The following is a 72,089-nucleotide window of genomic DNA, read 5'->3' as shown; positions in this document are numbered from 1 at the left end:
GGAGAATGACTTCCGGACGGCTTCGAGGAGATTCTGGTCCACCATCCGGCGTCTCAGGGCGGGAAAGCGGTGCAGCATCAACACTGTTTATGGTGGGGATGGTGTGCTGCTGACCTCAGCTCGGGACGTTATGGGTCGGTGGAAGGAATACTTCGAAGACCTCCTCAATCCCACCGACACGCCTTCCAATGAGGAAGCAGAGTCTGGGGACTTGGGGGTGGACTTACCTATCTCTGGGGCAGAGGTTGCTGAGGTGGTTAAAAAGCTCCTTGGTGGCCGGGCCCCGGGGGGGGATGAGATCCGCCCGGAGTTCCTCAAGGCTCTGGATGTTGCGGGGCTGTCTTGGTTGACACGCATCTGCAGCATTGCGTGGACATCGGGGGCGGTGCCTCTGGATTGGCAGACCGGGGTGGTGGTCCCCATCTTTAAGAGGGGAGACCGGAGGGTGTGTTCCAACTATAGGGGGATCACACTCCTCAGCCTCCCTGGTAAGGTCTATTCAGGGGTGCTGGAGAGGAGGGTCCATCGGATAGTCGAACCTCGGATTCAGGAGGAGCAGTGTGGTTTTCGTCCTGGCCGTGGAACAGTGGACCAGCTCTATACTCTCGGCAGGGTCCTGGAGGGTGCGTGGGAGTTTGCCCAACCAGTCTACATGTGCTTTGTGGATTTGGAGAAGGCATTTGACCGCGTCCCTCGGGGAGTCCTGTGGGGAGTGCTCCGGGAGTACGGGGTGCCGGACTGCCTTATAAGGGCTGTTCGGTCCCTGTACGACCGGTGTCAGAGCTTGGTCCGCATTGCCGGCAGTAAGTCGGACTCGTTCCCGGTGAGGGTTGGACTCTGCCAGGACTGCCCTTTATCACCGATTCTGTTCATAACCTTTATGGACAGAATTTCTAGGTGCAGCCAGGGCATTGAGGGTTTGGTGACCTCAGGATTAGGTCTCTACTTTTTGCAGATGATGTGGTTCTGTTGGCCTCATCAGACCGTGACCTTCGGCTCTCACTGGAACAGTTCGCAGCCGAGTGTGAAGCAGCTGGAATGAAAATCAGCACCTCCAAATCTGAGACCATGGTCCTCAGTCGGAAAAGGGTAGAGTACTCTCTCCAGGTCGGGGAGGAGGTCCTTCCCCAAGTGGAGGAGTTTAAGTATCTCGGGGTCTTGTTCACGAGTGAGTGAAGGATGGAGCGGGAGATCGACAGGCGGATCGGTGCGGCGTCAGCAGTGATGCGGGCGCTGCATCGGTCTGTCGTGGTGAAGAAGGAGCTGAGCCAAAAGGCAAAGCTCTCGATTTACCGGTCGATCTACGTTCCTACCCTCACCTATGGTCATGAGCTGTGGGTAGTGACCGAAAGAACGAGATCGCGAGTTCAAGCGGCCGAAATGAGTTTTCTCCGCAGGGTGGCTGGGCTCTCCCTTAGAGATAGGGTGAGGAGCTCGGTCATTCGGGAGAGACTCAGAGTAGAGCTGCTGCTCCTCCGCATTGAGAGGAGCCAGATGAGGTGACTCGGGCATCTGCTTAGGATGCCTCCTGGACGCCTCCCTGGTGAGGTGTTCCGGGCATGTCCCACTGGGAGGAGGCCCCGGGGAAGACCCAGTACACGTTGGAGGGACTATGTCTCTCGGCTGGCCTGGGAACGCCTCGGGATCCCCCCAGAGGAGCTGGAGGAAGTGGCCGGGGAGAGGGAAGTCTGGGTTTACCTGCTGAGACTGCTGCCCCCGCGACCCGACCTCGGATAAACGGAAGTAAATGGATGGATGGATGGATGTTAAATGGTAAAAGAAACAATGCAAACTTTAAACTAATGACCAATGCTGGGAAAGTATCCATGTGTTATTCTTCTATTACAAAATAACTAATTCTGTTACAAAAAAGCTTTGTAAGACATTTGATATCTTGATATAATTAATGCCCTATGAACTCACAACAAAACAATATGGGAAAAGCATGTAATAGGACAATGGAGGGGGAAGATGTGAAGGTCATGAATGAGGGAACAGTCAATTATGCAGATTTTACTTACTACAAGTACAAAATCTTTTTTTTCTTTGACCACATAGAAACACATTCTGGCACAATTCATGATAACCTTTGCTTTTATGGTTTTATTATGCACTCATTACTCTTTACTAAAAATTCTGAAGACCTTCATTATTTATCCTGTCACAATTATTAGTCATGAGTTACATTTTGGTTCATTTTCTTTTTTTGGTCTTTTTCCCATGTTAAAACCATTCCCATACTTCCCTATAACTGCAAAAATTAAATTGCTATTCCCAAATAAATTGACAGATAATGATACATTTTTTATCTTAGGCTGAATCAAATCTCAATTAAAAGGGGGGAATTTCAGGTGACGTGATTTATTTTTATGTTAAAAAATTACACTCATGGCACATGGTAATCAAAATTTCTCTGCTTCATAATGACTCCCAATAAGTCTGTCTGTAAAACTGCCATTTAAAAATCAGGGACACGATCACTGAGGATACCAACTGCTTATTTCTAAGGCCTTGTTACTGATCCCGGCGGCTCGGGTGCGGGGACGTGGCATCGGGCACAAAAAGGGTGGACGACCCACTTGTGGCTCAAAGAACAAAAACAAACAGGGTTTATTTAACTGAACTAAAAACACAAGAAAGGACTAACAAAACAATGGACCACGAGGGGTCAAAAGAAAACAAAAACTACTACAAAACAGGGCAGGTAACATCTAAAACAGGGAATACTATTGAAGCACAAACAGAACCTTCACAATCAACCTTCTACCATCAACCGGCACCGACAACCACATGCTCAACACATTGAGCCACATGATCAGACAGGTAACAGGGGAGAACAAAGACTAACATAAAGAACGGGATGACCAGCAAACGCCTGCTGGCCAAATGGGAAGGGACACAGAAGGACCACAACAGGGGTTGACCCTGACAGTACCCCCCTCCTAACGCGCGGACACTGGACGTGCACAAGGGCACTGCCAGGGCCACAGAGAACCGGTGGTCAGGACTAAGACACAGAACCGGACAGGGAAACAACTTAACGAAAACTAAGGAACTGGACAGACAGAACCAAGAACTCGGACAAGAGGGGAACAAAAACAGATAGGGCAGACACCAGGAGCTGGGACAAGAAGACCAGACGAGGGAACACAGTAGGGGGCAGAACTTGGGGACCAGGGACAAACGGACGTGGACACTGAGTAAAAGTGGAGGGAGATGCTGAGGAGATGATAGCTGGGCTGGAACAAGAACTGGAGGCTGATGAGGAAGTGCCTGATGGACTAGGGCCTACTGGACAGGGATTTGGATCTGGGCGGTTGGCCTACCTGGTGTGTCCTCGTCTCCCCTTTCGGGAAACGAAGAACCAGCCTGACCCTCTGCTGGGCCTCCACCAGCGCCATGCAAGGTCCGCTTGAGTGGAGGCAGGAGCCTGACATTTGGGACTTTGGACCAGGACAGCCTTGGTCAGAATTGCAGGGATAAAGTCTAGGTACACGACCCCCTGTGGACCGGGCGCTGGCGGAGCCACGTGTGCGACAGCCCCTTGTGGGCTGGGCGCGGGCAGAGCAGAGGCGGCGGCCCCCTGTGAACCGGGCACGGGCGGCCGGGCCAGAGCAGTGGCGGCGGCCCCCTGTGGAGTCAGGCAGAGCCATGGCGTCAGGTGCGGGCAGAGCAGGTGCCTCAGAAAGGGGACGAGCAGGGACAGGTGGAGCGGGCGCCACGGAGGGCGGCGACGCAGCTGCCGGGACAGGCGGAGTGGGTGCCTCGGAGGGCGGCGACGCAGCTGCCGGGACAGGTGGGTCAGGAACAGGCAGGTCTGGCGGGTCAGGGACAGTGGGGGACAGAGAATTGACCGGCAGTACTGGAACCTCTGGAGGCTTGGAATACCATGGAAACCGGAGCAGGGGTTTGCGCTTTGGCAGAGGTTGTCGCCCATTTATGGATCCTGCGGACCCGCGGAATGGCGTCCCCAACCAACCTGGCCCCTTTAAGAGCCAGGCGCGTCCCTACAAAGGGGTGAGCTGCCGGCGCTGGCAGCGAAGGAGCAGGCAGGTGCGCTGTGCTCCTAAGCTGCATTGCTGTGGCGATGCAGGGATCCCCTGGGCAGGGCTCGGGCATCGCGGCGGCGGCGGCTTATTTCCTGTCACCTGGGTCAGGTTCCTCAGGCAAGCCTGCCAGGTCCATCAGGTGCCAAAAAACCCTCTCACATCTACGTACCTCCTCCTCCAGAGAGGCAGGAGAGAGCTGGAGAACAGCCATGGTGACTGGAGGACAGTTGGGGTCAGGGATAGCCGTTTCCAGACAGCCTGAAGAGAGCGGAGCTCCTCCATACGAGCCTGGAGATCATCCTTGAGAGTGATTCATTCTGTTACAGATCTGGGCGGCTTGGGTGCGGGGACGTGGCATCGGGCACAAAAAGGGTGGATTTCCAATTCAATTTTATTCATACACTGCTTTTCACAAGGAGCGTTGTTACAAAGAACTTGGCAGAGTCCCAGGTCCAAGGTCCCCACAGAGTAAGCCTGGGGCGACAGTGGCAAGGAAAAATTCCCTCAAAGAGACTAATCATAATAATCAATACTTTATTGATCCCTGTGGGGAAACTGTCTTTACACCTTCCTCAACTTGCTCTTTGCAGAGTAAGCTGTCTGTAAAGGGCTGCCGCCCTTAGCAGCAAGCTGGGAGCTAGGAGTTAAGGGTCTTGCTCAAGAAGCCACAGACATGCTGAGGCTGGGTTTGAACCAGTGACCTTGTGGTTACAAGCATACAGGCTTAGCCCACTGAGTCACATGCTGCCCCAAAAAAACCTTCGGAGGATCCAGAATTCAAGGGGGAAGCCCATCCTCCTGTAACTGGCACCAACCAGAGCAGGTTTACATAATTTAGTCCAAGGTGAATTCAGACTGAAGGCAAGATACTCTCTTACATCTGGATCTCTGAGAGGTTCACCCCAGAAGGTGTGGGTGGAGATAAAGAAAGTGCATCAGTCACTGCAGAAAAGGGATGCAAGGTGACAATGCAAGATAGCAGTCCAATTTATGACAGCAATTTATGATGAGTGGCAGCTTGGATTGATAACTGGTTAACAGATAGGAAGCAGCGAGTAGTTATAAGAGGCACAATGTCACAGTGGGCCTGCGTTCATAGTGGGGTACCGCAGGGTTCAATTTTAGGACCACTATTGTTCCTAATTTACATGAATGATATTGACACCAATACATACAGTAAACTGGTTAAATTAGCAGACGACACCAAGGTGGGTGGTGTAGCAGATACTGATCTAGCAGCAGAGAGGCTACAACGGGATCTGGATTTAATTAGCGACTGGGCTGATACTTGGCAGATGAAATTTAACACAGATAAATATAAGGTAATCCATGCAGGGAGCAGAAGTATAAAGTACAGATATTTTATCGGTTCCACTGAAAAAAAGGTAGCTGATTACGAGAAAGATCTCGGTGTGTATGTTGATGCTTCCATGTCCCACTCTCGCCAGTGTGGGGAAGCAATAAAAAAGGCCAATAGAATGTTGGGTTATATCTCTAGGTGTGTGGACTTTAAGTCAAGGGAGGTGATGTTACATTTATATAATTCCTTGGTAAGACCTCAGCTAGAATATTGTGTGCAGGTTTGGTCACCATACCTTAAGAAGGACATTGCTGCCTTTGAAAAGGTGCAACGGAGGGCTACGAGAATGATTCCTTGTCTTAGAGGAATGTCTTATGAGGAGAGGTTAGCTGAGCTGAATCTGTTTAGCCTTGAGCAAAGGAGACTAAGGGGGGACATGATCCAGGTCTATAAGATTCTAACGGGTCTGGATGCTGTTCAGCCAAATGGCTATTTCAATATTAGTTTAAATACTATAACTCGTGGCCATAAGTGGAAATTAGTGGGAGAACATTTTAAAACAAATTTGAGGAAGCACTTCTTTACACAGCGTGAAGTTAGAGTATGGAATAGTCTTCCTGCTAGTGTAGCGGAAGCTAAAACCCTGGGTTCCTTTAAATCAGAGCTAGATAAGATTTTAACAACTCTGAGCTATTAGATAAGTTCTCCCCAAACAAGCTTGATGGGCTGAATGGCCCCCTCTCGTGTGTAAATTTCTTATGTTCTTATGGCTTGTAGGTGGAGGCAGGTGGAGATACTGGCATGAGGAATCCCTGAATGCCCGTGCTACAATAGCACATGAGGCTATCTGTGAGGTACGAGTGACAGCACTGAGAGTACAGCAAGGAGTAAAGTGCACCTCAGAGGGTAAGAAACCTGTTAAGGGTTCAGATTATGGACGTCAGGGTAATCATATCACCACTGGCCTCCTGAGATATGCTAGACTTTGCTGCACCATTGAAGTGGAATACAGCTGGTGAAAAAAACATGCATATTGTATACTGATTATATTTATGTAACAAGACCAAAACATGTACATAATTACACTTAATTATCAGTCATGGAGTTCAGGTGTAAAATATGATAATCTGTTTTGTAAGTCAATCTTATTCTGGTAATTTAAAAAATTACTTGTAATCAACCGTGACCCTCAATGAGTATAAAGACAATCATGACACAGCACCTGAATACTTGTCCCCCACAAACGTCTCTTGCTAAAGCTTAAAGCTACAGGGATTTTAGGAACTGTGGCAACTTGGATCAAAAACTGGCTAACTGACAGGAAGCAGCGAGTAGTTATTAGAGGCACAATGTCACAGTGGGCCTCCGTTCATAGTGGGGTACCGCAGGGTTCAATTTTAGGACCTCTATTGTTCCTAATTTACATTAATGATATTGACACAAATACATACAGTAAACTGGTTAAATTTGCAGACGACACCAAGGTGGGCGGGGTAGCAGATACTAATCTAGCAGCAGAGAAGCTTCAACGGGATCTGGATTTAATTAGCGAATGGGCTGATACATGGCAGATGAAATTTAACACAGATAAATGCAAGGTAATCCATGCAGGGAGCAGAAATATAAAGTACAGATATTTTATGGGTTCCACTGAAATAAAGGTAGCTGATTACGAGAAAGATCTCAGTATGTATGTTGATGCTTCCATGTCCCCCTCTCGCCAGTGTGCGGAAGCAATAAAAAAGGCGAACAGAATGTTGGGTTATATCTCTAGATGTGTGGAGTTTAAGTCAAGGGAGGTGATGTTACACTTATATAATTCCTTGGTAAGACCCCACCTAGAATACTGTGTGCAGGTTTGGTCACCATACCTCAAGAAGGACATTGCTGCCTTGGAAAAGGTGCAACGAAGAGCTACGAGAATGATTCCTGGTCTTAGAGGAATGTCTTATGAGGAGAGGTTAGCGGAACTGAATCTGTTTAGCCTTGAGCAAAGGAGACTAAGGGGGGATATGATTCAGGTCTATAAGATTCTAACGGGTCTGGATGCTGTTCAGCCAAATGACTATTTCAATATTAGTCTAAATACTAGAACTCGTGGCCATAAGTGGAAATTAGCGGGAGAACATTTTAAAACAAATTTGAGGAAGCACTTCTTTACACAGCGTGTAGTTAGAGTATGGAATAGTCTTCCTGCTAGTGTAGTGGAAGCTAACACCCTGGGTTCCTTTAAATCAGAGCTAGATAAGATTTTAACAACTCTGAGCTATTAGTTAAGTTCTCCCCAAACGAGCTTGATGGGCCGAATGGCCTCCTCTCGTTTGTAAATTTCTTATGTTCTTATGAATAGCAGGGCTTCTTTAAAGCTTTTTTGTAACTTAATAATGTGACATATTTATGATTTAACTGTAGAGTTTACTGAACAATTTGAATGTTTGAACTCCACTTGTTTATGTAAAACTGTATTATGCTTTAGTTTACTTGCTGCTCAATCGTATTCCTACCATATACGTTAAAGAACTGCCCTCAGTGATTATGGACTGGTCACCCTAACATCACATATCATGAAAGTCCTCAAGATCTAGTGTTGGACAATCTCAGACATAAGGTAAGCTCCTCTCTGGACCCACTGCAGTTCGCCTACCACCTGGTGTCTCCTATGGTGAGGCAATACATAATGCACAATGCACATTTACATTTTTATTTTGCACACTAATGGTATATCACAGTTGTTGTTTTTTTAATCTAGTACAGTAGTTTTTGTTTATTTGAACATATAGATTTTTGTAATTTGGTGTTATGTCTACCCTTATGTCCACCTTGTGTCTGTGTGTTCCTGTCATTTATGTACATGGGCACTACAACACAAAAATTTCCCGTTGAGGATAAATCAAGCAACCTGAATCTGAATCTTCTAGGCACTATTAGTGAACCACTTAATTTCCTGGTAGGGCCTCTCTTGGCAAACAGGTCTGTGAGGAGGGGCAATGATGGGGTGATGGAGATAGCAGGATGAAATAGAGAAGAATGGCCTGCAGAATATAAGCTGGGTCAGGGAACTGTTCTTGGATAACTTTGTGAGTCATGGATCACTTTTTTCCTTGTTTTTGGTTGTTTTATTTATTTATTTATTTATTTATTTATTTGTACTTCAAGTAGACATTTGAAATCTCTGTTGGGGTATGCTTTTCAGACATTTGGGCCTCAAAGACATACTGTAGATCTGAGTACTCCCATTGTGGACTGTTTACATGTATGCAGAAAAGTACTAAACTCACTGGAACTGAAGGGCTGGTTGGGTGGGGAGTGTCAGAGTTGGTTGCACTGGTGTAGGAATTATTAGCTCAGGTAAATTTGAATATCTCCACCAATATGTTTGAATTAATTAAAGTTTAATTAATTATTATTTAATGCTGATTATTAATCAATTGTTATGCCGAATGGTCGGCTCCTCCAAACTCGATTGTGGTATCCCCGTGAGTCTGTTAATGTGAGACTTAAATGGGATTCACTAATTACCAATATCACTTAGTAACCTGGGTTAGAAGGCTCGTCCACCGAGCTGCGTCACCAGGTAATGTAAACAATTGGTAGCGGAGCCCCCCCTCACGGCCGATGAGAGAGAGTCTCGCGATATTTCAGGCGAGTTTGAGGTTCAGAGCGTGTAGCAAGATTGCACAAAGGCAGGAACTTATTATGAGACACACAATGACGGAGGCTAAAGTTGTGTAAAAGACATGCATTTATTCCTAGCTAACACTACAACTGACATAAGACAGACATTACACCTAACACAAACAACAAACACGAAATAACGGAATAAAACAAACAATGTAATTATGAAAATGCAATGACCGGATTTAAATGAGTAACCTTAAATGGGAAATACTGTTCTGCAAAGCAAGCACAGTTTGTGGAAACACGACCCTAAAGTCTTATAGCAGGTTAACAGAACAGCTTAAGTTGTTAGAATGAAAGGAAGTTGGTTTACTTGGTTGAAGAGTGGGGGGGGGGGGGGTCTTGGCAGTTTATGGCAGATCTGCTGAGCTGATGGCACTCAGGAAGGCGCGGCGTTTGGAGCAGTGGAGTGGAGTCCCTTTAGATTCTCTCTCCTGGTGAAGCTTTGTCTTGGGTGCTGTTCTCTGTTCAGCTGGGCCTTCACCGGAGGGTTCTTGTGGGCTTCTCTTCTCCCGGGCTGATGGTCTTTTCTGCGCTTGATGATCTGTGTGCCCCGGCTGATGTTCTCCTTCGGGCTGGCGGTTATTCTCTGCGCACCTTTGTTCTGAGGTGCTAGATTTTTATGGTCTAAAGTTCATGAATAAGGATGACCAGGAATTCGACTCCTGGCCCAATGGCTGGCCATCCATTTGGTGGGCTTTCGGAAAGGGGTCTGTATCAGTCCTTTTGGGATTTATGGCCCGACTGATTCTCCCTTTACTGATGATTTTCATTAAGCTGTTATAACTTTTGATACATCCACTTTTATGGTAATCACTGACCAGATTTGGAATCAGGGGTGATTAACAATCAGTTTGGCACCAAACATGCCATACCAGCTTCACAGGTACATACCTCATACCATCTGTATTAATTGATTAAATAATTAATTATTTTATCTATGTGACTGATTCACATCAGTATAGGATACAGGTGTTTTGGGTTGCACCTCAACAGATGTTACACTTTGTGCAGATATTACATCAAATATTCATATTACAAACAGCACATCTTATCCATAGATAGGCGTGGCCGTTAGTTTGTGGTAATATCAATATAAGTTGCACATCTGGAAACAACATATTTTGTTTGGTGTGGCTTATGCCAATTCATCTTCTCCAGAATGGATAAGATACACCTAAATTCAGTTCTATTAACACAGCATGGTAGAAACAAAGAAACTTGGTAACCGTCCACCAAGATCAGATAAGGACCACAAAGGAATGTTGGAAGAGAAGGGGGGGGGTTTAACAAAGCAGACTCTCTAAAAGTTAGGACACATTGGTTACACTCACTTTCCAGATTCTTCTGGTATACCATGAGAACATACATACAATGGTAGCTATACCTATCTATTTATTTAAATTTATATGTGTTCAAGTGCAAAGGGGTGAAATAGGTGATACTCCGTGAACATGGTTATAAGGGTGGCACACAAAACACTAAGATTGTCTAAGGACACATACAAACATAACGTATCTGTATATTGAGACTAGTAGTCGTGAGTAAATCAATATACAGGGTATACAAAAGCCAAACTTAAATGAAATTTCCTTTAGGGTGTTCGTCTGTTGGGTGAGTGAGATGTAAGGCAGAGTGTATGTGGAGGGGGTTGTGTGCCAAGTCGAGGGACCCCTGTCCGTGAAGTCCACTCTGCTTGTCTGTAGGTCCCTAAATCTTTGGGCAATAAAAGTTGGAGTGCTAGCCTCCCTGGTTATCTGTGTGTGTGTGTTTGTGTGTGTAACCCCCCTTTGGTGCCTCTCGTACCAGGCTCGGCCTTGTCTCAGGCCACCTGGAATTTAGGCCTTGAGATATGTGCATGTGTGATCCTACACTGGCTTTGGGTGAGGTCCCAATGGAAGTAAATTCTGAGGTTGAGGTGGTAATCCAGATTGAGACTGAGGTAAATGTGGATTGCAAAGGAGCACCACCCAAGGGGACACTGTAACGTTCATGTCTGAGACTTTGGGTTGTGGTCTCTGCTTGAGAGTGTTTTTGACACACCTGCAGCTCATATCTAAGAAAATGATGCCTGCAGTTGAACTGGATGAAGGTTCATTATTTTATGAGATTAAAGATGAAAAGGAGAATAACCTGTAACAGCTTGGTTTGGTTATGTTGGCCAAGTTATGAAGGTTTCTGCAGTTCCAGTTGCACAGTTGACATCCTCTTCCTCACATGTCATGAACTTGGCTCCAGGGATTTTGTAGACTGGCTTTAACATTAGTAAACTGATTAGTGTCACCTTTTTGTGAAACTAAAGTGGATTCTTATTTCAGTGCATTTGATCATATTGCATATTTCCTGCAATTGCCTAAGGATGTTTGGACTTGCTGCTATAATGTAATTTTGTGGGGAAGGCACAAAGAGTGTATTCTGCACGCTTACTAGCTCAGAGCTTGCAGCGTAGCACTGTTAAGGCAGTGGTACTGAATGCATATGAGTGTTTTTCTGAAGCTTGCAGGCAGCACTGTAGGAGCAATAAGAAGGTGGCGAGTCAAACTTTTGTTGAGTTTGCAGGAGAGAAGGCCACTCTTTTTGATAAATGGTGTACTGCTAGCAAAGTGACAGACCTTGCATCCCTTTGCGAGCCAGTACTCTTGGAGGAATTTAAAACTGATAGCCTGACCATATCAGGTTATATCTGAATGAACAGAAAGTCACCTCGTTTTCCTGAGCTGCTGTATTAGCAGAGAGATTTAGTTGAACACACCAAACTGTTGCCCCAAGCCACCCCAATGTGGTTGGTTACTCTTACTGGGGCCCAGAATGAGAAGTTTCCTCAATCAGCTTCACTATGCTTGAAGGTCGAGTGTAGGTGCATGTACCGTCATAAGGCAGGGAGTCTAATTGTTGATTGTTTCACTTTAAGAAAAAAAGGTTAATCTCAGGGAACAACGCCTTCTAAGGATTCAATAAGGCATCCACAACAGTTAGGAGAGTAATCTCAATGGAGCATGCAGCTCTGAAATTGGTGAAGGTCCCGGAGGTTACATTTTGAAATACTCCACGTTATGACATACAAATTGCACCATGCTGAACAGTGCAATGCAATAATTGTCCAACTAAGCTGTGGAGAAATAAAAAGTACATACTGGGAAATTTTGAAAAATTAACAATGTATGATGGGTGGGCAGGCCCAGCCCCAAGGGTGACCCAGGAGCGGCCCAGATGGGAGGGATTGCACGTCATTGGGGCCTGGTTTAAGTAATTTTTAAAATTATACGTGGCAGGCCTGTGGGTGGCAAATGAATATGAACAACATAATGCTCAGTCAAGAGCAGGCGGATAGGCTGAGGTAGAGTGAGAGTTCAGGACACAGGCTCTAAAAAGCACTATACAAACAGAATAAAATAAACTGAGAAAACAGTAATGAACATTTGGAATTTACCGCAATTCTTCAGTGAGATCATTTGTGATTGTGATGAGATAATCAGGAAAACAAAGAGTAGAATATGACACATAAGTAACTACCCTGCAATTTTAGCTCACAACCCTATCGTGACAGTAATGTAATGAGTGGAACAGCTGCAGACCTCAAACCCAGTAATAGACACTATGACTGAAGGAAAGAAAAGAAAGATTTGTCCCACAATCCAAAATTAAGAAAACCAGTAATCCAGAAAAGAAGAAACAAGAACTTCTCAGTTGCTCTGTGTCCTACACTTAATCATTTTCAAACTTAACATGCGAAGAGACAAATTGCATCCCCCAACGCCATATCCATAAGGACACACAGAGTAAGTATCTATAGCAACCCAGGTTAATCAGCTGTAACCCATACCATCCCTGGTGGAGGAGTTCAAAATTGCAAATGCCAGGCTTATATGCCACACAAATGACCCGGAGACATAACCTGGAATTAGACAGTAGGAAATAGTACACTTGCCAGTTCGTACTAATATGATCAATACTTTATTAATCCCTGTGGGGAAATGGTCTTTACGCCTCCCTCAACTTGCTCTTTGCAGAGTAAGTGGTCCACGAAGGGCAGCCACCCGTAGCAGTGCCCAGGGAGCTGGGGGTAAAGGGCCTTTCTCAAGGACCAGCAGACATGCTGAGGCTGGGTTTGAATTGGTGGTATTGTGGTTAATATTCAACAAACGGGGAAAAAAAAAACATAACTAAAGGGCTAGAATTACTGACATTTCTGAAACAGGCACTTTTTATGGTAAGAGTAGAAACTTCTAGTGATAAGAGGAGCAGATCACGTCTTTGGGTGGAGCAGATTTATTCTGGACCATAATGAATAAGCCAATTTCAACAGCCCCCAGGAGAAAAGAGAATATACCAGAAAATGACATGCCAAGACTGACAGCCCATTTACAGAATCATAGAAAAATGGCATTTGGATGAGAGAAATGCCTTATATATTTTCAAGTTAATATCTGCTGCCATCTTTGCTTTAAAACCAGAATGATGTATGTGATTGAATTTTTCACAAGGCAATAGATTGCAACTAGGAAGATATTTGTCAAGATTTGCAAGCTGTGTATTGATCTTCCCACTATGAGTATATGATCATGAATGATAATATTCCCCTTTGAGGTGGCAGTGGCATCTATGTGGTAAACAGCACTCAGTTATTCACCTGAAACACATTGTTATCTTTGGCTCTCTCATGGACATGTGTCAGAAAAATGCTCCCCATTACCAGAACCCATGATACATGTTCATTTTGAAGATTGGGTAATTTATCAAGTGAAACTATAACTTATTTCTCTCCCTGGGAGCATCAAACCACATATCAACCCCAAGGTCAAAAAAGAGAGAGTGAAAGCAAACAAAAAAGATTTTATGTAGCTGACCAAAGCCAATCCATGCTTGCACAAAAGCCTTTTATTTGCAACACAGTTTACACAGGTCATACGGTAATCGATATGCTAATGAGAAGTATATGTCCCCCCAGTTCTGAATAAAATATACCATCAGTCTCTGTGTGTTTAGCACCATGCAGCTATACACAATAACATTTTTTCCCGTGTTACATAAATCTGACATTTTGACCAGCTCCAAATGTCAAGCTGCAGAAATTGTACCATATTCAGGATATTGCACCATATCCAGATGGAAATAAAAGTCAGAGATGTGCAATATCCATCTCATCTCAACCAGGAAGGTGTGGGCTCATACATATGCTAACAGTGTTATCTACCAACCAGTTGAGTACTGTGCGACTGTGACTCCCTGATGGTCAACTGGGTGGCAGAAGCAAAATCTTGGTCTGGATTTGTAGCTTCTGGACTTGAAATACCCAACACTGTATGCTAATTGGGTGAGTTCCTTCTACTTCCTTGTTATTTGCTGTATAATTAGCGTTACAGATGACAAGGTAGCTCAATAGTTAGCACTGTTTCTTCATACCTTCACGGTTAGAGTTTTGAACTTGCCATTTGCTCTGTGTGTGTGGAGTTGGCATGTTCAGGCCATGTCACATAGGGTTTCTTTGTACAGGCTAGGGACATACTGTCAGCCAAATTTGAAGAGATGTTGTTGTGGCCAACAGCTTAGTCCATCATGTGGTCTGTGCAGATCCCAATGTCCCAGTGGAGCGATGAGGACACTGTGTTGTAAAAATGATGCCATCCTTCGGGTGAGATGTAAAATTGAGGTCTTGACTCCATGATGATGATGCAAGATCTCTGGGCATCTTTTGAAAGAGTAGGGGTGGTACCCTGATGTCCTGGCTAAAATTGCTCACTGTGGCCCTATCAAATCTGGTCTCCTAATTATTCTCTATATCTAATTGGTGAATTCTCTCCTACTCCTTCACCACCTTAGCTACTCTGTAGTGAGCATATCGATGCAGAATGGCTGCCATTCCATCGTCCAGGTAGGTACTACACTGTGGTGGTGGGTCAAGTGGTACCCCATTGGTTGTGTAACGTGCTTTGGTGACTTGAAAATAACATTTGGTGACTTGAATATAACATTCATTCATTCATCTTGAAATATGCACGTAGTGTATGAATGAATGTATATGGCATGCCATCCACACTGTACTTCAGCCGTGTACGGTTACCCGCAATAGTTCAGCTTTTCAAATACTGTGTAAAATGTCTCAAAATATTTTAGTGACATCTAGTGTTTGTCATGAAAAACGACATCTATTGTATTAAAGTAGCAGAAAGAATTAAAAAAAAACACAATAAAAAGAGATATATTTAAACTTACCAAAAAGTCATATTAGACTTTGTCTAGAATGATAAGTGCCCAGTTTATTACATATTTATTTTTTTTGTGTAAGATAATAGCAGTCTCATATGGTTTATAGTATCCCCTGTAAAATTATATGAATTTCATTTATATTATTCCACAGAAGTATGTGCTATAAAAATACACAGTAATAGTAAACAAGGTGCTTCTTTAATGTTCAATTTTAAATACTGCTCTAATATACTGCTCTCATTTTGCACTATTTAATTATATATTATATATTACCTCTAAGCATGAGACGGTACCTAATCCTCCAGGTCAGGGGTTAAAATTCCACCCGTCTTTGTTGGTGTGGAGGTTTTGCTACAGGTACTCCGGTTTCCCCCCATAGCCCAAAGACATGTAGCTAGCCTCCTGGCTTCTCCAATTTACTCATAGGATGTTTCTCAATATACATACTTGATTGTACTTGGCTGAGTCTGAAGTCAGGGTGCCGCAGGTTAAGCTGTGGTGAATATTCTAAGGTTGCAAGCTTTATTGAATACTGTAATAGTACCTAACCTTGTCCTATGGCATGGCTGACCAACCCTACTCCTGGAGATCTACCACCCTGGAGCACTTAGAGATAATCAGGCCCTTCTGTAGCATCTCAGTATTAGAGCCAGCTTAGTTTCAACATAGGAGCAGGGTTGGGCAGCCCTGTTCTATGGTTTTTCCCCAAATCAGGAGGTCGGGATGGTCGATCTGTTTGGTAGGAAGTGGGCCACTACCATTTTGGTTAATTGTAGAAGGGCTAAATGGGAATGAGGTAAAGCTGGTATTCTTTTTAACATGGTAATGTTTGATGGTCAAAATGTTGTATTATTTTGAATATTAAAGGAATATACATTTAAAGTTTGTTGTAAATGTTAATTAAACAAAATGGTTCAGTCATGCGCAGAGCACTTGTTATACTAGAAGGAAGACAAGAGGGTGCTGTTGGGGTGCTGTTGTGGGATTTCAGTGGGGTGCTGTTGGTTGCTGGAAGCCTTCATGTGCAGTGCAGTGCAGTGTGATTTTGGACAGTGCAATTTCATATTTCTGTTTTTGTAGAATATCTTTTGATGTAATAATCATCCCCTATATCAACTTGATGAATTGGTGAATATGTTTTTTATTTTATTTATTTGAGGTATTTTTGTTTTTTTTTCCACCGATTTGCTATGATTTTGGGATTTTTTTCACTGTACCAGAACATAAGCATCACTGTGGAGAGCATCCCCGCCTTTGCCTCCCTCTCTCACTTACTTGTGAGGCTGACCTGAAACACAGGGGCTGATCCTTCTATGGCTGCATTCGAAGGTCACAACAGTGCGACAAGGTTGCTAAACGCAGCTCAGAAATGCGTTATTCTTTTGCTGAGTTCCCAAGATTCATTGTCGAACCCTTAAAGGATGTAGCCTACAAAGTCTACATAGACCGCATCCTTCGAAGGATACAGCCCCTGAATTCGAACACGGCACTCATGTTCTTGCATACCCATTTTATTTCATCTTCCATTGCCAAAGACCAGTTCCAATACTAAGAACAGAGCTGTATCTGAATTCATGGGCTGCATCCTTTGAAGGAAGTGCTTTTACAAAGGCGTTGTCAAATGGGATGGTCTGCCCTACTGATAATGAGCTGCGAAAGATTTATTGGGTGGATTTTTCATGATTCGGTCAAAGAAGGACGCATTTCTAGACTGCATTTGAAGGAACCTTCAAAATTGGACAGCCTTGTCACACCACTCTGACACATTAAGTCTTCAAATGTAGCCTAAGAAAGATGTAGCCCCTGAATTCGGACACAGCCTAGAAGTACAGAGGATGGTAAAAACTGCCCCAGATATCAAGGATGCATCGGTTGCATCCTCACTAAACAAAAACAATCCCACAATTCATTGCATCCCATGTTTGTCCTTAGGAAGCAAGTTTGCAAGGCAGCAATTGCCAAGACCACAAGTACAATCTTTACTGCTCTTGGCATTGAGAAACATGCAATGAACTGGTATCCTGTCTAGTCTGTACCCTGGCCTTGTGCCCCCCCACCACCCACACTCTCCCACCGACACTCCACCCCTTGCCACCCCATCATTCTGACCAGGATTCATGGTATTATTTAATTCACTGTTTAAACTTTTATTTATCTCAAAACTACATTTCACTGAGCTTTATGTTTAATGTACATTATCAGTTGGAACATTATAAAGTTTGCCTTAAGGGGGCATTGTTGTACTGCGATCCTGTTAAATCAGTAACATTAAAAGTAGAAAGGAAGGAGGGGTGGCAAAACGATCCAGGCAGCAAAGCTGTCCCTACAACTCCATAGAGATATATGGAAATATGACCACTCACACTCCTGTCAATTTTCAGTCTGCTTTAGAGTGCTTGTAACCTGCAGTGTGATTAATGTGATTGTGTTGTTGTTTTACCATCTTCTTTTGGGTGTGGAGCTGTGGACTAGAACTAAAGTACAGTAATGCAAAATTGGAATCAGCTTTATTATCCAGGCGGTTCGAATGTACAAGGATTTTTCTTCCTTGTTTGTTTGGTACCGCATTCAATGAACACTCAGTGCATACACAATAACAGTGTGTATAGTAGGGAGATGAACCATGTAGTGCTCCAAAGGCAGGTACCAAGAGGGGCTGAGCATATTTTCCTCTGTAAAATAAGACTTGGGGATAGATGGAAACAAATGAGAGATATGTTTCAATAAAGTGTGAGTAATGCAAATTTATAGTGCAGTTCAGAAATGGATGGATGGATATAGCCAAATTAGCAACTATATTTTGTGTGTGTGTGTGTGTTTTAGATTCTAAATGTATATAGTTAAAAGCAGGATCAAGCCCCCCGAGAAAAAGAAATTCAATAATGAAAAACACAATATTTATATTTTAATCTTAAAAGTAGTCCTGCCGTGTCAAATTGAACTTGTTTAAAAATGCCGAAGCCTAATTAAAAATCTTCTTAAAATACATGATTTCGTGCCAACAGATATGGGAGTTATATGCAAACAGTGTTGTGGAAAATTATCAGAGTCCTATGCAATGTGTTGGCAACATTACATAGCTTTATTCTTATCAGTGTTGTCAACCTCGCAGCTCAGCTGGTGGCATTTCAGAATGACTGCAGTCCAATCTCATTAGGAAGTTCTGCCTCATATTAACTCGAAAATCCCAACAGTCAGTTTGCAGTTTTGAGCCTTAGCTCCAAGTTGGTACAATGTGGAGAAGTTGTTAGACAATATGAACTTGCTGGCTACCAGCATCCAGCTATTACAATATGTCAAGTACTGTCTGAATGTTGGTGCCAGACATTGCACAATTGTTTGCCATATAATGTTTAATTTCATCTACTTAATGGAACAAGATATCCATCCTGTCACGATCCGCTCCGTCCGATCCCGATGTGTGCCACGCCCCCTCATTACCTCGTGTTCATTCCTGTTTGTGATCATCTGTGTCCTGTTTCATTTCATTAGCCCTGTGTATATTAGTCCGCGTCTCCCCATGTATGCCAGATTTGGCATTGTATTGTCCGTCGATGTCTCTGCGTGATTGTCTTTTGCCGATTAAAACCCCGTTACCTGACTTTCCTGGCTGCTGTCGCCTGCTTCCTGGCTCGCCTCCGTTGCCGAACGTGACAGAATGCCAAATCTCCGTAACAACACAACGCGGGAGACCGAGCACCACCGGCTCGGTCTCCTGCAAGACTTTGTGTACTGGCGATCCCAGCCCGAGGTCCAGGAGGACCCCGCGGCCCTGCAGCTAGCCCAGCAGGGCGCGGACCTCCTGGCAAAGGAACGCCCGCCCGGACAACAGTACCCGCTGCAGAGGGCACGTAAATGCCTCCGCCGCTTACAGCTCCGGCTCGCGGAGGAAAGAGCAGGACGCGTTGCCTGGAACCAGGGCGACGTGCAGGAGGCAGCTCTGCCGTCCACCACGGACGACGCGGAGGAGACCTCGTCGCTCTACCTGGGCGCCTGCTTGCTTTTCCCCCGCCAGGGAGGACACCGCTGCCGCCTACCCGCTCAGCCCTGCCGGTAAGCCTCGGCTTGCGGAGAAGCCACCGCCGCTGGAGGCTTGGTTTTATCGGCCGGAGCGCTTGGGTCTAGGAGGGATACGCGCCGTAAGGGACGCTATTCCACGGGTCTCGAGAGCCCTTAAAGGGACGGCGCCTACGCGCTCAGCACCCCTCCTGCCTGCTCCGGACCTGTTCGATCCGGATCTGCCCACGGCTGCGCTGCCTGCTGCTGCCGCCGATCTGCCCGCGGCTGCGCTGCCTGCTGCTGCCGCTGATCTGCCGGCAGCACCGCCTGCTGCAGCTGCCGCCGCTCTGCCCGCGGTACCGCCTGTCCTGCCTGACCCGCTTGTCCTGCCTGACCCACTTGTCCTGCCTGACCCGCCTGACCCGCCTGTCCTGCCAGACCCGCCTGTCCTGCCTGACCCGCCTGTTCCGCATGCAGTCCCTGCAGCTGCCACCGCTCTGCCTGCGGAACTGGCCGAGGTGGTCGCTGTGGTGCCCCCTGCTGGCCGCGTGATGGCGGCGCCCGCTGCGGTGCCCCCTGCTGGCCGCGTGATGGCGGCGCCCGCTGCGGTGCCCCCTGCTGGTCGCACGCCTGCAGCTGCCTCCGCTCTGCCCGAGGCGCCCCCTGCTGGTCGCACGCCTGCAGCTGCCTCCGCTCTGCCCAAGGCGCCCCCTGCTGGTCGCACGCCTGCAGCTGCCTCCGCTCTGCCCGAGGCGCCCCCTGCTGGTCACGTGATGGAGGTGCCCGCCGAGGCGCTCCCTGCTGGCCGCACGACGGAAGTGCCTGCCGAGGTGCCCCCTGCTCTGCCCGATCCTACACCCTCGAGCACCTCCCTCCTGACTCCCTCGCCCTTGCCCCGACAAAGCCAACACCACCCGGGACCCCGCCTTTCAGTGTCCCGTAAGGGAAGAGGACACAGGCGTCGGGTCCGGGTCCCGCCCTCCCTGCCCCCTGGCTCGCCCGTTCGGCCCCTGGCTGTGGCCCGTGGCTGCCTGCGGGTCCTCCGGCTCGGGGGGTCGGCGGTCGCCGCCGGGTCCCCCCCTGGATCCTCGGTGCCGGTCCTCGGTCCCGCCTCCGGCTCCGTGTCGGTCGCCTCCGGGCCCCCCTGCTCCGGCTGGGCGTCGGACGGCGCCTTCCCCGGCTCCGGCTGCGCCTCCGCCTGCCGCGGCTTCCCCCTCCTGCCTGTCTGCACTGGTGTTCCCTTCTGCTCCCTCCGTGTCCCCTCCGTCACTCCCTCGTCCCGTTCCCTTGGCCCCTGGGTGGTCCCCTTCAGCTTCCTTCTCCCTCTCCCCTGCGGCCCCTCCGGCCGCTGCCCGTCGCCCACCTGGGCTCCCTCGGACTCCCCTTTGTCCCCCTTCCGTTCCTGTTTGGTCTCCCCTGTCTGCTCCTCCTCCCTTTCCCTTTCTGCCTCCTGTCTCTGCTCCTCTGCCCTCTGTGTCTCCTCTGTTCACTCCTGGCCCCTTCGTGTCACCTGTGGGTGTTCCCTCCGTGTCGCCCTTTTCGGTCTGTCTGTCTGCGTTCCCCGTCCTCTGTCAGGTCCTGTCTTTCTTTTGGTCCTTGTTCTTGTTTTGTGTCTCTGTTCTGTTCCCCACCCTTGGTTGATGGTTTTGCTTTGTCTTCCAGGTCCTGTTTCCTGCCCTCGTCTCGTCCGTCGCCTCCCCGTCGCCTTTGGGGGGGGGTTATGTCACGATCCGCTCCGTCCGATCCCAATGTGTGCCACGCCCCCTCATTACCTCGTGTTCATTCCTGTTTGTGATCATCTGTGTCCTGTTTCATTTGATTAGTCCTGTGTATATTAGTCCGCGTCTCCCCATGTATGCCAGATTTGGCATTGTATTGTCCGTCGATGTCTCTGCGTGATTGTCTTTTGCCGATTAAAACCCCGTTACCTGACTTCCTGGCTGCTGTCGCCTGCTTCCCGGCTCGCCTCCGTTGCCGAACGTGACACATCCATTGTCCACAGGAAATATGGGACCCACACTCATTGTGCAGGTGTGCTATCATCCCAGCAATGATATGGAACAATGTGGTTCTGACCTGGTTGCTGGAAAAATGCCCTTCCTCTCATAGATGAACAGTTGTTTCCCCTTCAATTTGCAAACTCTGGCTAACAAAAAAAAGGTCTTCATGAATGTGAATCTGTTATAAATCATCTTGGAGAGTTGAACTTGAAAACTTTTCCATAAACACTGTGACTGCAAAAGTTCCTTCAGGGCAGGTCATGCAAAAGCCAGACAAAGAGAAATTACTCTCATCTTTTTGCTGTTTTTTCATCCCTCAATCCTCCCATTGTTTTCCATTCATGCTCCAGCTATGAATAAATATGCATTGTGAGATCTCACAAAAACTGATGAGGAAACATTCACCTAAAACAGGATTTGTCTTCAATAAGATCAGTGCAGCTGATCGCACAATGCATTGTGCACCATCTAGCAGCCGAGAACTGTATATACAGCAGTGTTTCCCCTACCATTATATTAGGGGGGCGCCTCGCCCCCCCAAAGGCACCTCCGGCCCCCCCTTGAAGGTCAAATTAATATTATTTAATTTTATTTTCTATATAGTGCCAGATCACAACATTTACATTTAAGGTTACCTTTCCTATACAATGGTCTATACATTGTCCTTTTATTAAACAAACTAAATAGCCTTATGTTATTTATCTTATTTACACAACAGTTTGTCATTTTTGTCTCTACATGGTCACGCATTTATAATTCTCCTCTGCTCTCTGTATCGTGCATGGCGGACATGTGCACACACACACAGGTGAGCACACTCCCACACTGCGGAGGACTGCTTTATTTCTACTAAAATTTTTATTTATTTATTTATTTATTTATTTATTTTTACTTCCTCAAGAGAAGGAGAGGGAGAGAGAGAGAAAAAAAAAAGGAAAAAAACAGATAATCTGCTTCAATGTCTGCTGAAGAGAGAAAACAACAGCCAACATCTGTACGAATCGCATTGAAAAGCAAACGTTAAATGTTGTTGAACAGCACACATAACCAGCATTACAACACATGCCCAGAAGCAACAGCCGATCAAGACAGCGCGCGTCCGTGAGCACCTGTGTGCACACCTGTGTGTGTTAGCGCGCTGGTCTTCATAAGGTTTCTCTCCATGTAAATGTCTAGTAGTGTGTGTGGGGAGCCACAGCCCCACCCCCCCAGGACATGAAGCTGACATGGAGGAAACCCGGGTCCCAGACATCCAGAGGCCCCCCAGGGCACGGGAACCCCAGGAGGACCACCGCAGGGACAATTGCAGCCCCCACCAAGAAAAGGGCAGAGGAGTGCTCCGGAGGGGGGCCATCCGGCAGCTCATCGCAGGAGTCCCAGGGGGCTGTGGCGGCGAGCCCGCAGGCTCTGCCGGCGGCCGACCACACCAGGGCAGACCGGTCCCCGGGTCCAGAGATCCAAGGGCCCCCCCACCCCCCAGCCGGGGCCAGGCCCCGACAGGCAGCCGCCGAGAGTGAGCCAGCACACACCAGAGCATCCAGCTCCGGACATCGAGAAACACCAACGCATCGGCAGCCGGGGGCCCCATCCACTAGCACGGAGTGTGGCAGGAGGGAATAGAGCCTGAGATGTTATTTCAGGTGGAGTCTAAGACCCAACCTGACACCTTGCGTATAGACAAACAGGCGCACACATACACAAGCATACGTTCCCACCCTCATGCACACATAAACAAATATTGACCCATTCGCCCAACCTGGAGACACACAGAAATGAACGCCGTACACACACTCACACTCCCCATATATACTCTATACTCCGAGATCCAGGCATCGCCACCAGACCCCGGAGATGGACCCCTTTTTTCCTCTGGCATGGGGACAAGAACACCACCCCGGACCCCGCAGCAGCCGAGAAGCCCGCCTGCCCAGACCCCGATCGGACTTGTTGATATTCTAAAAATCTATTCTTGTTAATCCCATATCTTTTAACTAATATGTCAAAGGGGATAAAGTCTATTTCTTTGAATATATGTTCCAAGTATTTGATATCTTTACAACTCCAATCCGAGAAATTTATCATATTATTGTTTAGTAGTACATCAGGGTTGTTCCAGATGGGAGTGCGTTTGCATGGGATTAATGACGTCGTTTTTAGAAACTCCCACCATGCTGTCAGAGAAGAGCTGATACTGATGCTTTTAAAGCATTCGTGTCGTTTGATGTTTGAGCTAATGAATGGTAGATCCGAAATCTCTATATTATTGCATAGTGCCTGTTCTACATCTAGCCAAGGTTCATCTAAGAGGGTATGTTTTAGCCACCCTGAGATGTTTTGAAGCCTGTTGGCTCAGAAGTAGTGGTGAAAGTTAGGCAGATCTAGTCCTCCTTTGTCCTTGGTCCTTTGCAGCATTTTTGAGCTAATACACGGGGGTTTACCTTTCCAAAGGAATTTAGAGATGGCGGAGTCCAGAGACCTAAACCAGTTAGGTGATGGTTTGCTCGGGATCATTGCAAATAAATAATTAATTCTTGGCAAAACCATCATTTTTATTGAGGGGACCCTTCCCATGAGTGATTTCCAGATTGCAGTGTAGTGCAGGAAGAATTCTGAAAGGAGCAGTTAATTGGAAGAACTGTAGATTTTAACCAGTTTATCGAATAATCTGAGACTCTTGAGAAAGAGTTTATTAATGTAATTACCTGAGAGAGAGTGGTTTGTGAATGCTGGAGAAAGAGTAACACATCATCCGCATAAAGACTGACCTTATGTTCTACATTCTTGCATTTCATGCCTTTAATTACTATACTCTGTCTAATTGCTGCTGCTAGTGGTTCAATAAAAATTGCAAACAGTGAGGGGGAAAGAGGGCATCCCTGCCTGGTGCCCCTCTTGAGACAGAAGCTGGAGGATGCTTGGTCATTTGTCCTAACACATGCTGTTGGGGAACTATATAATATTTTTAACCAGTTTATGAAAGAGTTTCCAAAACCAAATTTGTGTAACGCTGCAAATAAAAAATTCCAGTTAACTTTTTCTGCATCTAGAGACAATATTGTAATTTAAAGGTTTTTATTGCATGAATAGTCTATCAGATTAAGTAATCTACGTGTGTTTGTTGATGAGTGCCTCCCTTTTATGAAACCAGTTTGGTCAGGATGAATTACGAGAGGGGTTATCTTCTCTATTCTTTTTGAGAGAGCTTTGCAGATTATTTTAAGGTCAACATTAATAAGGGATATTGGACAATAGCTGGTAGGCAATATAGGGTCTTTGCCTGGTTTTAGCAAGAGACTAATGTTGGCAGAATTCATATTTGGTGGTAGTTTACCATTCTCCTTGGTTTCCTGCAACATTCTGTAGAATGTTGGTGACAGAATTGTCCAGAATTCTTTATAGAATTCCACTGGAAATCCATCTGGGCCTGGAGCCTTATTATTGGGCATACTGTTCAAAGCTTCCTGGAGTTCACCTGGTGTCAGCGTAGAATCCAGTGCCATCGTTTGATTATCTGATAATTTCGGAAGGGTTATACTATCGAGAAACTAATCAATTTCGTCTTTAGATGGGTTTATCTGTGGTGAGTATAAAGATTTGTAAAAGTCCCTGAAAGTGTTGTTTATTCTTTCAGGGTCATATACTGTATCCCCAGTTAAGTCTTTAACAGCACATATAGTTGTTTTTTCTTTATTTATTTTTAACTGGTTAGCTAGAAATTTACCTGATTTGTTACCATGTTCATAATTTTGCCAGCGAAGTCTTTGTGCTAATAATTGTGTTTTTTTATTAATAATTTCATTCAATTATAATTTTGCTTTACGTATTTTGTTCAGCATTTCCTGTTCCTGGGATGATACATAGGCTTCTTCTAAGGATTTGATGGTTTCTTCTAATTCCTGAATACACTTGTTTTCTCTTTTCTTTTTACGTGATGAGAATGAGATTATTTTACCTCTCATTACTGCTTTGCCTGCTTCCCAGAGAACAGATGCTGATGTTCCAGGCAGGTCATTATAGTCTAACTCTTTTTTGAAATAGATAAGAAAATCTCCATCTTTAAGCAATGATGTATTAAATCTCCAGTTTATACTTGGTGGAATGGCCTTATTTATTAGGGTTAAAGATACAGGAGCATGATCGCTGACTGCTATAGGGTGCTGCTGACTAGGAAATAATCCAGACAAGAGTAAGAGTGATGGACGTGTGAGAAGAAAGTATATTCCCTACGGTTGGGGTGAAGAGAACGCCATGCATCGCGAAGTCCGTAGTCGCTCATGTACTGCTTAACTATATTTATGGATTCCTATAATCACCATGTGGCAAACAAACACTGCATTCAACTTACTGAAAATCCCTTTAGGGTAACTCACCTATCATTGGCTAATCACTGAATATGTTGATATTGACCAGCTGTATGAACACTTCATTTCCTACTGTTTATCAAATATATAAGACTTATGAATACAATGTGTAAGTAATATATTCTTCTGTTTATTTAGACATAACTGGCAAAATCGCAATGCATTTCTAAAATGTTTCTTTAATTCATTAAGCCACAAGGACTTTAAGCACATGAAAAATGTATAAAATAATATCCCATCTCTCAGTAAATTATTGATTAGTGTGACTTTTTTTGTTGAAAACAGTCAAATTCAAATGTATTCCAGTGACATGAAGGACAATTTCCACTGTGATTGCTAGTTATAGCTGGGATCTGCCAAATTCAGCATGGAAGTTACTCTCCACTGAGCTATATTTTTCCTTTATTATATTTAAATGTTTTCTGTAACTTGTTAATTTATTAAACACCTCCAGAGACCCTACACTATGGCCATTTGTAGCACAGACTGCATGATAGTTGCATTATTTGTTTGCTTAAGAAGTAGACAGATGTAAAATGGGGCTGATGTAATTCTACTCAGAAGTCAAGCAAGAGCTTTGACGGTTCTGGTGCTGTAGAATCGTCATTATTATATTTGCAACAGTGCATGTAGACTCATTCATAAAAATATACACCAATGCCAAATACTATATCTATAACTTTTTGCCCATACATACAATGGGTACCTCTTTTTCTCCGCCTGGGTTGAGGGTTCAAATACGACCCTGGACTGTGGCATTTGCATATTCTCCATGTCTTGCATGTGGAGGTTCTTTCACAAGCCAAACATTCTGCTCAGCCTGTTACCCACAAACATATCAAATTTGAATACGAATGATTAGATAGGCTGAATTTGAAACCTTATGGCACATTGATGATCATTAATCTATGTTATATGACCTGTCAAATCCTGTGCGATGCAGGAATATTCACCACTTCATCTTTCTCTGAGTCGCACCTTTACGGTATTTCCACACAGTGAGCACCAGTGTTAAACAGTAATTCCAGTTTACCACAAACATATCAATCCATTCAAGGGTATTCTATCATGTGTCAAGGGGTGACAGAACAATGAAAAGCGTGCTTTTTATACATTTTTGTAACACATACACTGTGATAATGTGACAATGAATGTGATCAGCAAGAACTCTAGAAGCAGACTGGATGAGTTCTGCATGGAAGTGAGAACATGGGGATGAAGGGAGATGTGTCATGTACTTGTCTTCAGTATGACAGCCTCTACTTGCTTGGTGTGTGGTTTGAAACTTATGAACCATTTATTTCTGGAATTTTCCAATTTTTTTTTCAAAACCCCATAAACCGTGGGTCACTGAAACCGCATACAGTGTTCCCACCATACAGTTGGACTGAAACATACCAAGAACAAAGATATATTAAAATACTCATAAAATGAAAACTATATCCATGTTCCATAATGACTTAAGGCCTGGAGGCTTAAGGCTTGGGTATAAATTTGTGCTGTGCTAAGACAAGAGCCTTAAATGTGAACTTACATATGGAAATTAAGTAGATGCTGCGTTTTTAACTTTGCCTCCCATATATGCTTGTAATTTATCAGAAGGACTTATTTTCTTAAAAAAATGTATTCTATTATGCAGGGAAAGTTACAGTTCTTACTCATATAGACAAAAGCATATTTTTTACTGAAGAAAACCAGGTTAAGTACCTTCTCAAGGGTACACCAGCAATTTTTTCTTTCATGTTTAAGATCTGTGCTATTAATCACCACCGTACAGTATGTCCTAATGTACACTGTTACACAGGTTTCATTATGTATATATATATATAGACAGACTTTTTCACAGAAAAGTATGATCAACAGTTTGAAAAATATAACGTATTATGTGGATTTTCTACAATGTTATACATGGATATTCCAGAGACGTAGACCTTAATCTGTTAGCATGCATTGTTAAATCAAGAATCTATGTTTTGTAGGCTTATTATGCAGCAAAACTATGCTGCATAAATTAAGTTAATACTAATGTATGAATTATACATACACAATGTGTGAGGTGAATTGGTACTCTGTTTAAAACGGAATCACACTACAGTTACTGGTGTCTGGTAATCACAGAGAAAAGCGAGTCACAGAACTTCTAAGTACAGAGTGTCATCATCTCAATCTAGCCAATGTTTGCTGTGGTTGGTGTGAAAGGTTAAAAATATCAGAAGAAGCGATCGCACGTGTAAACATCTACTGAAATGATAAAGCAGATGGGAAGCCAAGATTCCAGAACTTGACCTAATGCCCATCCAACTATACAACAGACCTTTTGGTGAGAAGGGATGGCTGGCTCATGGCGAATGGCACTGAACCCTGTAGATTCCCAGTCCTTCTGTTTTATTCATTATGGGCCTATTCATTTTAATGAAAAGACCCATATCACTCTTCACCTAGTAAACGATACTTTCTGAATTTGCACTTACCCATTGAAATGAATGGAACTGAAGTCGTAGGGCTTGCTTGCCTCGGTACACCTTACAGATCGCGTGTAATTCCCTCACAAAGTACAAAAAAAACGTTATTATTTATTATTCTTCTGTGAATTTCGGCAATTAATGCGGGTCGTACCATACTGTGCACTCAGGCAATCTATATATCAAAAGTTAGTGAGGTGTTGGCATTTTGCGTTACCATGGCGACGTTATTCACTGTCAAACACACAAAAAATTCCATAGGAATGCATTGAATTCTAACTTTTCACTAGCATTAGCCTATACCTAACTACTGCCATTGAAAACCATGTGAAGAGTAATATGGATCTTTTCATTGCAATGAATAGCCCAATAATATGTAGAAGCAAAGCTCCTGCCCAATCCACAAACACAATGACCCTCACACTCCTGAAACTACCTATCACACCCTAGCAACCACCTAGCGACACCCTAGCAACCATGTAGTGATGCCTAGCAACACCCTAGCAACCACCTAGCAACGCCTAGCCACTTTATTAGGAGCACCAGCTCTTCCACGGTAGGCAGAATAGGCCCATCTCAAAATTTCTTCAGGAATTTTCGTTCTAGTTATGGGCCTATTCATGTAATGAAAGGCCCATATTGTTCTTCACCTAGTAAAGTACATTTTGCCAATTTGCGCTGAGCCCGTGAAAGGCACGGAGCTCACTTTGGTGCCAAATCGTAGGTCTTACTTAGCTGCACGGATTGACATATCGTTTGTCTCCGTACTGCTTACGGATTGCGTGCAATTGCCTCTCAAAGTCGAAAAAAAAACTTTATTATTATTATGGGCCTATTCATGTAATGAAAGGCCCATATTGTTCTTCACCTAGTAAACTACATTTTGCCAATTTGCGCTGAGCCCGTGAAAGGCACGGAGCTCACTTTGGTGCCAAATCGTAGGGCTTACTTAGCTGCACGGATTGACATATCGATTGTCTCCGTACTTCTTACGGATTGCGTGCAATTGCCTCTCAAACACGAAAAAAAAACTTTATTATTATTATTCTTCCGTGATTTTCGGCAATTAATGCGGGTCGTACCGTAGCATGCAGCCAGGTAATCTATATATCAAAAGTGAGTCCTTCATGGTGTGAGGTGTGCTATTACTTTTCTGCGCAGAATATGTTACCATGGTGACGTTATTCACGTTAAAACACACTAAAAATCCCATAGGAATGCATTGAATGCTAACTTTTACCTAGCATTAGCCTATACCTAACTAACCATGTGAATAGTAGTAAGGATCGTCTTTTTTCATGGCAGTGAATGGCCCATTGACTTCAATGCATTTCAGTCAAAGTTGTCCCACTCGGCCAGCGTTCATACCACAGCAACAAGACTCGGTATTCAACCTTAGGCCTCACCACCCAACACCCCAAGTCCAACATCTTGACCCGCACTCGTCTTTCATCCCTCGTTCTCTCCCATTGACTTCAATACATTTTGGTCAAAGTTTTCCTACTCGGCCAGCGTTCATACCACAGCAACAAGACTAGGTATTCAACCACAGGCATCATCACACAACACCTTAAGACCACCATCCTGACCCGCACTCGTCTTTCATCCCTCGTTCTCTCCCATTGACTTCAATGCATTTAAGTCAACGTTTTCCCACTGGGCCAGTGTTCATACCACAGCAACAAGACTCGGAATTATACCATAGGCCTCATCACTCAACACCGCAAGTCCAACATCTTGTCCCGCACTCGTCTTTCATCCCTCGTTCTCTCCCATTGACTTCAATGCATTTCAGTCAAAGTTGTCCCACTCGGCCAGCGTTCATACCACAGCAACAAGACTCGCTATTCAACCTTAGGCCTCATCACCCAACACCCCAAGTCCAACATCTTGCCCCGCACTCGTCTTTCATCCCTCGTTCTCTCCCATTGACTTCAATGCATTTTGGTCAAAGTTTTCCTACTCGGCCAGTGTTCATACCACAGCAACAAGACTCGGTATTCAACCTTAGGCCTCATCACCCAACACCCCAAGTCCATCATCTTGACCCGCACTCGTCTTTCATCCCTCGTTCTCTCCCATTGACTTCAATGCATTTCAATCAAAGTTTTGCCACTTGGCCAGTGTTAATGCCACAGCAACAAGACTTGGTATTAAACCTCAGGCCTCATCACCAAACACCTAGCAACTGCCTAGCAACCACCTAGCAACACCTTAGCAACTACCTACAACTTCATAGCAACACCTTAGCAACCATCTAGCTATGCCTAGCAACCAGCTACTGAGCCCATAGCAACACCTTCTGACAACATAGCAACCACCTAGCAACACCTTAGCAACCACCTAGAATTGCATAGCAACACCATAGCAACCATCTAGCTATGCCTAGCAACCAGCTACTGAGACCATAGCAACGCCTTCTGACATCATAGCAACCGGCTTGCAGCACCTAGCAACCACCTAGCAACACCTTAGCAACCACCTAGCTATGCCTAGCAACCAGCTACTGAGACCATAGCAACGCCTTCTGACATCATAGCAGCCAGCTTACAGCAACTAGCAACCACCTAGCAACACCTTAGCAACCACCTAGAATTGCATAGCAACACCATAGCAACCATCTAGCTATGCCTAGCAACCAGCTACTGAGACCATAGCAACGCCTTCTGACATCATAGCAACCAGCTTACAGCACCTAGCAACCACCTAGCAACACCTTAGCAACCATCTAGCTATGCCTAGCAACCAGCTACTGAGACCATAGCAACGCCATCTGACATCATAGCAACCCACTTGCAACACCTTAGCAACCACCTAGAATTGCATAGCAACACCATAGCAACCATCTAGCTATGCCTAGCAACCAGCTACTGAGACCATAGCAACGCCTTCTGACATCATAGCAACCAGCTTACAGCACCTAGCAACCACCTAGCAACACCTTAGCAACCACCTAGAATTGCATAGCAACACCATAGCAACCATCTAGCTATGCCTGGCAACCAGCTACTGAGACCTTAGCAACGCCTTCTGACATCATAGCAACCCACTTGCAGCACCTAGCAACCACCTAGCAACACCTTAGCAACCACCTAGAATTGCATAGCAACACCATAGCAACCATCTAGCTATGCCTAGCAACCAGCTACTGAGACCTTAGCAACGCCTTCTGACATCATAGCAACCCACTTGCAGCACCTAGCAACCACCTAGCAACACCTTAGCAACCACCTAGAATTGCATAGCAACACCATAGCAACCATCTACCTATGCCTAACAACCAGCTACTGAGACCTTAGCAACGCCTTCTGACATCATAGCAACCCACTTGCAGCACCTAGCAACCACCTAGCAACACCTTAGCAACCACCTAGAATTGCATAGCAACACCATAGCAACCATCTAGCTATGCCTAGCAACCAGCTACTGAGACCATAGCAATGCCTTCTGACGCCATAGCAAACACCTTGCAGCACCTAGCAACCACCATGCAACACCATAGCAACCACATAGCAATGCCTAGCAACCAGCTACCAACACCGTTGGAATGCCTAATAACAACATTGCAACCACCAAGCAATGCCTAGCGGCACTACAGCAACCGCCTAGCAGCACCATAGCACCAAACTAGCAACATCATAGCAATCACCTAGCAGTGCACAGACCAGCCACTTTATTAGTAGCACAGGCTCTTCCTCGGTCAGCAGAATAGGCCCATCTCAAAATTTCTTCAGGAATTTTCGTTTCTAGTTATGGGCCTATTCATGTAATGAAAGGCCCATATTGTTCTTCACCTAGTAAACTACATTTTGCCAATTTGCGCTGAGCCCGTGAAAGGCACGGAGCTCACTTTGGTGCCAAATCGTAGGGCTTACTTAGCTGCACGGATTGACATATCGTTTGTCTCCGTACTGCTTACGGATTGCGTGCAATTGCCTCTCAAACACGAAAAAAAAACTTTATTATTATTATTCTTCCGTGATTTTCGGCAATTAATGCGGGTCGTACCGTAGCATGCAGCCAGGTAATCTATATATCAAAAGTGAGTCCTTCATGGTGTGAGGTGTGCTATTACTTTTCTGCGCAGAATATGTTACCATGGTGACGTTATTCACGTTAAAACACACTAAAAATCCCATAGGAATGCATTGAATGCTAACTTTTACCTAGCATTAGCCTATACCTAACTAACCATGTGAATAGTAGTAAGGATCGTCTTTTTTCATGGCAGTGAATGGCCCATTGACTTCAATGCATTTCAGTCAAAGTTGTCCCACTCGGCCAGCGTTCATACCACAGCAACAAGACTCGGTATTCAACCTTAGGCCTCATCACCCAACATCCCAAGTCCACCATCTTGAACCGCACTCATCTTTCATCCCTCGTTCTCTCCCATTGACTTCAATGCATTTCAGTCAAAGTTTTCCCACTGGGCCAGCATTCATGCCACAGCAACAACACTCGGTATTCAACCTTAGGCCTCATCACCCAACACCCCAAGTCCACCATCTTCACCCGCACTCGTCTTTCATCCCTCGTTCTCTCCCATTGACTTCAATGCATTTCAGTCAAAGTTTTCCCACTCGGCCAGCGTTCATACTACAGCAACAAGACTCGGTATTCAACCTTAGACCTCATCACCCAACACCCCAAGTCCACCATCTTGACCCGCACTCGTCTTTCATCCCTCGTTCTCTCCCATTGACTTCAATGCATTTTGGTCAAAGTTTTCCCACTGGGCCAGCGTTCATAACACGGCAACAAGACTCGGTATTTAACCTTAGGCCTCATCACCCCACACCCCAAGTCCAACATCTTGACCCGCACTCGTCTTTCATCCCTCGTTCTCTCCCATTGACTTCAATGCATTTCAGTCAAACTTGTGCTATTCAGCCACTGTTCATGCCACATCATCAACACTTAATATTAAACCTTAGGCCTCATCACCAAACGCCTAGCAGCACCGTAGCAACCACCTAGCGATGCCTAGCAACACCATAGCAACCACCTATAATTACATAGCAACTGCATAGCAACCACATAGCAACGCCTAGCTACCAGCTACTGACACCATAGGAACGCCATCCCACAACCTAGCAACCACCTTGCAGCACCTAGCAACCACCTAGCAACACCATAGCAACCACCAAAAAATGCATAGCAACACCATAGCAACCATTTTGCTATGCCTAGCAACCAGCTACTCAGACCATAGCAACGCCTTCTGACACCATAGCAAACACCTTGCAACAGCTAGCAACCACCTAGCAACACCATAGCAACCGCCAAAAAATGCATAGCAACACCATAGCAACCATTTAGCTATGGCTAGCTACCAGCTACTGAGACCATAGCAAGGCCTTCTGATGCCATAGCAAACACATTGCAGCACCTAGCAACCACCATGCAACACCATTGCAACCACCTAGCAATGCCTAGCGGCACTACAGCAACCGCCTAGCAGCACCATAGCACCAAACTAGCAACATCATAGCAATCACCTAGCAGTGCAGAGACCAGCCACTTTATTAGTAGCACAGGCTCTTACACGGTCAGCAGAATAGGCCCATCTCAAAATTTCTTCAGGAATTTTCGTTTCTAGTTATTTATTATTATTATTCTTCCGTGATTTTCGGCAATTAATGCGGGTCGTACCGTAGCGTGCAGCCAGGCAAGCTATATGTCAAAAGTGAGTCCTTCATGGTGTGAGGTGTGCTATTACTTTTCTGCGCAGAATATGTTACCATGGCGACGTTATTCACGTTAAAACACACTAAAAATCCCATAGGAATGCATTAAATGCTAACTTTTACCTAGCATTAGCCATGTGAATAGTAGTAAGGCGCATCTTTTTACATGGGAGTGAATGGCCCATTGGCTTCAATGCATTTTAGTCAAAGTTGTCCCACTCGGCCAGCGTTCATACCAGAGCAACAAGACTTGTTATTCAACCTTAGGCCTCATCACCCAACACCCCAAGTCCAACATCTTGACCCGCACTCGTCTTTCATCCCTCGTTCTCTCCCATTGACTTCAATGCATTTCAGTCAAAGTTTTCCCACTCGGCCAGCGTTCATGCCAGAGCAACAAGACTCGGTATTCAACCTTAGGCCTCATCACCCAACACCCCAAGTCCACGATCCTGACCCGCACTCGTCTTTCATCCCTCGTTCTCTCCCATTGACTTCAATGCATTTCTGTCAAAGTTTCATTATTTGGCCACTACTTCTGCCACAGCTACAAGACTGAATAATTAAATCAATAAGTAAAAGCACCAGCTCTTCCTCGGTCAGCAGAATAGGCCCATCTCAAAATTTCTTCAGGAATTTTCGTTTCTAGTTTTCTTTATTGTTGCTCTTTTTTAAAAACCACTTGTGTTTCAGGAAGATACAGTTAACCTCAGAATGCAGAGCAGTCTCCTGGTCATTATGGGTATGCCAGAAATGGCGTGTATTAGACATGTGTAATGTATGTTAAGTCAACAAAAAAAATAAGTTTCTGATAGGGAGTTTCCTGAAATATCAGTAAATTGCCTTGTTAATCACTTTGGCATTTTCTCCAATGTGTCAAATATTTTACAGTCTTCAAAAGTTTAATTTGCATACTAATGAATGCAAAGGCCAAAGGCCATTAATTACAAGCCAGGATAATATAAATCCTGCCTATTGGTCTACCAAAGATATAGCTAGACTCTCAAATCAGCTTTCAGATTTTAAGCTCTGAATAAGCAGATTTATCTGCATTAAAAATGTAATACACATTACCAAATCTAAATGCTGTAATAGTTATTTAATTTTAAAAAAATGAAAAAAATATATCTTTTTCAGAGAATCCTTGCACTTCAGCTTTGTATGGAATGAATGAATGAAACTTTGTGAATGTTATTTATGACCTTGAACAGTTTTTTATTACAGCTCCAGGATGATAAATAATACATATGACATACAGTATGGCTGCAGACATTCCAATGATATGAATAAAAAACATCTGTATTTATATTTGGTATTATTAAAGTAAACACTTATTATTGAATATTATGAATTTTCTATTATCAATCAGCTCAATTTCCACTACCCTGTGTTTTCCCAGTATAATGGAAATGGTGGCTGTCTACTATATTTATCACGGCTTAAGTAATTAAACACATCTATGTGTAATATTTTGTTATACGCAGGATTTTCATTTCTGAAACTTCCTTCACACTTCATAGCTCATTAACACAGATTTAATTACACTGGAATAAATCACATTTTTTTTTTAAATATTCTGTAACGCATTACATTAACTACACCTTCATAATGCTTTTATATTGCATTCATAAAACGTTCAGTACACCTTCATAATGTATTCATTAAGTGTTCATAAAACATTCATAAACATCATGTATATATAACTTAACATCCTAACATCCCTTAACAGCTGTAATATACATTAATAAAAAACATTATACAATAATAACAAACATTATAATTGTATAATCATGTAATGTTTGTTATTAATGTATATTAATGTATATGGGGTGCTCCCCTGTGTTGTGTTGGTGCCCCATCCTGGGTTATTCCTTGCCTTAGGCCTTTAGATCTCCACAACCTTGAATCTGGGGTAGAAAAAATGGATCGATGCTCCTGGGAAAAATTAAAAAGTGATAAATTATTAAATCCATTTGACATGAAAAAAGGTAAATCGACTACAATCAAATACGTTTGCCATATTGAACAACCTAAGGCCGTGGTGTTTGTCTGCTGCAGCTTTTTCCAATACATCTGAAATGCATGGCACAAGAAGAACTGAATTGTGGACAGCTGAAGCAGTAGATGACTATCAAAGAAACTTCCATGTCCACAGCAGCAGTGTTTGATTTCCAACATACATAGAATGTACCAAATAATACATAACCATTTCATTGTTACACATTTTCCCACATGAACTGATTGTAATGTCAACCTTGACTTTTTAACATGATCCTTGCTAACTCATAGGTGCTTACTTATACAGTGGCAGTGAGTTCTGATACGGAGTGCTGCTATCACAAATGGAATACTGATATATGTGATATTGTTTGGGGTGATAAGAAAAGTGTAATGTATGCTTCAGCACTTCCAAAAGCCCTTTAGCACTCCTATTAGTCTGCATTTGTTCTGATCCCTATCAGGATTCAGGATTGATTCGCAGCCCTGATCAGTAGTTGCTCATTAGTGGCTGTGTGATAATTGGGAATGGTGAAATAGATGGGGGTAAACCTCAGGAGACAGGGTTTATTTGTATTGATTGGTTCCAACTGCCTCTTGTTGCCTGTAGTAATATGTTTATATGTTGGTGTTTTTGAATGGTTTCGCCCCAGATAACACAGAACAACAAGTGCCACCAGGCATCGCCATATGTGCATCCAATTTGAGGTTTTGGTTTTTGTCAACACAATCCCTGTTTTTTTGGCATTTACAAAGGGAAATAATAAACTTCTATACTAAACCTGTCCCTTATGGATAAGCCCTTGCGCTACACTTCTGTTTAGCATCCAGACCCAAGACTATCTCACACTAAGACTGATCAACAAACTCCAGCTGTTTTGGTGAAAAGACTCCCAGAGAGCAGAGTTTCTGGCATTGAAGTTTGACTGGAATCCTTTACCAGCAAATCTCTGCCTTGATTTTCCACGATGATGGTAATGAATATGTCTCAGAAAAAAATTTAACTATTATAGAGAAATGCTATGTCCACGTAGAGAAAAGGAGAGACAGACAGATAGATGGATAATAAAATGCAAGACAGACAGACAGACAGACAGACAGACAGACAGACAGACAGACAGACAGACAGACAGACAGATAGATAGATAGATAGATAGATAGATAGATAGATAGATAGATAGATAGATAGAAAGAAAAACCTGACCCTTTTCTGTATGCAAATTTCAAAGCCTCTTTAACCAGTGCTGTAAAACACCTATGTTTATAAATCAAGGATTCTAAATAAGGAACTCTGGGCAACATTAACCCAAGAATGTTTATGACTTTTCTTCCATTGGGAGAGAAATCACAAGATGACTTTGTTGTTGGGCCCCTTTGCAGATGCCTTTAATGTTCCAGGTGCCGAATCTCATGCTCGGATTATAAGGGCTGATGGGTCTGATTTCAGCTCCTATTTGAAGAGGTGTATCGTTAGCATAGCAGTGGGAAAGCAGTTGGTCTATGAATATAAATTAAGCAGAGAAGAGAAATGTGGCTTTTTTTAAACTCATGGACTGACTAGCTAATCACTCACTTACCTAAACAAAGAACCTGCCATTACTCTTCCATTCATTAGTTTTAAATTTTTCTTAGGCCTACATCAACAGAAATGAGAATTAAATTTTTTCCCTCCATCGACTCTATTATCATTTCAGACCACTCTCACCAGGAATTTAGTCTTTTGCATTACTTGAGCTGAAGACATGCTAGTTCCTTTAGATGCCTCTAGATGGCACACAAGTATATCATAAATATACAGTTCTTTTTGTCTAATTTGATTTCTGGATAATTCAATGATAAAAAAGTACAGGGTCAATGTTCAATATTCAACAATACTTTGTCTGCCAATTGCATATGAAGAATACAGGCTATATTGACATATACCAACCAAACTTAACAGGTATAAACATTTTATCGACATTTTTTTTCCTCTACAGTTTGGTAAAAATACTTCATACTTTGACTTCAATACCAGTGTCAATACAAAACTGCTGATAAGTCATAACATCACTGAATTTTTCAATACAAAATATAAAATGTGTGTAGGTATAATTCTTCTGAGTACATAGAATGCAATCCAATATTTCTTCCCTCAGTCATTCATTATTCACAATCATTACTATTGTGGTCCACACAAGGGCACATAAAGTTTTTACTTTCAGGTATATTTAAACAGTGAAGACTTTAGAAATCTTCACATTACAACATTTCTTGTCTTGCAATATTAGTAATTGTTGAAACGTCAAGACTATGTAATCATTTTTAAGATATAGGCTAAAATCAGTTCTGTATTATGTAATACAGAAATGTATTAATAAATGTAATAATAATTCCCAGTATGACAGATGCCTTCAAATTAAAGGTGGAAGTTGGCACTTTATAGTCAAACTTAATGGTTCATTATCAAATAACCTTCATTATTATTATTATTATTATTATTATTATTATTATTATTATTATTATTATTATTATTATTATTATTAATAATAATAATAATCAATAATCATCATCATCATCATCATCTGCACAAGTACAGAAAGAAAACAACATGAACTGTTACTGTCGAATTACTGCTGTGACAGAAATAATTGTGAGAAGGCAATTTTAAGTGACCTTATACACTAACCTAAAGGATTATTAGGAACACCTGTTCAATTTCTCATTAATGCAATTATCTAATCAACCAATCACATGGCAGTTGCTTCAATGCATTTAGGGGTATGGTCCTGGTCAAGACAATCTCCTGAACTCCAAACTGAATGTCAGAATGGGAAAGAAAGGTGATTTAAGCAATTTTGAGCGTGGCATGGTTGTTGGTGCCAGACGGGCTGGTCTGAGGATTTCACAATCTGCTCAGTTACTGGGATTTTCACGCACAACCATTTCTAGGGTTTACAAAGAATGGTGTGCAAAGGGAAAAACATCCAGTATGCGGCAGTCCTGTGGGCGAAAATGCCTTGTTGATGCTAGAGGTCAGAGGAGAATGGGCTGACTGATTAAAGCTGATAGAAGAGCAACTTTGACTGAAATAACCACTCGTTACAACCGGGGTATGCAGCAAAGCATTTGTGAAGCCACAACACGCACAACCTTGAGGCGGATGGGCTACAACAGCAGAAGACCCCACCAGGTACCACTCATCTCCACTACAAATAGGAAAAAGAGGCTACAATTTGCACGAGCTCACCAAAATTGGACAGTTGAAGACTGGAAAAATGTTGCCTGGTCTGATGAGTCTCGATTTCTGTTGAGACATTCAAATGGTAGAGTCAGAATTTGGCGTAAACAGAATGAGAACATGGATCCATCATGCCTTGTTACCACTGTGTAGGCTGGTGGTGGTGGTGTAATGGTGTGGGGGATGTTTTCTTGGCACACTTTAGGCCCCTTAGTGCCAATTGGGCATCGTTTAAATGCCACGGCCTACCTGAGCATTGTTTCTGACCATGTCCATCCCTTTATGACCACCATGTACCGATCCTCAGATGGCTACTTCCAGCAGGATAATGCACCATGTCACAAAGCTCGAATCATTTCAAATTGGTTTTTGAACATGACAATGAGTTCACTGTACTACAATGGCCCCCACAGTCACCAGATCTCAACCCAATAGAGCATCTTTGGGATGTGGTGGAACGGGAGCTTCGTGCCCTGGATGTGCATCCCACAAATCTCCATCAACTGCAAGATGCTATCCTATCAATATGGGCCAACATTTCTAAAGAATGCTTTCAGCACCTTGTTGAATCAATGCCACGTAGAATTAAGGCAGTTCTGAAGGCAAAAGGGGGTCAAACACCGTATTAGTATGGTGTTCCTAATAATCCTTTAGGTGAGTGTATATACCATATACACTCACCTAAAGGATTATTAGGAACACCTGTCCAATTTCTCATTAATGCAATTATCTAATCAACCAATCACATGGCAGTTGCTTCAATGCATTTAGGGGTATGGTCCTGGTCAAGACAATCTCCTGAACTCCAAACTGAATGTCAGAATGGGAAAGAAAGGTGATTTAAGCAATTTTGAGCGTGGCATGGTTGTTGGTGCCAGACGGGCTGGTCTGAGGATTTCACAATCTGCTCAGTTACTGGGATTTTCACGCACAACCATTTCTAGGGTTTACAAAGAATGGTGTGCAAAGGGAAAAACATCCAGTATGCGGCAGTCCTGTGGGCGAAAATGCCTTGTTCATGCTAGAGGTCAGAGGAGAATGGGCCGACTGATTCAAGCTGATAGAAGAGCAACTTTGACTGAAATAACCACTCGTTACAACCGAGGTTTGCAGCAAAGCATTTGTGAAGCCACAACACGCACAACCTTGAGGCGGATGGGCTACAACAGCAGAAGATCCCATTGGGTATATATTCTTTGTAAACCCTAGAAATGGTTGCGCGTGAAAATCCCAGTAACTGAGCAGATTGTGAAATACTCAGACCGGCCCGTCTGGCACCAACAACCATGCCACGCTCAAAATTGCTTAAATCACCTTTCTTTCCCATTTTGACATTCAGTTTGGAGTTCAGGAGATTTTCTTGACCAGGACCACACCCCTAAATGCATTGAAGCAACTGCCATGTGATTGGTTGATTAGATAATTGCATTAATGAGAAATTGAACAGGTGTTCCTAATAATCCTTTAGGTGAGTGTATATATATAATTTTGAGAACATGATGCACATAAATGCTGGATTGCTGTACTTTTATTAAATTCATGCTGTAATTACATGCTGGTGTAAGTCATGGTATAATTAGCACATTGCAAAATTATTTACCCCTTGACTGGATATGCACGATGGATGGATAGATGGCATGCATATGATGAAGCAAGCTTTACACTGATGGTGTAAACATGGCATTTTCTTGTTTGTGTGATGAGAATAACTCTAAATATGTGCCAATCAGTAATTTATTAACAGGATTAGTTTGCTGATGTCTGATTTAATGCATATTCTTCTCCCCATTCTGCTGTGTGGTACTGAGGTAGAACACATATTTTGAACAAATGTTAAATTCAGTCTCACCAAACTCAAATAATCATGCAGCAAGCCTCCTCATCTTCCTCTAGAGCAGTTATTCTCAACCTGGTCTTCGTAGACCCCCAGACAGTCCACTAGAATAGTCTCATCCCAGTCCTCGAGACCCAGACAGTCCACATTTTTGCTCCCTCCCAGCTCCCTGCCAGATAGTCCACAATTCTGCTCCCTCTTAGTTCCCAGGAACAAAAACATGGACTGTCTGGGGATCCCCGAAGACCAGGTTGAGTAACACTGCTTTGTCATTTTTGACTCCCACTTCTCCAGGTTTTACAGGGAACATGCAACAACATTGGTTTTTTTTCTCCATTATTCATAAACTGGTAGAGGAAAACACTATCTGATGTTTCAAACTATCCAAAATCCTATCCTGCAGGAGGTTGAAGAAAAAGAATCATGTGACAGAGGGTTTTAAGCAGTGAACAAAAGCTTTCATTTAGAGGAAAATGTGGTGTGGGGATGGGATTCATAGGACTTCCGGAATACCAAAGAAAAGTAGTTCATGAGAGCAAATGGGGGAAAAAACACTGACCTTTATTCACACTCCCATTGCCCCCCCCACCAAACTCTCATAAGTGTTCAATTATTCTTGCATTTGTGACTGGTACATAGAAACATCATCCAACAGTCTGCTCTCTTGAGAAGTCAATGATAACACTTTTCAATACTAGCCAAATTAATTAATAATAACGCACCAAACTACAGCACTCAAAGTCCAATATATTTTATTCAAATGCAAGAATAACCTCCTCTGCAGAGATACAGCAGAGAATCTCTTCCCTACCACAATTCTGGGTTTAACTCTTTAAAATTGATTTATTCAATATTTATAGGAAAAAACCCTGTCAGCTTATTTCTATCTGCAGTAAGATTTAAAAAAAAAGTCACAGGGTGCAATACATTTTTCTGATTGATGGCTGGACGTGCAGAAGTGATTGGATACAGTTTGATGGAATACAGTGACAGAGGAGAATGATGGATCTGGTAGGTAGATGACTTCAGTTGTGTCAAGTTGCCTTTAGAGATAAAACATGGCAGTCATTGCAGTCACAGGGAATGTGGAATAAGCAAGAGGGACAGAAGAGCAAGCATGGCTTATCATTGTCCACATGGTCACATGGCATGGTCACATGGCACACCTGTCAAGATGGACCTCTTATGATGCACCTTAGTGCTGCCCGGAAAAGAGAAGTCAATTGATATAACAATGAATATCTGCTTGCATACTGCTGCTTTAGAAAGGGATATTTTAATTTACCTTCCTGTTCTTTTGAAGGTCTGGCTATTGATATCCTCTAACAACAATAACTTTGGTATACTTATTGTGGTACATAATCTACACATACATAATCTTGCAAATTCTTGTAATAATGCTATATTAGATGTGGTTGAATATACATTACATTGTTTTCTGTTACACAATAAAATGAGAATTTGCATAATGCATACTTACCAGCTGATAAGGAGCAATGACAAAAATTATCATATTGCAGCACTCAGTCATATCTGGGCTAGATACTAAAAGTTTTTTCTGTACTGCCTTCATCAGTGCTGTGTTACTGTAACAGTAAAATAGAGCAATTATGCTTACTCCTGTAGGAGAATAAGATTATAAAAAATCAAGAAGACACCTGCAAATGAGGTAGGGGAATCTCTGGATGGGATGCAAATCGATTGCGGGGTACTGTATGTGGTTATATATTATGGAAAATTTAGAGATCCTATCTAAATAATATTTCTTTGAACTGTGGGAGGAGACATGCAGAAGAAAACCATGTAAACCCCACAAATGGAAATCCAGCACTGGGAATGGAACATACAACCTTTTTAGTGTGGGGCCGCTGTAATATTCACTGAGACACCAGGACAATGTAAGTTTAACTGATCAACATGCCCAATTTAATATTTATAATGATGCAGTTTACTGGCAAATTCCCTTCATGTTCAGTTTTATGCTGAACTCACAAAACCATAAGATAATTGTTTGACATCCTATATGATAACAAAAATTCTGTTCTTGTGCAGTGCAGCATCATGCTGTAAAGGAGAATGGTACAGTAACAAGCTGTTCTGCAAGATCATTTCAAAATTTCAATTTGAAGCAAAATTTGTAAAGTGGAATTTTACGAGGTGATTAGGGAATTACTTCGGTCACATTGATAAAATTTAAAAAGGTTTTCTCCTGCCATTACTCAAGCCTATTATCATCAGCCATTACTTGCATGAAAATAACCAGCCTTGGGATACTGGGATTGCAGAGAGCAGATGCCAGCATGAATAGATTTGCAGGATTTCAGACATGAAGATGGGTGGTACTTTGAGACAAAAAAACATGATGTTGGAAATATCTATTTAAAACAACCTCTCAATTTTGATTTGGAAGTTTGGGGAGGTGTGTCAGTTATTGGAGCAAAACCATTCTGACCTCAGGCTGGTATTTGCATTGTTTTGTGAATTCATTATACCTTGCACTGTATACTTACAGTATATACTTACTGTATACTTACTCCACACTATGCACTGACACTTTACCTATTTATTATTTATTGCTGCTGCACTACTTTGTCTTCTATGTCTTCTGTGTATTATGTCTTATGTTTTGTCTGTGAGGGAGGGGTTTTCAAGTAAGAATTTCATTGTGCTCTGTACGCTGTACTTTGTACATATGACAATAAACTTCAAACAATATATACTCAGCAAAAAAAGAAACGTCCCTTTTTCAGGACTGTGTATTTCAACAATAATGTTGTAAAAATCCAAATAACTTTACAGATCTTCATTGTAAAGGGTCTAAACAATGTTTTCCATGCATGTTCAATTAACCATAATCAATTAATTAACATGCACATCCGAATATCACACCTACGTGACAGGTACAGGATGGCCACAACAACTGCCCGAGTCACACCAGGAACACACAAGCCCTCAGTCCAGCCTCTCTCAGCCTATTGCGGACAGTCTGAGCACTGATGGAGGGATTGTGTGTTCCTGGTGTGACTCGGGCAGTTGTTGTGGCCATCCTGTACCTGTCACGCAGGTGTGATATTCGGATGTACCGATCCTGTGCAGGTGTTGTTACACGTGGTCTTCCACTGCGAGGATGATCAGCTGTCCTTCCTGTCTCCCTGTAGCGCTGTCTTAGGCGTCTCACAGTGCGGACATGGCAATTTATTGCCCTAGCCACATCAGCAGTCCTCATGCCTCCCTGCAACATGCCTAATGCACGTTCACGCAGATGAGCAGGGACCCTGGGCATCTTTCTTTGGGTGTTTTTCACAGTCGGTAGACAAGTCTCTTTAGTGTCCTGCGTTTTTAGAACTGTGACCTTAAATGCCTACTTTCTGTAAGCTGTTAAGGTCTTAACGACCATTCCACAGGTGCATGTTAATTAATTGATTATGGTTAATTGAACATGCATGGAAAACATTGTTTAAACCCTTTACAATGAAGATCTGTAAAGTTATTTGGATTTTTACAACATTATTGTTGAAATACACAGTCCTGAAAAAGGGACGTTTCTTTTTTTGCTGAGTATATATATTAGACAAAAGGGGGAGGAGCTCAATCCTATCCAGGCCGGTTTGGGATGCCAAAGCATTGCAGGGCACATATATACACACTCTATGGGCAATTATGAAACTGGTTATTGGAGGAGGAAACTGGAGTACCCAGAGGAAACCCACACAACACTGGGAGAACATGCACAGAGATGGGGTTGGATTTGATTAAAGCCTCAACCCCAGAGATATGATGCAGCAGTGCTATCTACTCGGCCACTGTGCTGACTTAAACATCAGTTAACCAACTACATTTAAACATAATTCTGGTAAAACCTTAGTCTTAAAAAAGCTTACTGTCAACTTGCAGTCAATGAAAGCTGGTTTAATTTAGGTCCATCTTGTTCTTGCTCCATCTGTTCATTTGTTTTTTAAATTTCTTCTCGTTTTAATGCCAATACATATATATCTCCCATTTTCAACAGTAAATGTCTCCCTTGGTCAGCCTTTGATTACTTCATCTGCTCGATGGTGACTGTGCGTAAACCCCTCACAAGGTGTGTCTGCCTTTTAGCTACCCCCACAGACAACACGAAAACATCTCCTGGGATATTAAAACCACCAGGTTTCTAGAGAGAAATTAGCACTACTTTATCAAGGTCCATAATCACACAATTTCAAAGGCCAGATTTGAAAAAGACTAAAGTTATTTCAAATTCAACAGGCCGAAATAAAGGTGAATGAAAGAACAGTGTATATCCAAGGTTTTAATGAATTATTGAGATTACAGAATGTTAATCATTTGAAATCTAATACATATACTTAAAAGATAATATAAATGAAGCAGTTATTTATCAGAAAAAAAGGTAAATATCCATTTATCTGGGATTTGTGGATATGTCGTTCTGAGATGACTGGGCAGGGTAACTGAATGTTTACACTTCTGATCATTGTAAACTCAGAAACATAAGATTGTATTGTTTCCTTAAAAGAAATGGAAACTTTGTGGTGTTCAGTTTTGCATAAGCATTGTCTAAAATAATGTTGTCATCAAGAACGACAAAACAATAAAATAAAATTTTATGTGATTTGTGTACTTTTAAAAACAATTTTGTCATTTCCCATGTAGCTCATCATACATGTTCCTGTTTAATCATCCCTTCATTTGTTTTTTTCCCTCCACTTGACAATGATTTTAATCCTAACTGCTGCATTTATCATCTGCAGCATTCCACATTATTCATAGACCAAATCCTAACAGGTGGCTTGTTTTCACATTCATGGTCTAACATAAAAAGTTTAACATAAAAAGGTGACGATTCTGAGACTCAGAATGTTTTACTGCAAAGTACAAATATACTGAACTGGATGTGATTTGGTGCCAAGCATTAAGTACAGGGCAGTATTACAAGACACTTATCAGAAACACTTCACTGAATAATATTCAAAAAACTCAACACAGTACCAATTACACATTTACAGGAAACACACAAAGTTGCAAAGACATGTCAAAACAAATAAGTTTGCATAAGAGTACCATGTGCAACTGATGGCAAAGTGCAAGCGAAACAGAATGCTAAGAACAACATACAGGTTACACAGATGAAGAACAAAGTAATGCATCAACAAAAACAATTGTTCACTTGCTGATATAGTGCAAATAGACAGAACAGAAATGGAGAGAAATGTCCAGACATGGGAAGAGGAATGAATGGATTGCACTTGGGTAATGGGATTATTGATGACCTAGGTGAGTTTATTAAGGAGTTAGATGGCTACAACATAGAAGCTTGTGATGGACCTCAACCATGATAGCTTGGTGAAGCAGTGAGTGGGATGAGCAGTAATCTTCCAAGCACTTTTCTTTGTCCTGGTGGTGAACAGGTCTTTTAGCGATGGTGAGAGATCTTCTCAGCTGGCCGGACCACTCATTGTAACCTGGTCTTGGAGAGGGTGAAGGACATCATGACATTCTCAGTGGTGGCAGAGTAGAAGTTCACCAGTTCTGCTACACAGGGACCTCAATGGGAAGTAAAGGAACCACACAGTGTTTCAGACATTTATCTCAAATCACACCCCCAGTTTTCTTCCTGGCAGAAATCATATTTGTAGTATATCCTTCCTATACAATTTGTGCTAATTCTGCGTGCCATTTATTGGATTTCTTCATACCTGCTGGAAGACAAATAATGTCATAGAAAGTAGTACAGTATCCATCTTTATGAAGGAATGTTTCCAGACCTCAGGAAGGCACATGAAAATTAAAAAGAAGCGCATATTCGCATATTTCACTCAACTGCGATCATAATTTTTTTGCAGCAGGAGGTGCATGATCCTCTATATTACTGGGCCAGAAGCGCTGTGAAACCTTTCCAGTATGTTTGCACATATTATTGGACATCATTCTATGTTCAGTCTCCCAGTTGATTTTGTGTATCAATGACAAAATTAAATGTCCCCCACTGATTTGTGCTCAGCTGGGTTCTTGTGTTTTTACAAAGTTTTAAATGAGTGGAAACAAAAAACAACAGTTTTTTTCTGATTTTTGTTTTTAGACAGTTTCTTTATAGACAGTTTATACACAAGTGTTTTTTCTTTCTTTCAAATCAAAGCTTTTAAAAAAAATCAGTGTCTTTCCTGTCTCTGTCGTTTACTCTGGAATGGCTGAGGGAAATGTGTAATCTTGTTGTTTTTCATGTTACATTGAAGAAAAATCTATGACAGAACTATATGACAGAACTAAAATAGTTTCCAGTGTGGTGGTATTTCTTGAGACATCAGTGGTTTCTATTATGTAGTCTATAAAGTTTTCCCAACCTTCATATTTCAGAGCTTTGAAAAAGTTAAATGGCTTTAATTAAGATAATTAGTTGAAGATAATTCAATGTCTGACAAATAAAAATCCAGCAGACTTCTTGAACAATGATGAAGACAAGCATTCACACTATCAGGTGCAAGACATTATTACAGATATCTTGTTTGACAGTCATTGAATCCATTGTACAGAAAACCATAGGCAATTATGGAGACTTTGGCCTGCTGAGTGGGTATACACCTTAGAAATGAGGTGCGAAGCAAGAGGAGTTAAGTATGGCTCATTGGTGCAACTGGGGAACAAGGCACTAGTACTAGAAAAAAAAATCAAACAACTACTTTACAAGTTGTGAATAAAGCTTGCTGCTCTATATTTAATCAGGTCGGGCACTTCTAGGAATTAAAGAAATACAATAATATATACAGTTACAAGTGACATAGTGATGTTGGTAACTATTACCTAGTTCAGGGTTGCCAATCAGGTGTGACACTCACGTTTTCAGACTCTCACGCACACAAGGAATCTTACAGCAAGTCTGCATTATTCCATTATAAACCTAAAATTTGCTACATCAAAAGCACTGGGACAGTTTGCAAACCCTACAGACTATTTACAATGATAGATACATGTCAGTGTGTGTGCAGACTTGTCTCGAATTGAAAATCCCACGCCAGCCAGCTGGCCAAAGTTGACAACCCGGTTAGTTTTCCTCAAAAATACAAAATGATACAATACCCAATGGTTAGGACTGTACACATATTCAAATGTATAACAAAAGAAATTGCAAACAAGTAAAATAAATGTCATTTTAGAACTTGTTTTGGGCTCTTTTTCAGCTGCTCCAGCTGAACTGAAGAGAGGTAGTTTGCGTTAACTAAAAAATACGGAAGATGGTGAATCCAAACTAAATACAAATGAATAAAAAAAAGAAATATACCTCATGGTTCACATTCATTCAGATTCTATCACTCTAAATTACATGCTGAAACCAATAATATACACAACTTACAACAGTGTAAAATAAAATTATAAAAGAAAACACCAAGACATCTAGTCGGATTTAAGGACTCCCAGTTTAAATGGCCTTTATCCACATTCACTTGCATTTAGCTAAGACTACCTTAAATCCAACAAGTTAGCCAGCTAATCAATAAATCCTGATTTCCGAAACAAGCCCCAGTTCTAGCCAGGTTCATTGTAATCAATATCACTTAATTACAACATATTGCACGGTATTTTGCGCATACAAACATGCAGCAATATGTCTACAGACAGCAGTTGGACAGCACTGCGTGTACGACCGATTTAATGAGCCACAAATAAGACAGAAGTGCTAGTAAACAGAATTCAATTACAGCTTTCAAATCTGTATCATTTCTGACTTCCGAGTTAAAATTGAACACAACAATAGCCAAAGAGGGAAGCATCATTCCCGTCACATTTCAGAGGATAAGCAGAGAACGTAAAGAACATTTTTTTTGCAGGGAAGTGCAGTTTACAGTTGCTCGCGAATGTCACGCTAATACTAGCCAATACCATGGAAATTTGAAATTAAATGTGTGTTTATCAAATAATAGAATGAAATTAAATTACCATTGTTTTATTATTTTAATATACTGTGTAATGAAATGTTGAAGAGATAATTAAAAGTATGCTTATTTTACATTGCATCTTGATCCCCTTCACTGTACTAATCAGTAATACAAAGACTGGAAGATGCCTTAACACAGATCTAATTTATGATTATGTGACCTTGAGGGTGCCCATGTGTCAAAATTTTATTTGTAGACCTCTCACAAATTTTAATTGGATTCATCCCTACATTCTCCACTGTAATTTTTTATTACATGGGGGCCTGATCCAGACTTTGGCCTGTGTCGGTCCCCAAAAAGATATGATTGCACAATTTCCCAAATGAGCTTGATGGGCCGAATGGCTTACTCTCGTTTGTAAATTTCTTATGTAACTCTGTGTGTGTGTCTGTGTGTGTGGTTTTGCAACTGGCTCGGTGGAGAGGGGGGGCATTTTTTAGGTTTGAGCTGTAAAGAAGCCAGGCAGAATTGTGTTAGATGGAACTCATTGACTTCACAATCAATTTCAGCTTTTTCTATCCAAACAAGGGTTTAGGACTCCTGCCTCTACGAAAAATAGGTCCTGACAACCTTGGGTGTCACTCATGATTTCCTTGCTTAATGAAAGTTGATATTTTGGGCACCTCAGCCCATTTATCACTATAGATAAAGTCCTTTGTGAGGTGTATTGTTGCAGCACAATTCTTTTTGAGGTTTTATTTTTTTATTGTTGTTCTTAGTCCCACATAGAATATACCTGCAGTTGGTGAAAGACAGCATTGTAGCTATTACTCCTTAAATGCTTTTAAAAGTATTGTGAGGTGCCTTTGATTGTTATTATACTGAAATCTATACTGAAAGACAATAAACAAATGAAAGTACAGGTATTTGGTCAGGTCAGATCAGGTTGGGGAGCATGCACTGATGCAGCGCGTTACCACATCCACCACATGATGATACAGCACGCGATCTTGGCTGGCGGTCCTCTGGAAATGGCCATCCATCTGCCGCAGCCAGGTGTTACGTGCACGCCACCTTGGCCTGGTCCAGCTGCTCAGATCCTCAGCAACAAGAATCCTGCAAGCCGGATCACCTTCAGAGAAATGCACCACATGGCCATAGTGCCGTAACTGATGCTCCCTCACAATGCAGGTAATGTATCTGTTACGTTCTCTGCTGCGGTTGCGCAGTTTCGGTCTCTCTCTCTCTCTTTTGATCCTCAGGTCCGCCCCCGATCTTCGTCGTTGCCTCCCAGTGGCGTATCGCTACCGGAACTTCCACCCACCAGCTTCTTTAAAGAGACGCCGCCAGCGGCTGCATCAGTGTGGTAGCTGGAGAGGGTTTATTTTGGAAATTGTTAATTGTGTCTTATATATATATATGTATGTATATATATATATATATATATATCGCTTGTGTACCTCGCGGCTTTAACAAAAATTGTGTACCACTCACCTTGTGGGACATTTGCAGGTTGGGTCAGGTTTTATTCTTTATTTTCATCGGTCTTTTGTTGTATATTCCACTTTATTATAAATACCAGAAATCCGTTTGTTTTCCGTTTCCGATTAATTAACTTTGACCCTGGGCATTACGTAGGTTATTATTATGTTAGACACATTAGATCAGGCGGACACCACTCTTGTATGTTCTGTTTTCATAGTTAGATTAGTGTAGGTAGGTAGGTTTTTATTTGTTTTGTTTCTTTCATTAGATAGAGTGGAGAAAAAAAACTAAGGGTAGGTAGGGACATTTTGTTTTACTCTTTTTATTTCTTTGGTGTCGTCTGGGCCCAACCCGTAAAGACCTTGTGCTTTTGTACCTGCTTGTCTGCTACGAAATACATATGGTTTACTAAAAGCCGTATTAGAGTGGTGTGTCGGGTGTCCCTGTGTCTGTGTACGTGGGTGCGGCTCTCATATCCCTGGCCGTAACAGTATCTCATTCAGGACTTCTCTAGCAACCACTTGTTCGACACAAAATCAAACCAGTGGTACCCAAGAATTCTCCAAAGAGACGCAGTAAAGGAGTCCAGTCTTTGTCTCAGCTCAATGGATAGCATTAGTGTCTCTCAGCCAAACAGCAAGACAGCAAGCACCAGGATTTGGACTTTCGTCCTCTTGCAAAGATATCGGGAGTGCCACACATTCCATTCCAGTGACCTCATGACCTCCCATGCTCTCCCAATCCGTCTGCTGACTTGAATGTTGCTCCCGAGATAAGTGAACCACTCAACGAGGTCAACATTCTCCCTGCAAACAGACACAATACTCATTGCTGAACCCCATCAAGTCATTAAACGCCTGTATCTTTGTTTTTAACCAGGACACTCTCAATCCCAGACACTCTGACTCCTCACTCAGTTCAATTTTCAATTCAATTTTATTTATATAGCGCATTATCACAACATTACATTGTCTCAATGCGCTTTACATTTCTGCCTCCTAAGGACTCCCCATTGAGTAAGCCAAAGGCAACGGTGGCAAGGAATAACTCCCTAAGAGGAAGAAACCTTGGGAGGAACCAGACCCAAAGGGGGAGCCAGAGCCAGAGCCCAGAGCCAGAGCCCCCAGAGCCAGAGTCTCTCCAGAGCCCTAATAAGAACCTCCATTGACGCCGCAAAAGTCACAGTATCATCGGAAAAGCCAAGATCAGTAAATCAGATGCCCCACAGCCTCTGGACCCCACAACCCTGCCCAACACCCAGTCCATACAAGCTTTGAAAACAGTAGGAGCAAGAACACACCCCTGGTGAACCCCAAAATCAACTGGGAAGAACGGAGAGGTTCTCCCTCCACTCTGCACAGCACTCACAGTGTCAGTGTACATGCTGGCCATGAAGTCCAGCAACTTTGGGGGCATCCCACACGGCATCTCGATCAACTGAGCCAAATGCTTTATGAAAATTGACAAGGGTTGCGAAGAACTTCTGCCGACATTTGCGTTTGTGCTTGATGAGAACCCTCAGTGCCAGAATGCAGTTGATGGTAGACTTCTTAGGTGTACAGCCAAACTGCTCCGGTTGCTGGTAGGTGAGCAAGTGATCACGGATCTTGTTACAGATGACCCTAGCAAGGACCTTACCCAGCACAGAGAGCAGTGTTATCCCCTTGTAGCTGCTACAATCCAGGCTATCATCCTTCCCTTTCCACATAGGGACAACATGTCCCATTTTCCATTCAGCTGGAATGATGCCTGTCTCCCAATTGGAAGCAAAGATTGCCTACAGTGCCAGAAGGACAGCCTTACCCCCAACCTGGAGAAGTTCACCCTGGATACCAGAGATCCCTGCAGCCCTCCCTACCCCCAGCTGATTCACCACCCTTGCAATTTCAGTGAGACTAGGTGGTTCACAGCAGATCAAAGGATCAGCCTCAAGATCCGTGAGCCAAGAGATGTCCACCATCCTAGCCAGAGAAGCAGCTTTAAACAGCTGCTCAAAGCAGCCAGCCCTGTGGGTCTCAATTGCAGTGTGATCCGTAAAGATCTGCTCTGACTACAAGTCTCTGAGGAACAGATTCAGATATATGTAAAGCTTTGATTCCTCTGTAAGCCGGACGTGGGTCACTAGACCACAGATGGTGTGTCACCTGCTCCTCTAATGAATGTCTCCTTATCTGCCCTCTGAGCAGAGTGCGAATTATCTCTCCATAATTGGGGGGTACTGCCTTCATAACACTTCAATGACCATTATGGTCGGCTACCGTGTCAATACAAATAGTCGCCACCAGGATCAATGTTAAGAGTGCAAGATGCGCTAGGGGTGTTTACTAATGTATGCAGCACACGGTCATGGTCTGGACATGCGACAAAATGAGAATCAATACAGAAGATCTCATTATCCTTAACACTAATATTTCCTACTTACACTTCTTTTACCATCAAAAATGTGTCTGATGTCTCCATCTTTCCTTTTCCTCATAGTGTGTCTGTGAATAAAATCTAATCTACAGTATATTTAACAAAACAGTATCTGGGCTGGTCAGCTTCTAAAAATGTCTATAAATATAAAATTGTGGAATGCAGAATCAATACCACTAAAATTCAAATAATAGGGCTTATTATTTGCTAGCTAGTTTTTTTTTTACATTGCCCCTATAGGTTTCACTTATAGTAATGTTTTTTCAGAGCATAACGTTAGACCTTCTTATGCGTTAACATGAGCCTAATAATAAACCACACAGGCAAAGTGGCGAATTAATTTCAGAAAGGCACAATTTATTCATGATAAAATGAGAATGAAAACATAGGGAGTTCATCTCCTTGGAAAATGACCATGATCGATTTTACCTCACCAAATAAGCCTGGTTCAAATAGAGAACTTAGCTTATCTTGCTAGTTAACATAACTAACATTGACTGTACCGATGTTCTGTCGAGTTGAGCTACTTTGTCAAGGTAATCTTTGGTTAGAGCTATCGATTAGCACTACGTTAGCTCAACTCAACAGAACACCGGCCTCAGAAGGACAATGGTAAGTAATTCAACTTATAAAGACGTCAGCTTGCATTAGTAGATGAAACATTTAAACGAATAAATGAAACTTGTAAAATAATACATTTTCAACAGGCTAGACTTCTGCTGGCTACTCACATTTATCAACGCACGACAAGCAGTACTATGACAAATGAACATAATGAACAGGGGCCTCATGTATAAACGGTGCTTACGCACGAAAATGTTGCGCACGCCCGTTTCTACGCTCACGTCGAGATGTATAAAAACTAAACTTGGCGTACCGCCACGCACATTCTCACGGCAACCCCAGACAAGGCGTACACAAGTTTCTGCTCGATTTGGCAAAATGGAGGCACCTACTGGCAAAAGAGTGCTACTGCAGTTTCACTGTGTCAGACTCGCATTCATGACACGGTCTGCATGAAATACACCGAAATTAATTGGCCATCGGTCACCTGATCGTAATCAATCTGTGACAATAAAATGGTGCAGGGAAAAACAAAAAATATTCCAACCATGGCTGCTCTTGCATTGTTAGAGGACATTACAAATGGAAGAGTCAGAAGAGAGCGCGTATTCAGGGATCACAGTGATTTCTTGGCTCATGATGATGACTGGCTACTAAGTCGATTCAGATTTCCAAGAGCTATCCTCTTGGAGCTGTGTGCTGAACTGGAGCCAGCTTTATGGAGGAAGACTGCAAGAAATTGCGCCTTACCGGTACCTGTACTAGTTCTCTCCACCCTCGGATTTTTAGCCACAGGTGCTTTTCAGCGTGAACTTGCGGACCGATCAGGCATTTCTCAGTCATCACTGAGTCGTGCCATGCCAGCTGTATGGGATGGCATAATCCGCTTGTCATCGAGATATATACATTTTCCCTACACTGTGGGTGAGCAGGCAAACATTAAAGCGCAATTCGCAGCGATGTCTGGTTTTCCAAATGTAATTGGAGCGATCGACTGCACGCACATTGCTATAAAAGCGCCTTCAGAGAATGAAGTTGCATATGTGAATAGAAAGAACTTCCACTCCATCAATGTGCAGATCATATGCGACGCGAAAATGTGTCTCACTAATGTTGTGGCAAGATGGCCTGGCTCAACCCATGATTCCTTCATTCTCAGAAATAGTAGTGTTGGAATCAAACTTGACAATGCTGTGGTGCGTGATGGCTGGCTTATTGGTAAGAAGACATTTCATATTCTGGGACCAAAATTGTAGGTTTTCTGTACGTTTTAACTATATGACAATTCCTTAGGGGACAGTGGGTACCCACTAAAGACGTGGCTTCTCACTCCGCTCGCACACCCACGGAGTGAACAAGAGCGATGTTACAACGACGTTCATTCTCGGGCTTGGGCGTGGGGGAGCGCACTATAGGGCAGCTTAAAGGTCTTTAGCGCTGCCTGGACAAGACCGGCGGGGTGCTGCTCTATAGTCCACAGAAAGTATGCCGCATTGTGCACGCATGTAGCGTGCTGCATAATGTGGCACAACATCGTGGCTTGCCTGTACCAGAAGAGCTGAGAAATGATGAACCTGACCTCGACCCTCCAAATGATCCGGCAAATGGGGCAGCATTACAACTTCGTTTGAATGTAATAGAAAGAATGTAACAACAGGTAATCAAACGCAGAATTTATTTTTTCACTAATTCTTTTAACGTGTGGTTAATGTCACATAGCACAGCATGTATATTTTTTAGTTCATTTGCAACATCTGTTACAGAGTTTACTATTGCATTTTGTGACTGCAGCACAGATTCCGTGAGCACATGGTCGCCCCTCGGTTTCTGAGGCACGGGGGTGTGTGTGGCCAGCGCCCGACGATGTGCTCGGCACAGCAGCGCCTTCCGCGCCAGAAGTGTCATCCACAGCACGGGGGTCACTTCTTGTACTATTGTCTGAAACAGAATAAACATGAGTACTGACGCATGTGATGCCTGCTTGTTCAACTTAACCATGCAAATAAATCAAACAAGTATAGTACGATAGATAGATAAATAAAAACTCACCCGCGCTGATGTCGGAGTCCCCCTCACCCGCTGGCAAGATTCCCGTTAAAACTGTGTCCCCAATAATAGCAGCAACACGCTGCTCAAAAGGTGTGAGCCCGGAATTCCGCTACCTCCTCCAGTGGTGTTCAGACTCTTACGGTGAGCCGCTACTCGCTTTTTAACGTCGACTTTAATATCCGACCATTTCTTTTTAATTTCAGGCACTGTGCGACTTTCCGAACTTACATTTTTAAGTGTCTCCGCAACGCTGTGCCACTCCATCAGTTTTCTTTTGTTACTGATGCCACTACTTAATCCACCAAACAGAATTTTTCCTCTTGCTTCAATTTCACTAAGCAAGACCTCCACTTCGCATTCACTGAATTTTTTCTTTTTTCCGCGTGCCTTGGCCATTGTTTTTTAAACAAAACGTTGAACAAAGTGGGTATTTATATTGATTTGCATATTCAAATATACATAATTAGGGGCGGGGCGGGGGGGTGGCTGTGGGCTCGTTCACGTGCGTAAAATTTCATGCTAATTGGAATGTATAAAGGGAATGTGCGTAGATCTGTGCGTACGCACAGTTTTATGCATCTGGATTTTTTCTTGCTTACGCACATTCCTAGTTTTGTCCGTACGCCATGTTTTAGTGTGAATTCTACGCACGTCGTTATACATGAGGCCCCAGGTCACTCAATGAGAATGAATGACGCAACCGACTGGCTGCTTCTAGCGCAGAGGTGGTTAAAATAGTACGGTCCACATTAGGGGTGTCTGAAATCGTTTTACATAAAATTTTCCTACAAGGTGAGGTTTTTTTTTTTTACAACAAGAGAAAAATGTTAAGACACCCCCCCCCCCAAAACTGCTATTTTTGTTTCTTTGGGGGGGTCTGGGTCTTGATCGGGGGGTACAGTACCCCCCGTAATTCAAACCATGCCTCTGAGCCCTCACAGCCATACTCCTCAGTTCCCACTAGAGACTGGAGTTGCCAACATTTTCCGGATGATTATTTATACGAGCTCTATAGATTTAGTAGACACAGTATTGCATATTTGTGTCAGTTATTGGAACCTTACATTTCTAAAAACACACGTCGCTCTAAAGCCCTTACGGTCGCACAGTCTTTGTTTATCGCTTTGCGTGATTTTGCCAGTGGTTCATTTCTGTACAGTGTGGGGGATGCTGAACATTTAAGCAAAGCTACAGTGTGCCGTGAAATCAGGAAGGTTTACGTTGCATTAAAGTCCTTTTTAAATATATTCATTACCTTTCCTGGCCACCGAGGAATTCTTGCCATTAAGGAAACTTTCTTTGGAATTAATGGTGCTTAATCTTTAAACATCTACTCATTTACAACACATAAATCATTACCTGATAAGTAACTGAATTTAATTTGTCAGGCTTTCCTAACGTCATTGGAGCCATTGACTGTACACACGTGAGGATAAAGGCTCCAGCAGGTCCAACAGAGCCTGATTACATAATTAATCATATCACAGTATAAATGTACAGGTAAGTACTGATAATACCTCACATTTATATATGAGAGGTGAAAGTGTAGTCGTCCAACATTAGCAATGTATGTCATTACCATTTCCTAAAATGTTTCAGATGGTATGCACTGCTGAACATCTAATTTCAAACATTGTGGCAAAATGGCCAGGATCAGTACATGATGCCAGAATTTTTCGCGAGTCTTCACTGGCTCAAAGCCTCAGACAAGGCAAGTCAACTAAAATTCACAAATATACTATAGTTTATTATACTACAGTCTAATGTGTCTACTTTCTATTATAGGAATTTTTCCTGGTGTGCTGCTTGGTGACAGAGGATACCCATGTCTACCGTTTCTTCTCATACCATATACAGATCCTGCAACACAAGCAGAGAGACATTTCAACCATGCCCATTGTAAGACAAGGGCACGCATTGAAATGACATTTGGACAGTTAAAATCCAGGTTTAACTGCCTGCGGCATCTCAGAGTTACACCAGACAGAGCGTGTGACATTTTAGTAGCCTGTGCAGTTTTGCATAATGTGGCAATACTGCAGCAAGAACGTATGCCAATATTGATGCAGGATGAGCAATGGGAAGAGGGCCTAGTGTTGCACACACAGAAGAGGCAGGGTTTTCTGGTGGCACTCATAAGTTCTTTTTATTAGTCACACTGTAAATTGGAATAAACACGATAAGAAATTAGAACAGATTTCCCCGTGTTTAACACGACTGGCAGTGCGACGATTTCATCAATGGATGAAACTCGCAGTCGCGTTAACTCACAACACATAGGGTCATCTACATACACACTAATTGAAACGCGATTATACGGTATCGTCTTAAATTCTGCAGCTCACATTAACATTCCAATCATCCGCCTACACGTAATAACATAGTGCTAACATACATTAACCGTATAACAATATATAACGTTTCCTTTCTATCGCCCTCTCTAAACCATAAACTTTCTTAACCAACATTATACTATTTAACAAACAATGACAAAATATCACGAAACACAAATGAAATGATAATCCATTACTCGGTTCGCTCCACAAATAATATCGAGCACATTACCGTGTCGAACGACATCCACCATCTCTGTTCTGCTACCACATGGCGCGAGCTAACTGGCCGCATTCCAACCATGACTGCGCTAATGCGATTAGATATCACCCGCGTGCCGCAACCAAACATATAAAATACACGACAAGCATTTAATAGACGTAACCCACGATGCCACATTACTTCTCTTACCTGTAAATTGGAATAAACACGATAAGAAATTAAAACAGATTTCCCCATGTTTAACACGATTGGCAGTGCGACGATTTCATCAATGGATGAAACTCGCAGTCGCTCCCTCTAGCGTCACCCGCCTGTATATACAGGTCTACGTAATTACATACAGTAAGTATCATTCCATTTTATACCAACTTAAAGTTATGTTAGAATACTCATGTACTTAATAAACAATAACCAATAATAAAAGACATAGACATGTATCATCTGGATTCATACCTCTACACTAGCAGTGGAAGACCACATGGACGGTAGAGCTGTGAGAGATGTGTACGCAAACACATATTTTGGTTGATTCTGTTGCAAATTTCATTTATTTTTATACAATTAGAGAAATTTCTTCATTTTTATTTAATCTTTCATATCCTGTTGGGGGAAAGGGGAAGCATTTACAACAGTGAACACTAAATGTAGACAATAAAGTGATGTTAACCACTTACATCTCTCTCCAATTTTTTAATTTCAAGCTTCAGTTTTTTTTATTTTCAGTTGTCAATATTCGAGGTCTGCTTTTCGGACTTCTATTTCCTGGATCAAATACCTCTTGTAAATAGCACGGATATCTGTCTCATTAGAAGGAAAAAATAATTATTCATTCATTCTTATTAATTACATTAAACAGTTTATTACTTACCTTCTTCCTTTGATGGTCTTTGAGTACATGTGGGCTGTGCTGATGAGGGCTGAGAGCATTGGCCACCTGGGTCTTCAGACTCCTGTACACAGCAAATACTGCATGGGTTTATAAGGAAGAGACAAATGTTATTCGCTGCAAAATAGTTTCAAGTTCATACGGATAGCATTTCTGAGCAAACAGAAACAGTTTCCTCATCCTCCTGTGTCGTGGATGGCCCCGCGATCTACAAAAAGGGAACATTTGTTGGTTATATTTACCATGGCCACAATGCAATCAAATTCAACTTTTGTCACATACAAAGTACGACATGCAGTGGTATGCTTATTGCTGTACAATGCCTGACTACAAGTATTAACAGTACAAGTAAAGCTATTTCCATTAGAAGCGGGACTTAACTTACAGAATTAACTTACAGTAAGTGAACAAAAACCACAATACATGACAGAATTAGCAGCAGATAAAGGCATTGGACTGGAACATTAAATATAAAACCCACAGTTATTGCAGTGTATTAAAGTATATGATTAAATACAATACTCACAACAGATTCTAATGACTGTTGTTCAGGATCCAAGAGGGTCAAGGCACCATCCACTACTGTAATGCATTAGAATATTTGTTTAAGACATTTAACAGAAAGCAAGGCAGAGAGGAGAAACAGAGTAAAGACCTACCATACCTGTAGAAAAGGCTGTTAAATGAGCGTTTTGTTTAATTGTGCAGTGTTTTAAGCAGACATTATTTCGGCCATTGGAGGCGTCACGCAGGACCCCACGTTGGTTTTTTTTCTCTTCTTCGCTTTCCTTTAGGCTGGATGCAGAGTTCAACGTAGTTATACGAAGTTTTGTTGGGTTTATGGTGTAGTTGTGCGTGCATGCTGAGTAAGTACAGTATGCAGTTCATTCGTACCGCAACTACAGTATGCTTTGTAACCGGAGCAAATGTTTATTGTTTTATACGTTTGTAATTTAAAATAAATATATCGCGCTGATCGCAGTTCGCGTTTTGCTGCGTTAATGCCGCTCAGTTTTGAGTATTGTATGTTTATTTGCGTTTTGTAATACAAATGGTTAATATAATTTAATATCTATATTTGTTTAATGTTTGTAAAACTATGTTACCCGTGAGCGGTAGTTATATGTTGATTCCTATGTTTTTATTTCTGTTTCAGTAAACCACAATTGCAGAATCCCCCAACGAGTATCCGGACTGTTTTATGGGTGGTGTGTTAATGCGCTACTATCCAACTATAGGATAACCTGTCAAAAGTAGGCAAACAAACCCAGTGTTCTAATCGGACACTCTGTAAAGGTTACCACCGGGAGAGAATCGGCGTCCCTTTTTTTTTAATACCTTTAACATACGATTGTACATTACTAGAAGGAACAACATCTGAGGATGTTCCTCCCTCAATCCCCTCAATAATAGACCATGCACAGTTCTGTGCAAGGGCCATCACCTCGGCTGGGGTACAGGCTGTTGGCGGTGGGCCCCCACCAGTTGCAGCAGACGCAGCTCTCTTTTTGGTGGCTAAATTATACAATGCAAAAGTGGCCTTTAAATTAATTCTTTAAAAATGTAGTTCTAATTAGATTTACTTTTTACCATTCTGAAGAATATTTTTGTATTTAATCTTCACTTGCTGCCAGGACCTTTTCGTTCCACTTATGTTGCTCCTGAAACCAAGCATTATAAATAATTACAATTATATATCACTTTTTATCAAAGATGGACCCATATAATTAACATGCTGTCCTGTTTATCAATGTGTTAAAATAACCTTAAAGTACCTTACAACTGGTAACAAAATGCATATGTAAAAGGAAATTTTAATGACTATACATTTTGAAGGCTTGACACTGTTCTCATTTAGTTGTAAAATAGTTTGACATCCTTAACACAAAGGTTACTTAAATCATATTCTTACGCATTTAACCTGTCAGCTATTTTCTGCCATGCAGCCTCACGAGCTTTGATAATACAGCTCGTGTTCCCCTTTCTAGTTATTATATCTTTGTAGTCCTCATAGGCTTGTAATAATAATTCTTGCTCTGCCTGGGGAAAAAATGCAGCTCTTTCCTTAGTTTCCATTCTTACTTATCCAGCATCGATTAACAAGGCTGCCTTTTATATCGCGCGGACGCGCACGAGCCTCGCTTATCAAGCTTGGCTTGAATTAGTGGAGATTAAATACACCTGAATTTTGTTTGTGGAATTCAATGAGCCTGAAGTGAACTGTTAGGCTAACTCAAGCGAGGCTATTACAAATAATCCTCAATTTTATAAGCTCGCTTCGTGGAACAGCCCCCAGGTGTCACTGAAGATGCAGAACATATATAACATATTATTACAGCATAACATATTTCTATACTGATTTTTTTTTCTAGAGGACCCTTATGATATATCTGTAATGTTTGACAGAGAGTGCAAAATGGTCCATCTACAGCTTTACTGGTTTTGGTATTTTCTAATCCTCAGCGAGAGGAAACAATTAGCTGTATCTGAGGGTAAGTCAATAAAAAAAACAAAAAAAAGAAAAACAACAACAACAACAACAACCATGAATCTCCCAGAAAGATCCACAATAACTTCCAATAAACCAGCTGTGCAATGTTAGAAATTATCCCTTTATTCTTATAGCTTGTGCTCTTCACTAAAGAGGCTAGAGGGGAAGCTGAATTAATGATCAGAGTTTGACTTTGGCCTGCATGTGAGAATCTGTGGCATTCAAGATAGCAGATGCACAGAGAAAGAAAGAGGTCACTGAGGGAAAAGAAAATCACCTTCATTCAAAAAAATATTTTTTTTACAACAGCAACAGTATTGCTAAATTTCTAAGCCATAAACTTATTATATGTATTGCTCATTTAAGTCTGTTAAGAATTCCTGCTAATGTGAAAACAATAATATATTCTATGTCGGTGGTGAGGTACTGAAATGCCAAAATGACACGAACAGTCAGTTTATAAATGTATAATCTTTTCGCATTTGGTAATTTATTTTTTATGATTTCATTTAGCTTGTTTACTATGTGCAATCAAAGGGATGTTTGGATGCCTCGAGCATGTAGCTGCCAAGGACCAAATATACAGCTTTTACTCTTGCTATTTGGATAATTTACAACACTTTTCTAGCTCTGCTACAGGCATTGATGGACATAGTCGAGGGCCATAGCCAAAAGTATTGTTCATGTCTTGTAAGATATACATACATATATACAGTGGAGGAAATAATTATTTGACCCCTCGCTGATTTTGTAAGTTTGTCCAATGACAAAGAAATTAAAAGTCTCAGAACAGTATCATTTCAATGGTAGGTTTATTGTAACAGTGACAGATAGCACATCAAAAGGAAAATTGAAAAAATAACTTTAAATAAAAGATAGAAACTGATTTGCATTTCATTGAGTGAAATAAGTATTTGAACCCTCTAACAAAAAAGACTTAATACTTGGTGGTAAAACCCTTGTTTGCAAGCACAGAGGTCAAACGTTTCTTGTAATTGATGACCAAGTTTGCGCTCATCTCTAAATCACTAAGGTTTCGAGGCTGTCTCTGTGCAACTTTGAGCTTCAGCTCCCTCCATAGGTTTTCTATTGGATTATGGTCCGGAGACTGACTAGGCCACTCCATGACCTTAATGTGCTTCTTCTTGAGCCACTCCTTTGTTGCCTTTGCTGTATGTTTTGGGTCATTGTCGTGCTGGAACACCCATCCACGACCCATTTTCAATTTCCTGACAGAGGGAAGGAGGTTGTCGCTCAGGATTTTACGATACATGGCTCCGTCCATTTTCTCGTTGATGTGGTGAAGTTGTCCTGTGCCCTTAGCAGAAAAACACCCCCAAAGCAAAATGTTTCCACCTCCATGCTTGATGGTGGGGACGGTGTTTTGGGGGTCATAGGCAGCATTTTTCTTCCTCCAAACACGGTGAGTTGAGTTAATGCCAAAGAGCTCAATTTTGGTCTCATTAATTTTGGTCAGCACCTTCTCCCAGTCACTCTCTGAATCATTCAAGTGTTCATTGGCAAACTTCAGAAGGGCCTGCACATGTGACCTCTTGAGCAGGGGGACCTTGCAAGCACTGCAGGATTTTAATCCATTGCAGTGTAATGTGTTTCCAGTGGTTTTCTTGGTGACTGTGGTCCCAGCTACTTTGAGGTCATTAACTAACTCCTCCCGTGTAGTTCTAGGATGATTTCTAACCTTTCTCAGAATCATTGACACCCCACGAGGTAAGATCTTCCGTGGAGCCCCAGACCGAGGTCAATTGATGGTCATTTTGTGCTCCTTCCATTTTCGAACAATTGCACCAACAGTTGTCTCCTTCTCTCCCAGCTTCTTGCTAATGGTTTTGTAGCCCATTCCAGCCTTGTGCAGGTCTACAATTTTGTCTCTGACATCCTTGGACAGCTCTTTGGTCTTTCCCATGTTGGAGAGTTTAGACTCTGCTTGATTGATTGATTCTGTAGACAGGTGTCTTTTATACAGGTGACTAGTTAAGACAGGTGTCTTTAATGAGGGTGACTAATTGAGTAGGAGTGTCTAACCACTCTGTGGGAGCCAGAACTCTTAATGGCTGGTAGGGGTTCAAATACTTATTTCACTCAATGAAATGCAAATCAGTTTCTATCTTTTATTTAAAGTTATTTTTTCAATTTTCCCTTTGATGTGCTATCTGTCACTGTTAAAATAAACCTACCATTGAGATGATACTGTTCTGAGACTTTTAATTTCTTTGTCATTGGACAAACTTACAAAATCAGTGAGGGGTCAAATAATTATTAATAATTATTAATAATAATTATTAATTATTATTAATAATTAGGGCGGTAATGCTGTGAGATCTCGCGAGAGCTGTGCGTAATCCAACATGGCAGCGTCCTACTAAAAAAACAAACAAAACTTACTTCGATAGCCAACTTAACCAAGACAAAATATTAATAATAGTATTTATAGTACTTTATCGGATAGATAAGTTCACTCATTACATCCTGGACGAAGAAACCTTGGAAGATTTACAGGATTACATGGACGAGTGTTACGAACGATTCATCATGAAGAAGAACCAAGCGATTCCGTCCATGAAGAGAACCCGCTCGGACTGTACTTCAAACAGCCCCTCAAGCAGCCCTTCACCACCGGATAAGGAATACGGAGATATCCTAGATTCCATTAATAACAAACTTTCCAGTTTTGACGCCCGACTGGCACTTGTAGAAATCCTACACAAGGAATTTCAAGCATTACGGGAATCTCTGGAGTACAGTCAACAACAGGTTGAATCGCTAGCATCTGAAAACAAGATTCTCAGAGACTCTGTAACATCCCTCACGGAAGGTATGGCGAAACTCTCCACAGAAAATAAGCGCATGAAAGAGTCCCTGCTTGATATTCAAGCTAGAAGTATGCGGGACAATTTAGTGTTCGCTGGAATTCCAGAGCGCGCAGAGGAAGACGCAGAAGCTACCATCAGAAACTTCATGCAACAAGAACTTAAACTTCCTCGGGACACCGTCAACAACATCACGTTTCATCGGGTCCACCGCATAGGAGGGGTGAGGAAAGAAGCTCAGTGTCCAAGACCTATCGTGGCCAAGTTTGAACATTTCAAACAAAAGGAGCTGGTGAAAAGCAGAGGCAGGGAGCTCAGAGGAACGGACTTCAGCGTCAACGACCAATTTCCCAAAGAAATCCTGGATCGTCGCAGAATCCTGTTCCAGCTCAGGAAAAAATTCATTGTGGAGGGAACCCGAGCTGTCATCGCAGTAGACAGACTGTATGTTAATGGACAACTATTTCGCGACCAGAACACCACTGCTTGGCTCTACTGAAACCACTTCCGACTAAGGTAACACGCATTTAACAAACTAACTTTAAAGTTTGGCAGTTAATACAGGTTTTTAGCGCACGCCGCACACTAGATGGCTTTGTCTAAGGACTATTAAGACTGGGTCACTTTATATCCCTTACTGTTCCTCAACCCCCTTGTTTAATGTCTCACCACAGTCGCAGTTGTTGTTGTTGTTGTTGTTATGGCCATCATTGTCACTTTGGTTGTTATGGTAATTGTTGCATATCGATATTGACGCTCAAAAATGTTTTATCTGGAAGCAGTCTACTAGATAATATACACCCACACATACACGTAGGCAGTCACACACTCGCATGCATAGACGCCCACTCAAACATACACGCACCCCCTCATCTTAACATCACACATGTATGCATTCATACACTCACATATACACATGCCCACTCAAGCTCAGACAGATCTCCTCACCTTAATAGCCGTAGTACACATGGAGACATTCACACATTGACATTTGCACATACATTCATCCTGACACATTCACACTCATACACACATAGTCATTCACATACACACACATCCGTCCATTTTAACATTAGATTGCACTCAGGGGGTCTAAGTTAGGACAGCATGAACTCATTACGCTTTGTCACTTGGAACATGCGTGGTATTGGCTCATTTGCTAAGAGACATAAAATCTTAGAATATCTAACAACATTACAGGCAGACATTGTCCTACTGCAGGAAACTCACTTAGCCAAAACAGGACAGTGTACATTAAATTCACCAGAATTTCCACACATATACTTAGCTAGTTATAATTCAAAGTAAAGAGGTGTAGCAATTTTAATCAACAAAAGAATATGGTTCAACTGTAAAGACACTATCTCAGACCCAGAAGGTATATTCATAATTATTAAAATTTCATGCATATAACAAAGAGATATGTATTGCCAATATATACGGTCCAAATAGTGATGACTCCTCCTTCTTCCACCAACTTTTTGCAGCAATTTCATCACACTCAGACACAGAACTTGTACTGGGAGGGGACTTCAACTTAGTACTTAATCCAGAATCTGACAGACGTAGTACAGCAGCTAGTTACCGTACTTGCCAGTCATCTGAAACATTAAAACAATATATGAATGATTTCGGCCTATGTGATGTATGCCGTACTTTTCACACCACGCTCAGAGAATACACGTTTTTCTCACCAGTCCATCATTCTTACTCCCGGATAGACTTTTTTCTTACCAGCAATACAGTCCTGAAAGATATATGTGACACACAAATTCACCCTATAACAATCTGTGACCATGCACCTGTCACTATGACGGTTACTGTAAAAGTTAGTGCACCACCTTTTAAACGGTGGAGACTGAATACATCGTTACTAACGGACTCAGAGTTTCTAGAAGTTATTAAAAAAGATTGGACAACATTTATTGAAACAAATGACCTGCCAGGTATCTCTGCGGGGATTCTCTGGGAGACAGCAAAGGCTGTAATACGAGGCAGAATAATTTCATATTCAGTACATAAAAAGAAGAAGGAAAAAGCACTCGCAACAGAACTAGAACAGAAAATTAAAACTTTGGAATCAGCACATGTTGCCTCCCAAGAAAAACACCTTCTCAATGAGCTGAGAAAAAGTAAAATGAAATTGAAAGAATTAAGAGACAAAAAAACTCAGTTTTACATTGTTCTGTCCTCTATGCGTGCGGTGCATTCACTGACAGACAGCTAAACGCTTTACTCCACTCAAACTTCTGGATATAGATCGCCAGGTTTATTGGTTGAAGCAAAGGTGAAACTAAAAAGAAAACAGATAAAATAAACAAATTCTGACCCGCATCGACACCCCATATTAATCAACAAAAGGCATGACCAGCGAAAATCATATGCTAAGAAGAAAAAAAAGCAAACGAAATTGACTTCTTGCAAGCAATGAATATACATATTAAACTTAAAAATAAATAAATAAACACATGAAAGCAAGAGTACATGTGCATTTCCTCTGTACATACCGACGATGCAACCATAACAAGATGTATGCTGGAGTGGCTAACGATGTGAGCTGCCGAGACGTCTTTCTCCGTGACTGCGTCGTTCACTTCCAGGATAAAGTTTTTGTTTCAAAACTAACAAACTGATATGTCGGCCAAACTAAAAAATAACCAGTAGATGGCGCACTTTCAAATATTTCACTCCATAGAAATTACAATGAAATGAATGAAATTAAATACATAAATTTTTTATATTTAACTCAAACACTACAACTTGTAAAACTGGAACAAAACACTCCCCGCCTGGCGTTAATTGGCGCCACTCTTTTATGAAAGTCAAAACAATATATCTCAGTCTTTATGATTCTGGGGGAACAAGAACCACTAATTCTGTGATAGGCCTGGTAAATAGCTTACTTCCTCGTAACCCTGGTACCTTTATCTCCACAGTGCGTACCTTACCATCCTTGCTTGGAAACACTTTGGTCACAAGTCCAAGTGGCCACTCATTTCTTGGTGATTGAATGTCTTTCATAACAACAACAGTCCCTGGGCTCACGTTCTGTTGAGTAGACTGCCATTTGTGTCGGATTTGTAGTGTTGAGAGAAACTGACGTTTCCACTTGTCCCAGAAAGTGTTGGCGAGATGTTGGACTTGACGCCACTGACGCTTATAAAGATCAGAAGCAACAAAGTTGCCAGCAGGGGCTGAGAGCGTGTCGACCTTCTGTGTGAGGAGAACAGCTGGGGAGAGTATAAATGGGTCAGTAGGATCTGTCGACACTGGAACAAGGGGCCGTGCATTTATTATGGCAGACACCTCCGCCATAAGAGTGACGAGAACCTCGTGTGTAAGTTTTATGGTCTTGAGCTCAAAGAACATAGAGTCAAGAATTTTCCTAGCCAGACCCACCATCCTCTCCCATGAACCACCAAAATGGGAGGCGTGAGGAGGATTAAAAGTCCATGAACATCCCTGTTCCAACAAGTAAGTTCTGACTGCAGTAATGTTTATGTTTGAAGGTATCTGAAGTTCTTTGCATGCACCAATGAAATTGGTGCCACGGTCTGAGTGGATGCTCTTCACCGGACCCCTGATAGCCAAAAATCGTCTGAGCGCATTGATAAAACTCGAAGTGTCAAGGGATTCAATCACTTCAATATGAACAGCCCTCATGCTCAAGCATGTAAAGAGGACAGCCCACCTTTTGTTTCGGGTAACACCTCCTCTTGTGCGTCGCGTAAAGATACTCCAAGGGCCAAACACATCCAAGCCCACATTTGTAAACGGGGGTTCGGTTGAGAGACGTTCAGCTGGGAGATTGGACATTTTTTGCACATTGAGGGGGGCTCTCAACCTTCTACATCTTACACAGTGGCGTATAACAGAGCTCACTCTCTTCCTGCCGCCCACGATCCACCAACCAGCTACGCGGACAGCCCCCTCTGTGAAGAGCCGGCCTTGGTGAAGGGTCTGTTCATGACAATGCTTCACAATGAGAGTTGCAACGTAATGGGTGCCAGGAATAATGAGTGGGTGCTTTTCTGTTTGACTTAGATTTGCTTCAGCAATGCGGCCACCCACCCTAAGCAAACCTTGGTTGTCTAAGAAGGGGTCCAGATTTTTGATGGGACTGCCCTTAGGAATCTCCTGTTGCCCACCAATGCACCTGATCTCCTCAGAGTATGCCTCTCCCTGCACAGCTCGGATGACACTGTTCTTGGCTTTCTCAAACTCTTCCACTGTGACTCCAGTTCCACAACGGTGCCAACCTTTACAAGAACCGTCTTTATTCGTGGTTGATCTAAAAGCATGAACAATGTGCAACAGACGAGCCATAGCGCGAAGCAGGGAACTCCAATGAGAAAACCTAGTGAATCTTTGGGCACCAAGTAGATTTGTCCTGATTGTGATTTTCAGAGTGGAGACCTGGGGTCTGATGTCCGTGTCCGAACTGGGTTCGACAAGGTCATAGGTGTCTTGAAGATGGCTTTGCTTGTCTTTCAGCAGGAATTTGGGGCCAATGAACCAGTTAGTGAGCGCAAGTTGATGTGCAGGAACAAACCGTGTTGCAAGATCAGCTGGGTTCTGGTTAGTGGGGACATAATGCCACTGACTTGCTTGTGAAGACCTCCTAATTCGAGTTACACGATTACTAACATAGACATAAAAGCGCCTGGTCTCATTATAGATATATCCCAGGACAACCTTACTGTCTGTATAGAAATGAGTGCTATTCAGCTGAATGTCCAGTTCTCCTGTCACCAAATCAGCCAGCTCTACTGCTAGCACAGCAGCACAAAGTTCCAATCTTGGAATAGTTTGTTCAGGGCGTGGTGTTAGCTTTGCTTTCCCCATGACAAAACCAATTTCACAGTTCTTGTCTGCATCAGTTACCTTCAAATAAGCCACTGCTGCAATGGCTTTATTTGATGCGTCACAGAAAATGTACAATCCTCTGTGTGCTGCTTCTGTTGGTGAGATGTTAGTGTACGTTCTGGTGATTGAGAGGTTGGACAGTGCACTCAGTGACTCTCTCCAAAGAATCCATGACTCTTTCCTTTCTGGGGGCAGCGGAGTATCCCAGTCACTGTTATCCTCAGCAAGCTCCCTGAGGATAGATTTGCCCTGGATTGTGACAGTCGCTACGAAGCCTAGGGGATCATAGAGACTGTTTATGGTGGACAAGACACCGCGTCGAGTGAAGGGTTTTGTCTCTTCAGATACGTTGAAGGTGAAGCAGTCTCTCTTCAGGTCCCAGAGAAGACCTAAACTACGCTGCATTGGCAGTACATCTGCTTCAAGATCTAAGTCTTTGAGATCTTTTGCATGATCTTGGGATGGGAAAGCTTCAAGTATCTCTTTTCTGTTAGCTGCGATCTTGTGCAACCTCAGGTTCGACTTCGCAAGGATGTCACGCGTCTTCCGCAACAGGGTCACAGCCATTTCCACAGTAGGAAGGGATTTAAGGCCATCATCGACATAAAAATCACGTGTCACAAACTGCTTAACGTCTAGGTCGGATTCTGTCTCGCAACACTGGACAGACTGTTGTAGGCCAAATATCGCTACCGCAGGGGAAGGGCTGTTGCCGAAGACATGGACTCTCATTTGATATTCAATGATGTCGTTGCAGAGGTTGTTGTCGCGGAACCACAGAAATCTGAGGAAGTTCCTGTCTTTTTCCTGCACATAGAAACAATAAAACATTTGCTCAATGTCAGCTGTAAAGGCTACTGCTTCCTTTCTGAAGCGCATGAGGACGCCAAGGAGTGAGTTGTTGAGGTCTGGACCTTTTAGCAAGACATTATTAAGTGACAGTCCATTGTACTGTGCACTACTATCAAACACAACCCTGATCTGTTTCGGCTTTTTGGGGTGATAAACCCCGAACAATGGCAAGTACCACCTCTCTTCGTCCTCCTTTAGAGGAGGAGCAATTTCAGCATGACCATTTTGGAAAATCTTTTCCATGAAGGCTATAAAATGATCTCTCATTTCTGGTTTTTGGTCAAAGTTGCGGATCAGAGACATGAGCCGATTCATAGCCTGCGGTCTGTTGTTGGGAAGCCTTGGGCGTGGTGACTTGAAGGGCAGCGGAGCTGTCCACCTATTGTTTACATCCTTTTTCATCCCTTCTTTCATTATTTTCATGAAGGCATTGTCTTCAATGGAAAGGGAGACATGATAGTCATTTTTTGTTTGTTCGAACACACAACATCCAAGGTGGTCTGCTACACAACTATTTCTGTCACTGGATTGTGGTGTGTTGGCGTAGGGAATTTGGATCCCAAAGGGTTTCTCCTTTATATTGAACAGATTAGGGCAAGGCTTGAAAAGCGTTGGTCGACCTCTCTCTGTTACGTTTGTGTGGAAAGCATTTACCATAATAGTTTTATGAACACCACCCAAACATACATTTCCCACTATAACCCACCCTAAATCTAATTTCTGTGCAAAAGGTTCGTCATGGGGGCCACTTATCTGTTTGTGGACTTTGTGAACCCTGACGACGTCCCGTCCAAGCAGCATTAGTATGTGGGCATTTGGGTCAGGTTCTGGGATGAGATGCATGATCTTCTTTAACCCCCTGGGGCCTGAGGCCTTTTTTCCACTTTCGAAGTAGTCTGACATGCCTTGACATTTTAAAATATTTCACCTATCTAAAAAACACTTATCCCAAAGTGATACATTTGCTTTTATTCAGCACAAACTCAGCACCAATAATCTGAGACCTCTTAGAATGTTATTATTCTATTTTTTGTTAAAATCAACTTTAAACATATACTTTTCAAAAACCTATTTTCAGACATGCTGAGAAATTGTAAAAAATCACATTATAGACATTTCTAGGTAAGACTTTTGAGCTCTGAAGCTTATAGACACAGGGGTTGGCTACACATAGGTAAAAGTGACATTCAGAAATGTTATATGGTTTGATTACTAAAGTGTTAGAACTTTGGAGTGACACTCTTTTTCTCAAAGTCAGTGGTCTTCACAATGAATATTGATGAGATAGGTGTCCTCACACCTGTAGTAGTTTGCATACTGTCAATGGCCCATCAGTCTGGAATGTCACTGCACCCCACACCCATCACTTTGGAAAGGCAGTTTGAAACGCAAGAAAAGTAGCAACAATAAAATCCCTTTCACAGTTTATTGATAGATGGAATGAAAAATGAAAAACTGTGACTATATAAATATAGAAAGCGATAAATATGATGCAGTGACTATAATTGACGCTCTGGGGACGAGGGCATCATCGACCGCGTATCTTTCTCGTGTATTTCAGTTTATATCTCGCTGAAATCATTATGTAGAATCATGAAAAAAACACTGACTAAATCCGTTATCTGTCTTCTTTTCAAAACTTCCATTGTCAGAAGTATTAAGGTTTTTAAAATTAGGTTAAATAGGCAAAAAAGCAAATCGTGTCACCTTTCTTTGTTTTACTTGCGTCGGGAGCGTGTAGGACCGCTCTCAGCGGAAGATCGCTATTCACGTTCTAAATACGCTGCGTTTGAATCGGCGACCACGTGATTGCAGGCACACAGGCTTAGCCCACTGAGCTATGAACACAGGTATGAGCTTCGCTGCTGAAAGTGGCAACACTGGCGCAAAGCTTCAGCGGCAGAGACGTATCCGTGTGCTATATTGTAGCCGATCAGTGTAAACACTACCCAGACATGTGCTCTTGTTTATTTCGGTCACAATGGGCGTATTCACATATTTCTTCACCCAATACTAACTGTCGGATTATCATGTTATTATCATGCGAATAGCGCGATTTGCAAGTGGGTGGGTGATCAGAGCCGCTTCGAGACGCAGACGCTTAAGTCAGTCACTCTTGTTCTTTCTATTCGTATCACGAAGCTGTAAAAATATATTTAGTTTCTACTGTACCTATATATATTTGAAAAGTAGACCGTCCAAAGTTTCTGAGGGTATTTTTAAAATGTGTATATGACAAAAACTCGCGGAGTTATTTAAACGGTCTCGCGAGAATTCTGTCAGATCCCGCCGGCGGGATCGCCGGTCCCAGGGGGTTAAATGAGGATGAGGGAGTGCTGCGTCAGGCGTTGGTATCTCCTCCTTGTTATTGGGGATGTCATTGCACTCTATCAGACTGGGCAGGGGGATGTGCACTGTCCCATCTAGAGAC

General features: G+C 42.5%; 1 protein-coding gene across 4 annotated transcripts; it reads right to left on the bottom strand.

Annotated features, from left to right (window-relative positions):
- Positions 1 to 45,176: 45,176 nt before the first annotated feature.
- On the bottom strand, positions 45,177 to 70,477 carry LOC111860127 (uncharacterized). 4 transcript variants are annotated; one of them, XR_011982156.1, is made up of 2 exons: positions 66,448 to 70,477; positions 45,177 to 46,339 (listed from the first exon to the last, which is right to left on the bottom strand). XR_011982156.1 is itself a non-coding variant. In XM_072698079.1 (2 exons), exons 1-2 carry the CDS (start codon positions 70,457 to 70,459, stop codon positions 66,531 to 66,533), a joined length of 3,579 nt encoding a protein of 1,192 aa, XP_072554180.1. In that variant the 5' UTR covers positions 70,460 to 70,477; the 3' UTR covers positions 66,188 to 66,530. The 4 variants fall into 4 exon arrangements, 1 of the variants encoding a protein (XP_072554180.1); XR_011982157.1 differs by lacking the exon at positions 66,448 to 70,477 and adding an exon at positions 58,410 to 61,862; XR_011982155.1 differs by lacking the exon at positions 45,177 to 46,339 and adding an exon at positions 66,188 to 66,233.
- Positions 70,478 to 72,089: the final 1,612 nt, after the last annotated feature.

The sequence above is a fragment of the Paramormyrops kingsleyae genome, chromosome 13, assembly GCF_048594095.1.
Source record: "Paramormyrops kingsleyae isolate MSU_618 chromosome 13, PKINGS_0.4, whole genome shotgun sequence".
Classification (NCBI taxonomy): Eukaryota; Metazoa; Chordata; class Actinopteri; order Osteoglossiformes; family Mormyridae; genus Paramormyrops; species Paramormyrops kingsleyae.
This window is presented reverse-complemented; position numbering and strand designations above follow the sequence as displayed.

Coding starts and splice junctions, on each gene's coding strand:
- LOC111860127 (XM_072698079.1), bottom strand. CDS start 70,459: ATGCTGCTTGGACGGGACGTCGTCAGGGTTCACAAAGTCCACAAACAG.